The following is a 72,089-nucleotide window of genomic DNA, read 5'->3' as shown; positions in this document are numbered from 1 at the left end:
ATAAAGAAACTCAATAAAACTTCAAAAGAAATTAAAAGAAGATCTTCGATCTTGATGGAGATCCACTTTCGAGTTGATTCTGATGGTGTTCTTCGTGTGTTTTCTTCAATCTTCTCTAATTCCCCCTTATGTCTTCTTATAATGGGTATTTACAGACTTTAGAATGCTCAGAAAGCCTAAAAATTGGGTTTTTTTTCGCGTTTTTGTCTCATTTTTGGCTCCTTTCACTCCAAAATGCTCTCCTAAGTATAGAAACATGAATTTACAGGATTAGGAGCATCAAATTCACTAATTTTTGTAATTAATCATCCAAAAACACATTAAGAATGGGATTAAAATATGCTACTTTTATAGCTTATCAATGCCTCCAACAACACTGATGCATTTGGTATCGCTGAAAATTCCCAGCTTTTATCCGCAATTTGCCTATGTGACACCATACAATTATCAGCTGATAGTGTCCCAAACACCCCAAGCATCGTTGTTCTACTGATATAGGTTATCCTCGCAACTGCCAATTCATACAAGGGATGTATGATGGACGGCTAGGACACGATTGTAGTCAATCATAGAGGAAGGAGATGAGTATGGTGATCAACCCTGACGTGCACGTGAAGATGAAGACGAAGCCGATGAGAAGCCTCCAACCCAAATGGTGCGACAGAACCCTAGGCGTGCTCGATGCTAACTCGGTTGTGGCACACATTTGGGACGCTAATGATTATGTTATTTTTAATTTTCCCAAATTATATACTTTGTTTTACATCCCAATTAGACACTTATTTATAATTTATGAAACATTTATTAAATTGGTTTGCTTTATACCATATCGTATGGTGAGTTTAAAATTTACAATTATTTCTGTTACTTTTTCATTTAAGTTTTTCTTTGTCCATTTGTTAATCACAATATTTTCAAAAAGCAAAGATTTGCTAACGAGGTACAAGAAAATATTAAAATTTGGCTTGCTTATTGTAATATATTTTACTTTAATAATTAGTATTGAATTACAATTTACAGAAAAAGTTAATGAATAAACGAATAAGTTAGTTTTTTCACTGCATGGGTTAGAGTTTTAATTAGCTCTTCTCCTCGATGCTCTCAGAAGGTGTGGACATGTTGGCCTCATATTTTCTAGGTTTCTACAATAATCGTGTAACCTCGGTGTGTCTCCCCGCTCCTTAATATCCATATTGCCTCGTATCCGAGTTGATTCAATTGACCTTTCAGTTTGCACCGCGAGTTCTTATATGGTACCAACTCGAAAGGAATGTGCAAGGTAGTGTAACACCCTATACCCGAGACCATCGCCGGAGTCGAGCACGAGGTGTTAACGGACTAAATTCATTAATTAAACAGCTCAAACAATTTATTTTTAAAATTTCCAGACAAGTTGCCTAACTGCATCACAGTCGCTTAAAAATTCATATCTTGAGTTCCGAGACTAAAAATTAAGATCTGTAAATTTTTCCTGAAACTAGACTCATATATCTATCTACTAATTTTTTTCTAGAATTTTTGGTATGGCCAATTAGTACAGTTTATTAGTTAAAGTCTCCCCTGTTTCAGGGTTCGGCTACTTTGACCCCTGTGCACTATGAATCAAATTTATTTCTGTACAGAAATTCAATGACTATACCATTTGTTTCAATTAAAAATAGACTCAATAAGGAATCCATACATATAAATTGTGTGTCCTAATTATTTTTACACAAATTATGGTGAATTTCTAAAGTCAGAATAGGGAATCTAAAAATTGCTCTGACCCTGTTTCATCAAAACATAAATATCTCATAAAATTTTATCCTATTTTGTTTCTTCCACATGAAAATAGATTCATTAAGATTCAATTTAATATTTATTCATCATCTAATTCTATCTCTACTATTTTTAGTTATTTTTCAAACTCACGTCACTGCTGCTGTGTGATTCTGTTTTATAGCCAATTTCACCATTTTATGGATTTCCATAGATTAGTTAGCACATATATCATACGTGTTATCAAATATAATCTCGATTAGCCACTCCAATAGCTAATCATTCTCAAACATTTCCATGCCATCCATGAGCTATATCATAAGATTATATACACAAAAGGATTATAATGCTATACATGCCATATTCCCAAAATATGCAAGCCACCATACCGAGATGGTTCATTGATAGTGTGAGCGTGCCTCTGACCGTCCTGATCTCTAAACCGGCTTGTCAAAACTACAAGGAATGGAAGGGAAGGAGTAAGCATAAATGTTTAGTAAGTTCACATGCGAATAACAAATAACTTAACAAAGCAATTATACCAACCAACATTAGCATAATATCACCAAAACATATATCACATTTCTATTCATCATTCATCGTCTTACTACATTATTGTTGTCGTATCAAGTCTCAACCCGAGGGTTAAGTACATACCTATCCAAAGTGCCCATTCCACAACACTTACCAATACGTCACTTGTATCTTGAGTATTCTTCCATTTCACTAGAGTTTTACTCGTTGAACACATTGGAATATAACTCGGATACATGGAAAGTTTGCACATAAGTGCCACATATGTAGCCAAGCTACCATGTAACCCGCCCATAAGCGAACTCGGACTCAACTCAACGAGCTCAGGCATTCGCATCCATAAGTGAACTCGGACTCAACTCAACGAGCTCGGATGCCCAAATATCCTAGTCTATTCCTAAGGTTCAATGGGACTTTCCTCGTTCGTACTCCTTTACCATTCTCCTTGGAATACCCATGACGACACTTCGGTAGTCTTTCACATTTTTCACATAATTCATAAAATTTTTGCATGTTGTCCAACAATGACCACAAAGCATAGAATTGCATGATAACAATCATAATATCGTATAAATAGCATTAAATGATTTAAAATAACTGTTATATTACAATATTTACATATGAACTTACCTCGTATGCGAAAATGGTCATTTTTTACCATTTTGTCTACAACTTGGTATTTTGCCGATTTTAGCTCGAATTTCGATTTTCCTTGCTAATCAAGGCTTAAAAGTGTTGAAACCTCAGCTATGGTGGAGAGCAAAATTTGGCAGCAACTTATGGAGAAGATGATCATTTTTGTGTTATTTTTTTCCATTTTATTTCATTTAATATCAAAATGACCAAAATGCCCTTCCTTATTAAACTTTCAAAAATTCCATCCATGTTCAATTTTTGTCCATAAACTTAAAAATTGGTCAAATTGCTATTTAAGACCTCCTAATTAATATATCAAAGCAATTTCATACTAGAAACTTCTAGAATGCAAGTTTTGTAACTTATTCAAGTTAGTCCCTAACTTCAAATTAAGCACTTTATGCATAGAATTTCTTCACGAAATTTTCACACAATCATGAAATCATATCATAGACCTCAAAATAATTATGAAATAATTATTTCTATCTCGGATTTTTGGTGCCGAAACCACTATTTTGGTTAGGCCCTAATTCGGGATATCACAACTCTCCCCCCTTTAGGGATTTTCGTCCCCGAAAATCTTAATGGAAAAGTGGTCTTCATTTAGATTCTTCAATTTCATATTCGGTGCCGAAGAACTTTCACTCAGGCGGTGCCTCTAATATATCTCTTTAATTTCTCATATATTCTGAAAGCCTACGGACTCATCTCTAAATTGCTCTTAAATTTTCAACCCTTCTCAGTTTCCCTTGTCATCTTGACCTAAAACCTAGATCTCAAATTGGTTAATGGAGACTAGAATTTCAAGAAATCCAACAATCAAAGGGACCTGCACTCTTCCAAAATAATCATACAAATTTTCATCATCGATAAATCACAATCCAATAACATCTGAATCAAATTACAGTACACGTCATTACTCTCTGAATGAATAGGCAAATTTTCACTGTAAGCTTCATACAATTCTTTTTGTATAAGCCTCAGAAATAATCCTTCTCATTCTCATTCCAATATCAATACTGGCAAAGATAATTCTAGTAGATCCTGATACTCCTCTTTAACCCCATCAACAACTCAAATTTTCTATGACATCAAATGCTCCAAACTATCACATTACCTTATTTTCATGAAACACATCACCATTCATACAACAGTGCATTACTGAAAATTAGGAAATCTTTACTCAATGCAGACTAGTCCAGTTCAGACGCTTTGGTTAGCAATATTCTCATCTGTCCAAACCTTGTTAACATGTAATAAACTTTTCAGCTTTCGTATGATGAAAACTTTATCATTCTTAGTAGCTTCAACTCATATCAAAATTTTCTAAGAGATATACACTTCTCGTTCAGACTATTTGCCTTTTACTCGTAAAGAAATGAAATTCTATTATCAGACTTAATAAAAATGATCCTGACATAATTGTCATATGAAATCTTTCAAATAAATAATTCACACAGATTAAACACCCGAGCCGATCTAAACACCGTTGAATGACATTTCAAGTAATCCTTTCTTCTAGTTACTAAACAATTCATCATGTAGCCCTTTACTATTCATTGCTTACGCTAATCAAAACCATCTCAATTGCATTAGCTCAAGTAACCAAAATATCTCAATTGAAGTCATTAATTATAATTGACTTACTTGAGAGAAGTAATCCACCATACCGATTGAAACTCGCACTTTTATCGCTTATGCCTTAAATGTTGTCAAATCCTTACACAGAAGTTTGAGAAATTCCAATATTAAAATCACCACATTACCAAGATCAAATCAAAAGTATAGTCATGCTTGTCATGATTATCACGAGCTGAAGAGTGCACTTCGAACATAAGTCATAATTGAAAAATTATGGAATAAAAATAACAAGAAAACCGAATAAAGAAATCCAAGATACGATACTATGCTAGAAAATCAAAAACCTAACTCATAGGAAAATATAGAAGATTTTGAAAATTCCTCAGAGAAAAGAAGTCCAAAAGAAAACATCATTTAATCCGACCGGAATCAAATATAACAAGAACAATGTATCTTCCCATACATATAAATCAAATGGAGCATTAAGTAGAAGAAACAGTATCATAATATCATACATATCCTCTCATCAATTCTTATCGATTTAAATGTAATAAAATACCCGAGGAAATACAAGAATACAAATTATAAACCATTCGGACTACCAATGCATCCATCTAACACCGGATTAGAAAACATTCCCATATAACAAGAATTTCTTCAAAAGATCAACAAGATAGAAATTTTTTTCGAGAACGGATAAATACATAGAACATCTCGTAAGAAGCTATTAAATCATCCACCAGAATCGTCACACTCGGATATTACACATTTCAAATATCATTTTCCACAACTAGTTCGCCATCACAAATTTCATGTTAAACCTTTCACTAAAGAAAACCAGTTCTGAATAAATTTTGATTTACACTTTTCTCGACCTTGTATCTGAGTAATTCAATTTACCAAAGTAAATTCATTCTTTAACTGGGACAGTGCAGAGCTCTAATAATCTTTATATCAACCTAATACTTTTCTAGCTCTAACTTTATTTACCAACTCATTCTCATTCTCAGTCTCTAGTCATGTTTATGATTATTCTATCACTGAACTCTTTGATTTCTCAACCGAAAACTTATTCAGTACAAATCTCATGAAATTCCATTATAAGCTCCACTTCGGTAAGGGGGAGGGGTTGTAGGGCCTTTGACTTGACTTTCTCATACATATACATATGACACAATTTGCATTATCATAACAACATCATCAAAATCATATCATTCATTCAGGCAATGCATCATTCATGTTGGTTTACACAAATTTTCTAGTTATCCCATTTAGACAAGTATACTTATGCATGCATCCTATGTTTTCTGGATAGCTTGACTTATCCATTCATTTACTCAAACAAATCATACTCATAACATCATATAAGGGCTAAACAAACATAGATATTTGTATCACAATCACAACTTTCATTTCGTGCATCATCATATACATATCATAAACTATTATTCATACTTTTCTGAATCGAGACTCATCATAATCATAATTTTATTCAAACACCTTCACATCACATTGAACATGGTCAGTGCAGCTCGGTTGGAGAGTACCTCTGTCTAAAAAAGATGGTGCTCATACGAGTCGGGAGGCATCACACTATCACGGATCCGTGGCATGTATAGCTAGACTCTTACACATGCTAGGTTAGTCCGAGAATCGACTAAAATATAGCTCTGATACCACCAAATGTAATGCCCCGTACCCGAGACCATCACCGGAGTCGAGTACGAGGTGTTAACGGACTTAATTCATTAATTAAACAGCTCAAACAATTTATTTTTAAAATTTCCAGACAAGCTGGCTAACTGCGTCACAGTCGCTTAAAAATTCATATCTCGAGTTCCGAAACTCTAAATTAAGATCCGTAAATTTTTCCTGAAACTAGACCATATATCTATCTACTAATTTTTTTCTAGAATTTTTGGTATGGCCAATTAGTACAGTTTATTAGTTAAAATCTCCCCTGTTTTAGGGTTCGGCTACTCTGACCCCTGTGCACTACGAATCAAATTTCTTTCTGTAAAGAAATCCAATGACTATGCCAATTGTTTCAATTAAAAATAGACTCAATAAGGAATTCATAAATATAGATTTTGAGTCCTAATTATTTTTACACAAATTATGGTGAATTTTTAAAGTCAGAATAGGGAATCCAAAAATTGCTCTAACCCTATTTCACCAAAACATAAATATGTCATAAAATACAACTCTTTTACCAATTTTGTTTCCTTCACATGAAAAAAGATTCATTAAGCTTCAATTTCATATTTTATTCATCATCTAATTCTATATCTACTATTTTTAGTTATTTTTCAAACTCACGCCATCGTCTTTGTATGATTACATTTTTACTGACCAATTTCACCATTTTATGGATTTCCATAGATTAGTTAGCACATAAAGCATATGTGTTATCAAATATAATCCCGATTAGCCACTCCAATAGCTAATCATTCTCAAATATTTCCATGCCATCCATGAGCTATATTGTGACAGCCTTAAAATGACCCAAGTCGGAATGTGGTTTCGGGACCACAAAACCGAGGCATAAAAATAATTTAATATTTATTTTATTGCCTATAATATGTGTTAACTCATGTGTGACATTTTTTATGTTTTGATTTAGAGCTATAAATGTGAATTTCACTAGAAAGGACCTAGTAGAAAACTTTGGAAGTATGATGGGGAATGTGTAATGACTAATTAAAGCATGCATGCAAAACAATGGCCTTGCATGTCAAATATCCCTCTTTTTATAAGAGGTGGCGGCCATGACAATGAGGATGGGCAAAACATGTCATAGACATGTTTTGTTGGTGCATTAGGGAGAAAAGAAATAAACAAATAAGCATGGGTAATAAAGAATGAAAAAAAAAATGTGTGAGTGAACCCCTATTGCCGTGTATTGAAGAAAAGAAGAGAAAAAAATTGATCATCCTTTCATTCTCTCTTGACCGAAAATCCTAAGGAAGAAGAGGGAATTTTTGCTTCATGTTTGGTTTGGAAGAGGATTAGGAAGGGTTTGGCTATACTTGCATCAAGATTAAGGTATGTTTGAGGTTGTGCCATGAGATTCATGCATGTTTTTAGTTACTAGCTTGATGTTCTTATTAGCCCATGGTTCAAATCTTTGTTATATCATGGGGATGGTATTTGGCCAAGGTGGATTTTGTGTTAATGCCATTGCATGTTAAATATGAAGCTTGTTAATGGTATATGTGATGGTGGATTGATGGCTCTTGGACTTTCCTTTTAGTATTTTTGAGTAAGACATTAAGTTCTTTGCTTAATCATGACCAAAATTATGGTGTTGTGATGTATTCGGTCATGGTATATCCATAAGTATGATTCATGCATGTTGCATGGTAGGTAAGATTTGAGCTTTGGATATGTGTTTATATTTGGATATAAACAACTTGAGATTCGCCCTTGCACCTACATGAATATGTGTTTGCACATGATGAATTGGTATGACATATATACTATTTCAAGGTGTATATTTGCTTGTGATGATGTTTTGTTATGTAGTAAATGAGAGATGTGTATTGAGCTACAATATGTAATCGTTAGTTAGTAAAATGTATGCTGTTTTTTGTGTGGTATTATGTAAAATTGGCCTCAACATAGACATGCATATTTGGCCAAATGAAGTAGATTGGTGTGCATGTATTCGGTTAGAGGCAACCGTATTGAAGTCTTATCTTGGCTTAGATAATTGACTAAATGGGTAATAAGTGAGGATGGTTGTCGAATATACAAACATACATATGCATGTGTAATTGAATTATGAATGTTTAGCAAGATGGTTAAACTAGTTGATTTATTGATTAAGCTCAAGGAGTTAAAGAAGGAGAATCAAGCAAGGGAAAGACGAAGGTCATCGAGTAGCCGACTTGGACTGTTTTACCCAACACAAGGTAAGTCACTAAGCATATATTTTGTATTGATTTGAATAGACATAATGTCTATGTAATTATGCCGAAAGGAATGATGAATTTATATACATGTGTGTATGTGGTGATGGAAGTATTGAATGGAAGGAAAAGAGGTGAGATGTATTGAGTTGTTGATTTGGCACTAAGTGTGCGGGTATAAACATTTGTGATCATGAGAATGGCACTAAGTGTGCGGGTTTAAAACTTGTACAGCACTAAGTGTGCGAGTTTGATCATGTAGCACTAAGTGTGCGAGTTGATTATATAGCACTAGGTGTGCGGACTCACTATATGCTTTTGAATCACTATTGACACCGAGTGTGCGACACTATTGAGTTGATCACGACAGCGGATCTGGTAAGTACCTTGAGTTCATGGCTAACAGCGCTAAGTTTATATTTGGGGTCGAGCTTGGTAAGTTTGAACCTATGTGACAATGTAAATTGAAGTCACGTACATAAGAATTATCGCGGAATGAGTGAAAGGTCATGTAGATGTATGATTGAATCGAAGGTCTAAGGAACTATGGTATAGTTCGGTTTGAATGGAGTAATTAGCCTCGCTCCATTTTGTTTCCTCTTGCGATAATGTTATTAATGGTTGTTAGTGCATTGCTTATGACTTCATCGAGTTATATACTCATTCGGTGTTTGCTTGTCACCTATTTTAGGTTTCTTGGACTCGACTTTTTGCGTATTCGGGACCGCCATCAAGTCATCACACCGGCTAACAACTTTTGGTATTTTCTTCGTAGTTGGTCTTGGAGTACATTTCGCATGTATAGGCTATTATGTTTTGTTTGAACTTGGTATGTAAAATTTTGAATAGCCATGCTAAAATGGCTTATAAATGTTTTGAGCATAATGTTATAATCATTTGGTATGTATATGCTCATTAAGAAGCACGGAAATGTTTGGCAATGACCAGCCATTAGAATGGGTCATCATGATTATATTTTGGACTATATATATAAAAGGGTGGTTGAATCATAGAAACTATGTGTTAGAGAAAGTCTACCCTAGAAATAGATGCTGGCAGCAACAGTGACGTGGATGTGAAAAATCACTAAAAATAGTAGGAATGGAATTAAATAGTGAATAAATTATGTAAATGAACCTTGATGAATCCATTTTCATATGGAAGAAACGAAACGGTCATATGAGTTGTATGTTAAAAGATATTTGGGTTTTTGTGAAACAGGGCCAGAACAGTTTCTGGATTCCCTGTTACGACTTTGAAAATTCATTATAAATTAACCAGAGATAATTAGGAGTCATACCATATATGTATAAATTCCTCTTTGAGTCTAGTTTCTATAGAAACAAACAGCATCAGTATTGAAGCCCTGCACAGGGAGTTATTCGAGTTGTAACGCACGAAGGTCGGTGTAGTCGACCCCTGTAACATAGGAGACTTTAACTAATAAAATGTACTAATTGGATTGACCAAAAACTCTAGAAAAAAATGTGTAGATGGACATATGAGTATAGTTTCAGGGAAAAATTACGAAACTGATTTTCGAATTGTAAAACTCAAGTTATGATTTTTGAAGCGACTAGTACACAGATTGGCAGCTTGTCTGGGAAATTCTCAATAAGTGGTTTGAAGTGTTAACACCTCGTGTTCGACTCCATGACGGTCTCGGGTTCGGGTGTTACAATTTTATTGGTATCAGAGCTATGGTTTAGTCGGTTCTAGGACTACCATAGCACGTATGAGTCTAGCTATACATGCCTTAATGTTAATGTTTAAATGTGTGATGACTTGACGGTTAAAATTATTGTTTTGATTAGTAAATGGATCCTGTAGAGAGAACCTTGGCGGATGACGTTGAAAGTGTAGCGGCTGCTCTCGTACAAGGGACGCCACTGTTGAACCTCGGTCATCCGCGAATAATCAGGTGAGGGGCTAGACAAGCCTTCTTTACCATGATGAATGAGTGGGTCGCATAATATGCCCGAACCAATCCAATTGTCCAACAATTCCGAATTTGAATAATCCACCCCAAGAGCCCGTAATGCCATCGGTTCAACCGTGAAATTTGAGTAAGCCACTGTAGACTTGATTAGGAAGGGCGGGGCTGAAGAGTTCAGGGCCATAGTTACTATGATGCCGAAAGGGCCGAGTTCTGGCTTGATAACACCATTCGGGTGTTTGATGAACTATCATGCACACCCGATGAATGTCTAAAGTGTGCTATATCCTTGTTGCGAGACTCACCTACTATTGGTGGAGGACCTTGATTTCCATAGTTCCAAACGAACGAGTTACTTGGGATTTCTTTCAAACGGAGTTTCGAAAGAAATATATTAGTCAACGGTTCATCGATCAAAAGCGTAAAGGATTCTTAGAACTCAAGCAAGGCCGTATGACAAGATCTCGAATACGAACATGAGTTCGTAAGACTCGATCGGTATGCCCGGAGTGTGTGGCTGATGAGGTTGCTATGTGCAAGAGGTTTGAAGAAGGATTGAATGAATATCTAAAGCTACTAGTGGGTATTTTGGAGATAAAAGAATTCAGTAACACTAGTTGAACGAGCCTGCAAGGCGGAGGAACTTGGAAAGGAGAAGAAAAGGCTGAATTTGAAGCTAGAGACTATCGCAAAAGATCGACGGTAAAGCTCCGTTCTCGGCTGTAAAGAAGTTCGTGGAGGACACCAATAAATCGAGGACGATCAAGGGAATTTCCATTAGAGCACGACCATTGACGGACTCGAGCTACTTGTAGCTAGTGTGGGCAATAACCGTCAAGAGAAACCCGAATGCCCTCAATGTGGGAGAAGACACATAGGTGAATGTTGGGGTAAGTCTACCAATAGGGCTTGTTACGGATGCGGTTCAAGGACCACTTCATTAGAGATTGCACGGAGCTTGATGAGAAGAATAGGATGCAAGGTGCAAGACCTAGTGGAATGACAACTAGAGGTAGACCACCAAGAATTTGGGAGGTAGGGGTGGTAGTCGAGAGGGGCCATCGACACGGCTGTTCGATCGAGACCATACTCTGCTAGGGCATATGCCATCCGTGCACGAGAGGAAGCATCCTCCCGATGTTATCACCGGTACTTTCACTCTCTTTGATACTAATGTGATTGCTTTGATTGACCCGGTTCTACTCATTCTTATATATGCGAAACCTTAGCATCCAAAGAAGACTTTACCTATTGAGTTTATGAGTTCGTAATTCGGTGTCAAATCCCTTGGGTCGTTACGTGCTTGTCGACAAAGTGTGCAAGAAATGTCCCTAGTAATCCGAGGGTCCCGCTTTCCGCGGACCGATGCTTTTGCCGCTTGATGAATTTGATGTTATTCTTGGTTTGGATTGGTTGACCGTGCATGATGCGGTTGTGAATTGCAAAAGCAAGACTATTGATTTGAGGTGCGCGAATAACGAGATAATCCGAGTTGAGTCTACGGACTTAAAGGGTTGCCGTTTGTAATATCAACAATGTTGGCCCGAAGCATGTAAGAAAGGGTGCGAAGCATACCTTGCGTATGTACTTGATGATAAGGAATTGGAAAAGAAACCGAATCGGTGCGGTGGTTTGTGAATACCCGGATGTTTTTCTGAAGAATTAGCGGGTTTACCACTGTTCGGAAGTAGAGTTTGGTATTGGCTTGTACAGGACTACGCCAATTTCGATAGCTCCGTGATCGTATGGCACCAACCGAGTTGAAGGAGTTGAAAGCTCGATTGCAAGAGTTGACGGATAGAGGTTTCGCTCGACCAAGTTTTTCACCTTTGGGTGCACCGGTGTTGTTTGTGAAAAGAAGGACGGAACCATGAGGTTGTGCATCGACTATCGTCGACTTAATAAAGTGACAATAAAGAACAAATATCCGTTATCAGCAGATCGATGATTTGTTCGATCAACTGAAGGAGCCTCGGTGTTCTCAAAAATAGATTTGAGATCGGGCTATTATCGATTCATAATTCAGATTCGGACATACCCAAAACCGCCTTGAGCGAGATATGGTCACTACAAGTTCTTAGTGATGCCGTTTGGGCTCACTAATGCCCCCGTGGTATTTATGGATTTGATGAGTCGGATCTTGCACCGTATTTGGATCGGTTCGTAGTTGTGTTCATTGACGACATCTTGGTCTATTCAAGAGATGAGACCGAACATGTGGAGCACCCGAGATTAGTGTTGCAAATTTTACGGATAAGCGGTTATATGCTAAGTTCAGCAAGTGTGAGTTCGGTTAAGAGGTTAGCTTCTTGGGTCATGTGGTATCGTGATCGGTATTCGAGTCGACCGAGCAAAATTTCAGCCATACTTAGCTGGAAGCCTCTAAGAAATATTCTCGAGGTTCGAGCTTTTTGGGACTTGCTTACATTACCGACGGTTTGTAAAAGGATTCTCGATGATAGCCACACCCATGACGTAAACCGCTTCGTAAAGATGTCAAGTTTGAATGGACGGAAAAGTGTCGAAAAGTTTCGACCAATTGAAAACTCATTTGACGGAAGCTCCAAGATTAGTACTGCCGAATCGGCAAAGAGTTTGTCATCTATAGTGATGCCTCCCTACTTGGGTTAGGTTGCGTATTGATGCAAGAAGGTCGAGTTGTGGCCTATGCATCGAGACAATTAAAGCCACATGAGAAAAATTATCCGACCCATGATCTCGAATTAGCTGCCATCATATTCGCCTTGAAAATATGGCGACACTACTTATTTGGTGAGAAGTGCCATGTATTTTCGGATCACAAAAGTCTCAAATATTTGATGACTCAAAGAGACTTAAATCTGAGACAAAGACGTTGGCTTGAGTTGTTGAAAGATTATGAGCTGGTTATTGATTATCACCCGGGAAAGGCCAATGTGGTTGTAGACGCCTTAAGCCGGAAATCACTGTTTGCTTTACGAGCAATGAATGTACACTTGTCTATCCTACCCGACAATGTGTTAATAGCCGAATTAAAGGCCAAACCATTATTGACTCATCAAATTCGCGAAGCTCAGAAAGTTGACGATGAGTTGGTTGCAAAACGGGCTGAGTGTGTTCCGAACAAGGAATCGGAGTTTCAAATTGATGATGACGATTGTTTGAGGTTCAGAAATCGTTTGTGTTTTCCAAGAAATTCAGAACTCATTTCGATGATTCTGAACGAAGCTCATTGTAGCCCAATGTCAATTCACCCGGGGAGTACGAAGATGTACAACGATTTGAAATGTCGATTTTGGTGGCATGGTATGAAACGAGACATCTCCGACTTTGTTTCGAGATGTTTAATATGTCAACAAGTGAAAGCGGAACATCAAATGCCTTGTGGTTACTTCAACCGATCATGATACCCGAGTGGAAATGGGATCGAGTCACAATGGACTTTGTGTCCGGGCTGCCATTGTCAGCTAGTAAGAAGGATGCGATTTGGGTTGTTGTTGATAGACTGACTAAGTCGGCTCACTTTATCCCTATGCGTACGGATTTTTCATTGGATAAACTAGCTGAATTGTACGTTTCTCGATTGTGAGATTACACGGGTACCGATTTACATTGTGTCGGATAGAGATCCGAGGTTCACCTCGCGATTTTGGAAGAAATTGCAAGAAGCTTTGGGTACCAAGTTGCATTTCAGACCGCCTTTCACCCCCAAACCGATGGTCAATCCGAGCGAATAATTCGAGATACTTGAAGATATGTTGAGATGTTGCATCCTCGAGTTCGAGTGGTTCATGGGAACGACATTTACCTTTGATTGAATTCGCACAACAATAGTTTTCAATCAAGTATTAAGATGGCGCCTTACGAGGCCTTGTACGGCGTAAATGCCGTACACCATTGTTTTGGACCGAGCTCGGTGAGAGCAAAATTTTTGAGTGGATTTGATTAAAGATGCTGAATGAAAGTAAGAGTAATCCGTGAAAATCAAGATAGCCTCCGATCGTCAAGTCGTTCGCGGATCTCAAACGAAAAGACATTGAGTATCGTGGGAGATAAAGTGTTTCTTAAAGTTTCGCCTTGGAAAAGATACTCGATTTGGGCGCAAGGGCAAATTGAGTCCGAGGTTCATCGGGCCATATGAGATATCCGAACGAGTCGGTCCAGTTGCGTATCGTCTGATTTTGCCCCCTGAACTTGAAAAGATTCACGACGCCTTTCATGTTTTGATGCTCCGATGCTATAGATCTGATCCGTCGCACGTAATTAGTCCATCAGAGGTTGAAATTCAAGCCGATATGAGTTATGAAGAAGAACCGATTCGTATCCTAGCTCGTGAAGTGAAGGAGTTGCGAAACAAAAGGGTTCTGCTGGTGAAGATGTTATGGCTCAAACACGGGATAGAAGAAGCTACTTGGGAACCCGAGAACTCTATGAAAGAGCGATACCCAAATCTATTTACCGGTAAGATTTTCGGGGACGAAAATTTCTTAAGTGGGGGAGAGTTGTGACAGCCTTAAAATGACCCAAGTCAGAATGTGGTTTCGGGACCACAAAACCGAGGCATAAAAAGAATTTAATATTTATTTTATTGCCTATAATATGTGTTAACTCATGTGTGACATTTTTGATGTTTTGATTTAGAGCTATAAATGTGAATTTCACTAGAAAGGACCTAGTAGAAAACTTTGGAAGTATGATGGGGGAATGTGTAATGACTAATTAAAGCATGCATGCAAAACAATGGCCTTGCATGTCAAATATCCCTCTTTTTATAAGAGGTGGCCGGCCATGACAATGAGGGATGGGCAAAGCATTTCATAGACATGTTTTGTTGGTGCATTAGGGAGAAAAGAAATAAACAAATAAGCATGGGTAATAAAGAATGAAAAAAAAAATGTGTGTGAGTGAACCCCCCTATTGCCGTGTATTGAAGAAAAGAAGAGAAAAAAAAATTGATCATCCTTTCATTCTCTCTTGACCGAAAATCCTAAGGAAGAAGAGGGAATTTTTACTTCATGTTTGGTTTGGAAGAGGATTAGGAAGGGGTTTGGCTATACTTGCATCAAGATTAAGGTATGTTTGAGGTTGTGCCATGAGATTCATGCATGTTTTTAGTTACTAGCTTGATGTTCTTATTAGCCCATGGTTCAAATCTTTGTTATATCATGGGGATGGTATTTGGCCAAGGTGGATTTTGTGTTAATGCCATTGCATGTTAAATATGAAGCTTGTTAATGGTATATGTGATGGTGGATTGATGGCTCTTGGACTTTCTTTTTAGTATTTTTGAGTAAGACATTAAGTTCTTTGCTTAATCATGACCAAAATTATGGTGTTGTGATGTATTCGGTCATGGTATATCTATAAGTATGATTCATGCATGTCGCATGGTAGGTAAGATTTGAGCTTTGGATATGTGTTTATATTTGGATATAAACAACTTGAGATTCGGCCCTTGCACCTACATGAATATGTGTTTGCACATGATGAATTGGTATGACATATATACTATTTCAAGGTGTATATTTGCTTGTGATGATGTTTCGGTTATGTAGTAAATGAGAGATGTGTATTGAGCTACAATATGTAATGCGTTAGTTAGTAAAATGTATGCTGTTTTTTGTGTGGTATTAAGTGTAAAATTGGCCTCAACATAGACATGCATATTCGGCCAAATGAAGTAGATTAGTGTGCATGTATTCGATTAGAGGCAACCGTATTGAAGTCTTATCTTGGCTTAGATAATTGACTAAATGGGTAATAAGTGAGGATGGTTGCCGAATATACAAACATACATATGCATGTGTAATTGAATTATGAATGTTTAGCAAGATGGTTAAACTAGTTGATTTATTGATTAAGCTCAAGGAGTTAAAGAAGGAGAATCAAGCAAGGGAAAGACGAAGGTCATCGAGTAGCCGACTTGGACTGTTTTACCCAACACAAGGTAAGTCACTAAAAATATATTTTGTATTGATTTGAATAGACATAATGTCTATGTAATTATGCCGAAAGGAATGATGAATTTATATACATGTGTGTATGTGGTGATGGAAGTATTGAATGGAAGGAAAAGAGGTGAGATGTATTGAGTTGTTGATTTCGGCACTAAGTGTGTGGGTATAAACATTTGTGATCATGAGAATGGCACTAAGTGTGCGGGTTTAAAACTTGTACAGCACTAAGTGTGCGAGTTTGATCATGTAGCACTAAGTGTGCGAGTTGATTATATAGCACTAGGCGTGCGGACTCACTATATGCTTTTGAATCACTATTGACACTGAGTGTGCGACACTATTGAGTTGATCACGGACAGCGGATCTGGTAAGTACCTTGAGTTCATGGCTAACAGGCGCTAAATTTATATTTGGGGTCGAGCTTGGTAAGTTTGAACCTATGTGACAATGTAAATTGAAGTCACGTACATAAGAATTATCGCGGAATGAGTGAAAGGTCATGTAGATGTATGATTGAATCGAAAGGTCTAAGGAACTATGGTATAGTTCGGTTTGAATGGAGTAATTAGCCTCGTTCCATTTTGTTTCCTCTTGCGATAATGTTATTAATGGTTGTTAGTGCATTGCTTATGACTTACTGAGTTATATACTCATTCGGTGTTTGCTTGTCACCTATTTTAGGTTTCTTGGACTCGACTTTTTGCGTATTCGGGACCGTCATCGAAGTCATCACACCGCTAACAACTTTTGGTATTTTCTTCGTAGTTGGTCTTGGAGTACATTTCGGCATGTATAGGCTATTATGTTTTGTTTGAACTTGGTATGTAAAATTTTGAATAGCCATGCGAAAATGGCTTATAAATGTTTTGAGCATAATGTTATAATCATTTGGTATGTATATGCTCATTAAGAAGCACGGAAATGTTTGGCAACGACCAGCCATTAGAATGGGTCATCATGATTATATTTTTGGACTATATATGTAAAAGGGGTGGTTGAATCATAGAAACTATGTGTTAGAGAAAGTCTACCCTAGAAATAGATGCTGGCAGCAACAGTGACGTGGATGTGAAAAATCACTAAAAATAGTAGGAATGGAATTAAATAGTGAATAAATTATGTAAATGAACCTTGATGAATCCATTTTCATATGGAAGAAACGAAACGGTCATATGAGTTGTATGTTAAAAGATATTTGGGTTTTTGTGAAACAGGGCCAGAACAGTTTCTGGATTCCCTGTTACGATTTTGAAAATTCATTATAAATTAACCAGAGATAATTAGGAGTCATACCATATATGTATAAATTCCTCTTTGAGTCTAGTTTCTATAGAAACAAACAGCATCAGTATTGAAGCCCTGCACTGGGAGTTATTCGAGTTGTAACGCACGAAGGTCGGTGTAGTCGACCCCTGTAACATAGGAGACTTTAACTAATAAACTGTACTAATTGGATTGACCAAAAACTCTAGAAAAAAATGTGTAGATGGAAATATGAGTCTAGTTTCAGGGAAAAATTACGAAACTGATTTTCAAGTTGTAAAACTAAAGTTATGATTTTTGAAGCGACTATTACACAGATTGGCAGCTTGTCTGGAAAATTCTCAATAAGTGGTTTGAAGTCTGTTAACACCTCGTGTTCGACTCCGGTGACGGTCTCGGGTTCGGGGTGTTACATATATCATAAGATTATATACACAAAAGGATTATAATGCTATACATGCCATATTCCCAAAATATGCAAGCCACTATACCGAGATGGTCCGTTGATAATGTGAGCGTGCCTCCGACCGTCCTGATCTCTGAACCGGCTTGTCAAAACTACATGGAATGTAAGGGAAGGATTAAGCATAAATGCTTAGTAAGTTAATATGCAAATAACAAATAACTTAACAAAGCAATTATACCAACCAACATTAGCATAATATCACCAAAACATATATCACATTTCTATTCATCATTCATCGTCTTACTACATTATTGTTGTCGTATCAAGTCTCAACCCAAGGGTTAAGTACATACCTGTCCAAAGTGCCCATTCCACAACACTTACCAATACGTCACTTGCATCTTGAGTATTCTTCCATTTCACTATAATTTTACCCGTTGAACACCTCGGAATATAACTCAGATACATGGAAAGTTTGCACATAAGTGCCACATATGTAGCCAAGCTACCATGTAACCCGCCCATAAGCGAGCTCGGACTCAACTCAACGAGCTCAGATGCCTAAATATCTTAGTCTATTCCTAAGGTTCAACAGGACTTTCCTCATTCGTACTCCTTTACCATTCTCCTTGGAATACCCATGACGATACTTCGGTAGTCTTTCACATTTTTCACATAATTCATAAAATTTTTGCATGTTGTCCAACAATGACCACAAAGCATAGAATTGCATGATAACAATCATAATATCGTATAAATAGCATTAAATGATTTAAAATAACGGTTATATTACAATATTTACATATGAACTTACCTCGTATGCGAAAATGGTCATTTTTACCATTTTGTCCACAACTTGGTATTTTGCCGATTTTAGCCCGAATTTCGATTTTCCTTGCTAATCAAGGCTTAAAAGTGTTGAAACCCTAGCTATGGTGGAGAGCAAAATTTGGCAGCAACTTATGGAGAAGATGATCATTTTTGTGTTATTTTTCCCATTTTATTTCATTTAATATCAAAATGACCAAAATGCCCTTCCTTATTAAACTTTCAAAAATTCCATCCATGTCCAATTTTTATCCATAAACTTAGAAATTGGTCAAATTGCTATTTAAGACCTCCTAATTAATATTTCAAAGTAATTTCATACTAGAAACTTCTAGAATGCAAGTTTTGTAACTTATTCAATTTAGTCCCTAACTTCAAATTAAGCACTTTATGCATAGAATTTCTTCACGAAATTTTCACACAATCATGAAATCAAATCATAGACCTCAAAATAATCATAAAATAATTATTTCTATCTCAGATTTGTGGTCCCGAAACCACTATTTCGATTAGGCCCTAATTCAGGATATCACAGGTAGGCAGCCACATACTTTCATCTGGGAAATGTGAGAATTCGGTTTTCCAAATATTATATATGCATTCAAGTTTGTAAGATTTGTCAACGTAGGTCATGCAATCTATACGTCCCGAGGCACATGCCGTAATTACATGTGCGCATGGATAGCAAAGTGGTTGAAATCTGCCATAGTTGCAGGTCATTGGTCTCATGTCTACGTGGTACGCTCCCTAGATAACTCCTCGGTCAGGTCTATGGGGTTGCGTAACTCAGAATATTAGATTTGGTCACGAGCGACACACTGAAGTCATTAAGTTCACTATTTTTATATTTTCCCCAATATCTTTCAGCACCAACTCACACTAAATGTGACTGTTCTTTATTTGTCCCGCTTATGTCTCAGCTTGCTTTGGAAACAAGATTGCTAATAAAAAATACATTTCCTTGACTACTGAGGTTACCAGCAAATGACACTTCCGCTTCAGTGCGGAATTAATACATTACGCTAGGTTCGTCGTCGTGTGCCTATATCGTAGTCCTCCATCATACAATTGCGTTCACTACTCCTTGGATATCCCATCAAGTTACTCTGCACCCTGTCGATTTACAGCCCATAGTCTCTCCAACATTTGATGGAATTGATGTTTGACGAGCTCGTACCCTGTCGCTGACAATCGATATTGTATTCAAGAAACACGACCTAAATGTATATGTTAAACTATTATACAAGAAATAAATACTATGCACAATGTACCCATGTTAATGACATGTTGCTGCTCTGTATCCTTATCGGTCCATGTAGTTTATGATGTAAACAATATCTATGATGTGCACAATCTCACAAGCTTGAACGTTGATTGAATGCACCCTGTATTTCGGTGCCCCTATCGAAATGATGGATACATTGGGTTGTGGCACAACCTGCCTTCTTATGTTAGTTAAGAAGAAATCCTTGTCATCTCCGGTGAGTTATTGCAAAAGCTATTGGCAAGATTTTCGAATACCATCCTATGCACTAACTAAAAACAACCTATGCTCGTATCTTCCATGCAGGAATATGCCATCAATTTGGACAAGTGGCTTACAGTACTGGAATGTAGTAAGCATTGCTTGACAGTCCAGAAAAAAATGATGGAAATTTTCTTTTTGAGGACCAAGTGATAGTTGTAATATGCAGGCTCCGTTTGTAGCTTGATTTCGGAACATGATACATACTGCTCTAGTACTTGACACCATTTCCACAATTTATTGTAGGATTTCTCGCACTCACTATCCATCTTCTCCAATGCCTTCTGTTTGTCAACCATGCCTTGTGGTAGGACATAATAGTAATTGAACTCACGACAAATGCTTACAATCAAAACAGGGACCGGAATCCTAGGACTCGCTTTAACCATGGGTAATATAAAGTTATATATCATGTCAGAATCCAACTTTGGATAATCGTTTGACATGCTTGAAAAATAATAAATTTGGTCACCATAACTAATAGAATGTTGAAAACATGGTCAAAATTCGAGTCAATGTTAACCATGATACATACCAGCCACAACATATGTATTTGGCGTGGCAAAATTCCTAATAATCCAGAATGTTGACTTTTCCTCACAAATGGCATTATTTTCCAATGACATCTTGTGCCACGTATTGTGCACTTCACCTCATATTTCTTGGATCAGGAGCATGTAACAGTGAAGTTAACACCAAGCTGTATGCTATACTGCTTGAGTACATCTACAAAAACATCTTTGGAGTCAAACTCCACCCCAACCTCTAAATAATCAAAATTTTTTCATGAAGTCTCATACCTTGGTCTTTTATGAAGGAGGTCTAGGAATTCTATGCCACCTTTACCAACAGCATAGAGAGTATGCATGTGGGGAGGGGTTCGTACATCGTGAAACCCAGGCCATCGTATCGAACAATGTCTAAAGCTTCACTATCAAATTCACTATCTTCTAATTCAGTAGGAATGCGATCTAGTTACAAAATTACGACAATTTTCACACCATCGGGGCTGACCTCCTCTATTAGGTCATTATCTATTTCTTCATCTTTTTCGACCTCTTTGTTCTTTTCTCCCTCCTCGTTATCAACCCCGATTGCAAGTCCAGTGTTAGATGTGCCCCCACTAGTCGAGATTGTCAGGAGTAGATTGTCTGTTCTTGTAAATCTGATGTTAATCCCAAAATCACTTATATTTGGCCTGCCCCAGTAACTCTCGTGTGAGTGTTACTAGTGTTGAACATCGGTGTGCCGATGTTAAAATCTAAGGAACTGACGGAATGTCTTGGGGGTGTGTCGTAGACCCGGTGACCAAATATGCCCAACTGTCCCCCGAAGTTGTAATCGAAGAGTGAACCGATTAATGCCTTGCCATTGATGACAATTCTGAGTGTCTTGGTATGCGCTTTGCAACAATGATGTGAGTCTACTGCACAACCATGTGGTGGGACTTTCAGCTTCTTGATTTGGCATGCAATTTGGTGGACACAGTGTAATCGAGCTCTGGCCACCTTCGTCCTCTTTGACGAAGTCAACATATAACTCTAGTATAGCATTTCCACTAGAGTAATAGAATTCGATCACCATCTCCAAATCATTGTCCTCTATGATCTAAAAAATGACATATTTAACGAGGTCCAATGATGAAAGGTATCTACATTTCAAGCTCAAAATTCTTCTATGGATCCCTACTTTATGCCTAATCCTTGTTTGAAGCTCTTTTAACGTTATGCTACAGTTGAATGCCAGATTTTCATATTAGGATGATACAAAAACGAGCCCAATTTCGGTCTCACAAATTTGACCATTGTAATAGATAACTATTGCGTGTGAAAAGATATGCGATTTGTGCAAGTATATATGTCAAATCAAGTAATAAAGTGATGAGTGAGTATAGTTCCCACGATGATCGGATTGAGGCACAAAAATGGTCAAGTTATTATAATAAAATGCGATTAATGATATGGCAAAAACAACGATAAGAATATAGTGGCAATTAAAGGAATATTGATGTATGCAATATGTGAAATAATGAATACTTGGAAATGCTATGACAAAATAAGAGTAGAAATGTAATAGCAATTATGAGAATTAATAAGAGAATATTATGTAAATGAACAAATAAATAACTAATAATGATGTGACAAAGATAATACGACAAAGAGTAAGGATAGAGTGGTGTTGATTTGGAAAGTCGAGATTACCCAGAATTAACCTTTACTGTTAATAATGCCTTAGCAAAATCTTATCTACTTTATTGCATAGAAGAGTTTTAAAAGGACCTGCCTCTTGCGAAAGAAAAACCTTAAGTTACCTTGCTCGTGTTTATAAGCTTCTTAGATATCTTGAATGGGTTCCTTCTGTATGATCGTAACTCTATATCTAGAGTTGATGATACGACCAAGACCCGAGACTCATTCTCGAGATAAGAGATTCAAAGATGCTGTTGCGGCCTTAGTTGGTCGAGTTTGGGGTGAAACTGTTGCGGGACTTATTGAACGTTCTTGGACAAGTAAGCCGAGCATGCCTTGCAACCTTCTTCAAGCTCATCTAGCTCGTTCCTAGCTCATTGAGCTCTTCTTTAGTCATTTTAGCTTGTGCATTATTTTTTTACTCGAATAAATATTTAATTTGGTTTTAGTTAATTTAGTTAATTTCGTTTAAGTTATTAATTATGTCATAATTTATAATGTGTTTAAATGTGTCATAATCTGGACATTTTAATTAAGGTTTTAATGTGTCTTCGTTTAGTAAAAATTAAATAGGTGTTTAATATGTCTTAGTGAAGTACATATTAAATAGTCGTTTTAATGTGTCTTAGTTTAAGACAAATCAATTGCAAGTTGGAGTTAATTTGTCCTAGCTGAATTTAATGTGCTTGTAGGTACATGCATGGATGGCATTGATGAAGGTGTGCTGATGGTTGCCCTCCTCCAAGCAATCATTTGGTTATAGCAAAGGCCAAGTGAGCTGATGATTGCTTTTCCTCAAGCAGCCCCTTCGTACATTGCAAGAGTCACCAAAGCTTTCACATTTGTTCAAATCAACTTAAGGATTCTTTTCACACATTGAGGTCATTCAGTTTTGATCTTTTACACCTAAAAGACTGCTCGTTTTTAGCTGTTCACATGGAAGGTTATTAGAGTGCCCAAACTGCCATTAAAAGCTGAAGTTTATTCAACTATTCAAGGCAGCCACTTAAAGGCTATTCACACCTCTTGGCCGATTATATTCAGCTAGATTCAGCTCCACATTCACTTCAATCAAGCCAAGATGACTTAGGAAACTACAAGGGACGTTTTGGGAAGGTTCAAGGAAGTTTCAGCTCAATTAAGCTGAATTAAGGCTATCAATTTAGTTACTTCTTGTGTCCATTCAGGTAGCTAAGATTTTGAGCTATAAATATGAAGCTCATTTGTTGTAATTCAGACTTTTGACACAATATATGTTTAATTTATCTTTTGTGAGTTTATTCAACTCTCATTGTTCGTTTAAAACTCAAGCTGACTTATCTAGCTTTGCTAGTGGCGTCTACCTTGTTACTTTGTGAACTTATCACTCTTTGAGTGTGACGTTCCAAACCCTATACCTTTGGTTCCTATCTCTTAATAGATAGTGAGTCAAGGTTCTCTCCTATCATCTATCACCTTAAGAGTCAATATAAGATTCGGGTCAATACTTTTTTATAGTATTGGTTCTGTAGTAGCCCGATTTCTGGGCTAGTCAGGATAGTGGTCTCGGGACCACAAATCAAAAGTTAGAGAAATTATTTTATTATCAAAATAGAGTCATAGCATGGTTATTATAGTACATGAAAAATTTGGTGGATTAATTTTAGGTTTATGAACCCAATTGTTAAAAATGACTAAATCGCATAAAGTACAAAAGTCTTAAATTGATAGCTAAAGGTGTAAATAGTTAGAGAACCAAAATTTGGGGTCTTTAAAAGGCAAATAGACCCTTTGAAGAAGGCATAGCCAGCCATAGAGTCAATGAGGAGGCAAAATTGTCAAAATTAGGTGAGTTGGTGACCAATTTTGACTATATTAAAAATAAAATAAAGGGAAAAGATATTATCTTTTTTCCCATCTTCTTCTCCATCGAATTTTTAGAAAAAATTAGGGGTTTGAGAGCATAAAATTTTCAGCAACTTGAAGCACTCACTAGTAAGTGATTTCCATACCCTTTGTTGATGATTTTTGTATTTTTGAGACCCTTGTAGCATGAGCTTTCAAATGAGGGGTATATCTTGAAAAATGTTTGAAGGTATAGGGTTTTTACATGAGAGCATTTAGGGTGTTTTCTAAAATTTTATGGAATAATATGAGTCTTAGTTGTGTAATAGACAACTTTTGTGAAATGTGTTACCATGAAAACACCTAAAGGGACTATTTTGCACAAGTTGTAAAATGAATGATAAATGTGTGAAATAGAGTGAATTTGGGGTTTCTATAAGATTAAAAAGAGTTTAGCTAGGCTTAAGATGCGAATAAATTCGATAAAAATTAATTTTCGAGCATAGGGGTATAATGGTCATCATGCCAAAGTCTAGGGGCAAAATGGTCATTTTACTGAAGATGTGAATTTTTAATTGCTTAAATTTATTTAGTGATCAAATGAGTGTGTTTTTCTATTATAGATCAAGAAATACCGAATTCGAGCCTAGACTGGGGGAAAGCCAAGCAAATCGACTAAATTGACTAGTTGTCACATTTTGTAATTTGAGGTAAGTTGTATGTAAATAATACTACTACATTGTTAATGTATGTATTGAATTGTATTGAGTTAATATAGCATGAATTGTTTGGTTGTGAAATTGAGAATGTCTAATGATAATTGAGATAATAGAAATTCCATTTTAACCTTAAGAAGTAAATTGGATATTCATGCCATGACGTTTGGGTCATTTGTTTGTGAGCTAGTGTAATACATGTCTGGGACATGCATTGGCCACATTATGAGAGCCAGTGTAAGACCATGTCTGGGACATGGCATCGGCATTGAGACGAGAGCTAGTGTAAGATATGTTTGGGACATGCATCGGCCTTGAGACGTAAGCCAGTGTAAGACATATCTGGGACATGCATCAGCTACGAGATGATAGTCAGTGTAAGACCATGTCTGGTACATGGCATCAACATGAGATATGAGCCAGTGTAAGACCATGTCTGGGACATGGCATCGGCATCTTACCCACGCTTGAGGCTTAGTGAATATCCGATAGTGTTCCGAATGGTTCAACAGTGAATGTTATATTCTTAAGCTAATGAGGAAAGTGTAACCGTGTGGTGAATGGTACAAGTACCTAATTGGTACGTATGAGATATGAGATCAGTATATCTAATAGGTGACTTGTATGGTTGGTATTGAGTAAGTTACACTTATGCCTACTTTGGTGTTATGAGCATGTTGATTATGGATAGATTGTTGTTGTATACTTATTTATATACAACTTACTAAGCTTTATGCTTACTCCCTTTCCTTTCCATTTCCTTACAGTGCCGCCTAACTGGCTCAAGGATTCCAGAAGTCAAAGATATTGATCAGACTATCAACAGAAGCATTTGGTATAGTTGGATTTATATTTTTGAATATGGCATGTGTAGGACTTAGACTTTATTATTTTGTGTCTTTGAGAATTGGCCAAATGTGTTGGCTTGGGTTGGAAACCCTTTAATTTATATTAAGCTTTAAATGATAGTTAATATTCATTTTGAATTTATAAAAGATGCGTTACCATGGTTTAATAAATGTCTATTATGGTTGAATTGGTTATATGAATTGTGCTTGCGTTGGTATTGGTTGGTATGTGTATGAAACTAGGCATGTAAATGGGGCAATGAGGCTTGGTAAATAACCTTATATTGTCCAAACGGGTAGGCACATGGGCATGTGTCTAGGCCATGTGTGACACACAGTCTACCCATGGGCGTGTGGTCCTGCCTGTGTCCCCTGCACGTAAAAATTTCAAGTTAGTATGCATGGTACTAAACACATGGGCAGAGACACGGTCATGTGTCTCAATTGTGTGGAGGGCACGGCCTAGCACACGAGCATGTGCCTTGGCCATGTGACATCATGAGCATGCTGACGTTAGAAACAGAATGTCCATGTTTTTGCATACGGGCTAGGACACAGACGTGTCATGGCCATGTGAGGGGCACGGGCTAATGACACAGACGTGTGTCTGGCCATGTGAAAACCCCTGTAGGTGTGAATTAGAAATTAATTCTACATAAGTATGGGACACGAGCGTGTCCCAGAGTGCTTAGGCCATGTGAGTTATACGGGCCATCTGCACGACCATGTCAAAATGGTCACACGGGCGTGTTAACCTTCCACATGGGCGTGTGTCCATGTGTTAAGTGACATTTTTTTTATAGTTGGAAAAATGACCCAAAATGGTCCAGAATGATTTACGATGTGTGTTTTGGGCCTCGTAAACCCATATTCAGGATATGTTGATAAGTTTTAAAATTGAACAGAGTTTCAGTAGCTCGGAATGAATGAAAGCTTGAGTCTAAAGTTAGGTAACGCCTCGTATTCCGTCGGTATGGATACGGGTATGGGGTGTTACAGGTTCTTTCTTCGACCTTAAGCCTACTAATCCATCCTAAATTATCAACTGAAAAATCACCTGGTTTTTCTTACTTAGCCGAATTCACATACTTCCTATAGCTAAACCATTTAAACCCTTTTGCCTAAAAACCTTTACTTAGCCGATTTCAACTACCAACTCCAAATAGAATGATACTTCTCTATGTTATGATTGAGAAAAATTCACGACTTGAATCCAACTACGAGTACGAGATCCATCATTTGGTATCAGAGCTAGCTAAAATTGAGGAGTATGGACGACCGACCATTCTCGGAGTTAGTTTTAAAAAAAAAGAAAAAAATCGTGTATAAAAAATATTTATACAAGAAAAGTGCAAAAACAAAAGTGTGCTGGATATATATTTTTTAAAAAAAAGGAAGAAGCTAGTTTTGAAAGTTGTTGTTCCCGAACTTCAAAATTCCCTCTTCAACCCATTTTTGCCACACTTCAATATCAATATCTATCTTGTAAACCCTTTGAAGTCAACCCACAAAGCTTGTTGATAAGTCTAATCGAAGTCATTTACGAACCTAGAGAGGAGAATTCAGTGGTAAAATCGAGTCGGAGGAGGAAAAAGACGAAGAATCCGATGCAACAACCGATGAGGAGGAAGAACTTGAGTACACTGTTGATGGCAAAATTCTTGTCATCAAATGCAGTCTAAGCCTTTAAAGCATGAAGAACGAGTAGCAACAAAAGAACATCTTTCATACATGTTTCCATGTCCAAGGCAATGTGTGTAGTTTGATCGTTGATGGTGGAAGTTGTACCAACGTTTTAAGCACTTTGATGGTGGAAAAACTAGGCTTGCCAACAACTAAGCACCCGTATCAATACAAGCTGCAATAGCTTAACGATGGTGGAGAGTTAAAGGTTACAAAACAAGTTTTAGTGGCCTTTTCAATTGGCAAGTACAACGATGAAGTCTTATGCGACATAGTGCCCATGCATGTCGGTCACTTGCTCTTGGGAAGACCTTGGCAGTTTGATCGAAGAGTCATTCACGATGGCTGCACAAACCGTTACACCTTAAAGCATTTAGGGAAGAACGTGACTTTGGCTCTCTTGACGCCAACAAGTGTACGAGGACCAATTGAAACTAAAAAATTCCATTGATCGATTGAAAGAAAGTGAGTAAAAAGAACAGAGCGAAAAAAAAGAAAGAAAAGAAAATTGAGAAAAAGAAAGAAAAACAAGTGAAAAAATCGAGAGAAAAGAGCAAAGATCGTGAGAAAAAAATTGAAGAAAAAGAGTTAGGAAAATTAAGTGTGTATGCAAAAGAGAGAGAGATTCAAAAATCCTATTTGATGAAGTAGCCAATTCTTGTACTCATGTACAAGGAGAATTTTCTTAACACTAACCACGTAAATGAAAATATCCCTTCTTCTGTTGTTTCTCTTTGCAGGATTTTGACGACATGTTTCTGAAAGAAGTCCCCATGGGTTGCCATCCATTCTAGGGATTGAACACCAAATAGACTTCATTCCTGGAACCACCATTCCAAATCGCCCGGCTTATCGAAGCAACCCCAAGGAAACCAAAGAAATGCAAAGGCAAGTGAATGAGCTTATAGAAAAGGAGTATATACGAGTGAGCCTTAGCTCTTGCGTCATGCTTATGTTATTAGTGCCAAAGAAGGATGGTACTTGGCACATGTACGTGGACTACCGTACGGTTAACAAAATCACAATTAAGTACTGACATCCTAAACCGCGCCTTGACAATATGCTAGATGAATTGAGTGGCGCACAATTATTTTACAAGATCGATCTTAAGAGAGGGTATCATCAAATTCGGATGCGCGAAGGTGACGAGTGGAAAAATGATTTTAAAATGAAACATGGCTTGTATGAGTGGTTAGTCATGCCATTCAGCCTAACCAATGCACCCAACACTTTTATGAGATTGATGAACTATGTTTTACGTTCTTTTATTGGAAAATTTTGTGTTGTTTATTTTGAATATTCTAATTTATAGTAAGTCATTGAATGAACATGTGTTGCATTTGAAAGCTGTTTTGGAAGTCCTTCGAAAGGAAACTTAGTATGCTAACCTTAAGAAATGTACTTTTTACACTAGCAAGGTTTTTTTCTTAGGTTTTATAGTTAGCTCGGAGGGACTTGAAGTGGACCAAGATAAGGTGAAGGCAATCCAAGAATGGCCTAGACCGATGAGCATTAGCCAAGTGAAAAGCTTCCATAGCTTGGCGAGGCTTTATAGGCGCTGTGTTCCTAATTTCAGCACTTGGCTACTCCCTTAACGAGTGTGATTAAGAAGACTTCTTCTTTTCAATGGAACGAGGAACAAGAAAATGCCTTCAATGCTATTAAAGATTTTTTAACTAATGCCATATTACTTGTGTTACCTGATTTTAGTAAAACATTCGAAATTGAGTGTGATGATTCATGTAACACTCCTAACCCGTAACAGTTTCCGGAATAGGTTAAGAGGTATTACCAGACTTGTAATTCAATTCAGAACAATTATTTATCCAGAAACATCATAATTCAATCAATAACATTCATTCACGTCCATTATGTACTTAAATCAAACATATCAAACTTTAATCATACATTCGAGACTAAATCATAACATAATACAAATTTCAGAAACTTAGAAAATTTTCAACATTTCAACTATCACACGCCCGAGTGAACAGGCCGTGTGCATCACACGGTATTAGAGACGCCCGTGTTTCTAGCCGTGGTAAAATAGGGCATACATACTGACTTGTCCACACGGCCACAAGACACGCCCGTGTGCCAAGCTGTGTGAAAATTAGGGAGGCTATTGATTTGGCTACACGGCCAGTCACACGTCCATGTGTGTGTGACCGTGTAGCCTACTCAGGATCATTTTGAAATAGCCTTTGAACAACACGACTGAGACACATGCCTGTGTCCCTACCCATGTTGGCAAAAATAGGCTATTTACAAAGCCATATTGCCACCTTAATATCACAAGCATTCATGACCACAATTCACAACCCAATTGGAAATCATTTTATAACCATTTCATGTACAAAATATAACCAATTTCAAACAATTCATATCAACTCACTATATCTTGTCATTACCAACATATTCATGCACACATACCTCATTTGATATCATTCAAATATACCAATTTTGCATTCATGAAATCAAGCATGTATAAACCACATATCAAAATAACATTTACATCATCCATTCCATCCTTTATAAGCCAAAAATCATCATATGGAATCACATATATACAATCAAAAAAACATTACTACTAATTCAAGCCATATCACATAGCCTGTTCATACACCAAATTCACATCAATATCATTAACATAAGATGGTCATACTTCACAACCTATAAACTAGCTTATACATGCCATATTTACATATTTTCCATAAGTTCCAAAAGTACAAAAAGTCACCTGGATAGTGTGATTGTAATCTCTGACTTTATCCAAATCGAGCAAGCTTCCAAATCTATAAAACACGGAAGAATAAACGGAGTAAGCATTAATCTTAGTGAGCACGCATAATATAAACTTAAACTTACCAAATGACAATAAGCATTATAACAAATTAAAATCCAATCCATTTGCTCATAATGCCTATTCACATCACCATTCATAAGTTAGTCATGAAACATTCATATAACACCAAATACTAATTATATAAGTATCTCATGTATCATAATATCCATGTAATTCATATAATTCATGTAAATCATGTAACTTATAATTCATGTAAATCATATAGCTCTTATATCATATAATCTTCATATTTCATATCGGCACTATGCTTGTTGAACCTTCTAAAATATCGAAGGATACTCGGATGATACACATTAAATGTATAAATCGGTAATCCATCAATTCATCATCATTTTCGCTCTTTCAAGTTATGATCGGTAAGCTCATTCTGAGCTGATAAACGATAAGCTCTAAAGAGATGAACGGTAAGCTCCGTAAAGCTGAAACGATAAGCCCCAAAGAGCTGAAACGGTAAGCTCATATGAGCTATCGTGAGTCCACAACAAATGCTGGAGCTCGACCAAATGGTAACCCTAGTGACATGTCGCTTGTATCCTACAACTTTCTACGGTTCAAAAGGAATTCGTATTTCATGGTAAGCATTATTTTAGGCATCCTTATTCCATTAATCACATATATTCAATCTATATAAATTCATTTCAAATACATACAATTAATTTAAAGTTCGATTCTAATTATACGAACTTACCTCGAGTTGCTCGTATATTAACTAATGGCTACTCGTTAATCTTTTCCTTTCCCCGATCTAAGCCCGAACTCAGCTTATCTTGGTCTATATATTAAAAAATTCAACATTTTTAGTAACCATTTAATTCGATTCACACATATTTGGCAAATTACACATTTTCCCCTATACTTTTGACTACTTTGCAATTTAGTCTTTTATACACAAACTGGCAAATTTATGCAATTTACCCTTAACCCATATATAGCTCAATTTCATATAACCTCATAGTCACCCATATTTTCATTTTATTCACATTTCCAACCTCAACATTTCTATCTTTTACAATTTAATCCCTAATTCTTTTTTTTTTGGTCAAAAAATCACTTTATAAAACTTGTATATCTATTAACAAGCATCAATAATCTAACAAGAGACTTCCAAATACCAAAGTATTCAATAATTGCATATCTCAAAATCTTTAACAATTTTAAAAATAAAGGTATGGGTCAGCTAGATTAAGCTGCAACGAACTCAAAAACGTAGAAATCATTAAAAACAGGACAAAAACAATACCTTAATTGAAGATTCAAGCTTGGTCGAATGAAAACCTAAGTTTCCTATTCTTTTCTTCTCAATTTTTGACAATGAAGATGATGGAAATGAGAATTTTTGGTTTTATTATTATTATTATTATTAACCTTAATTAACATTTTACCAAAATAACCTTAATGAACTTTAATAATTTCAAAAATACCAAGTCAACAAATTCTACTATATCATTTAAGGTCTAATTGACATGCAAGGATCTCATATTAATAAACCATAGCAATTTAATACCTTTAAAAAATGGTACTCAACTTTTACGCGTTACGCGATTTAGTCCTTTTTTCTGAATTAAGCATTTAAACGGTAAAATTTCTTAACGAAATTTTTATACTATCATTCTATAATGCTGTAAATATTAATAAAATAATAAAATAAATATTTTGACTCGATTAAGTGGTTCCAAAACCACTATTCCAATTTGACCTAAAAATGGGCTGTTACAACTCTCCCCCCTTTGGGGATTTTCGTCCCCGAAAATTTTACCGGTAAAAAGGTTAGGGTACTATTTTCGCATAGTTTTCTCAAGTTCCCACGTAGCTTCCTCTATCTCGTGTTTATTCCAAAGAACCTTCACAAGTGCTATATGTTTGTTTATCAATTCTTTGATTTCTCAAGCAAGAATTCTGATCAATTCTTCGTTATACAACAAATCAAACTGTATCTCTACATTAATGGGAGAAATCGCATGTGACGGATCTGATCTATATCGATGTAGCATCAAAACATGAAAAACATTATGTATCTTTTCCAGCTTAGATGGTAATGATAATATAGGCCCTATTCTTTCAACAATTTTATACGGCCCGATGAATCGCAGACTTAACTTTCTTTTACGGCCGACACGGAGAATTTTCTTCCATGGTGACACTCTCAAGAATACACGATCTCCGACTTGAAACTCTATTTCTTTACGTTTCAAATCCGCGTAAGATTTTTGTCGATCTGAAGCTGCTTTTATACTGTCGCGAATCACTTTTACTTTTTCTTCTGTTTCTCTGATCAATTCAACCCCGTGCATCTTTTTCTCACTTAATTCAGTCCAGTATAACGGTGTTCGAAATTTATGACCGTAAAGAGCTTCGTATGGTGCCATCTTTATACTTACTTGGAAACTTTTGTTATAAGAAATTCAATCAGAGGCAAGTATTTTTCCTAGGTACCTTCAAACTCGAGAATGCAACAACGCAACATAACCTCAAGTGTCTGTACAATTCTTTCAGACTGACTATTCGTCTGAGGATGAAAAGCCGTGCTAAAATTTAATTTCGTTCCAAGAGCTTCTTGTAATTTCTTCCAGAATCTTGACGTAAATCTCGGGTCTCTATAAAAAATAATAGACAATGGTACACCATGGAATCTTAACAATTCAGCTAATCTATCCAGAGAGTAATCCATACATATCGATATGAAGTGAGTAGATTTCATCAGTCTATCAACGATAACACAAGTTGCGTCTTTCTTTTTCAGAGTTAGGGGCAATCATGATACAAAATCCATTGTAACTTTATCCCATTTCCATTCCGAAATCATCCCTGGCTGTAATAAACCTGATGGTACTTGATGTTCGGCTTTTACTTGTTGACAGATTAAACATCTCGATACAAAATTTGATATATCTCGTTTCATTCTCGACCACCAGTACAACTATTTAAGATCATTATACATTTTGGTACTACCTGGATTAACAGAAAAGTGGCTACTGTGTGCCTCATATGGAATCTTCTAAATGAGTTTGGTATCTTTCGGTACACAAATTCTATTCTGAAACATTAAGCAATCATCATTTCGAATATGAAATTCAGAATCAAAATTAGACTCACATAAAATTCGTTTAGCTTGAAATTCGCTGTCATCTTTCTGAGCTTCGCAGATTTGTTGCAAAAATATCGGTCTAGCTCTCATCTCAGCTAGAATAGATCCGTCATAATATATCATCATTTGAGTATTCATTGCCCGTAAAGCAAATAAGGACTTCCAACTCAAAGCATCGGCTACAACGTTAGCCTTCCCCGGATGATAATCAATTACAAACTCGAAATATTTTAATAGTTCAAGCCATCTTCGTTGTCGCAAATTCAAATCTCTTTGTGATATTAACTACTTCAAGGTTTTATGATCGGCAAATATTCAAAATTTCTCACTGTATACATAGTGTCGCCAAATCTTTAATGCGAATACTATTGCAGCTAATTCAAGATCATGTGTCGGGTAATTCCTCTCGTGTGGTTTCAATTGTCAGGAAGCATAAGCTACAACTTTTCCTTCTTGCATCAATACACAACTTATTCCATTTAACGACGCGTCACTGTAAATCACAAACTCTTTACCCGATTCAGGTTGAACTAAAACTGGTGCTTCTGTTAACAGTGCTTTCAACTATTCGAAACTCTGTTGACACTTCTCATTCCATTCGAATTTCACAGCTTTTTGAAGCAATCGAGTTAATGGTACTGCAATCATTGAAAATCCTTTCACAAATCTCCGCTAATATCCCACTAATCCCAGGAAACTTCTGATCTCAGAAGCATTTTTTGGAGGTTTGTAGTCAACAATAGAAGAAATCTTACTCGGATCAACTCGGATACCTTCAGCTGAAACTATATGCCCTAGAAATCCAACCTCTCGAAGCCAAAATTTACATTTTCTGAACTTTGCAAATAATTACTTATCCCGTAAAGTTAGTAATACAATTCTCAAATGTTCGGTATGTTCAGACTCATCACGTGAATAGATTCAAATGTCATCAATGAATACAACCACAAATCTGTCTAAATATGTCTAAATATTTGATTCATCAAATCCATAAAAACAACAGGAGCGTTAGTTAAACCAAATGGCATAACAAGAAATTCATAATGTCCGTACCTCGTTCTGAAAGTTGTTTTTTTTACATCAAACTCTTTAACTTGCAATTGATAATATCCCAATGTCAGATCAATTTTCGGAAATGCTGTAGCCCCTTTCAACTGATCAAACAAATCATCAATCCATGGTAAAGGATATTTATTCTTTATAGTCACTTTGTTCAGCTATCTATAATCAATACACATTCTCATCGACTTGTCTTTTTTTTTCACAAATAATAACAGAGAACCCCAGGGTGAGAAAATTGGTCTAGCAAGACCTCTTTCAGTTAACTATTGCAACTGAGCTTTTAACTCTTTCAACACTGTCGGTGTCATTCTATACGGAGCTATCGATATAGGTGTTGTTCCCGGTATTAATTCAATACCAAATTCAACCTCTCTAATTGTCGGTAATCCCGGTAGTTCTTTTCGAAATACATCCGTAAACTCGCAAACCACTGGTACAGATTCAATATTTGATTCTGATACCTTAGTATCCAATACATATGCAAGATATGCATCACAACCGTTTTTCATACATTTCTGAGCCATCAAAGACGATATCACAGTAGGCAATTCACTCAAATCATCAGACTCAATATAAAGAATTTCACCGTTTTGACATTTTAACTCGATAATCTTTCGCCTGCAATTCTCAACTGCATTATGCATAGTCAGCCAATCCATACCCAAAATCACATCAAACTCATCGAACAGTAGAAGCATCAAGTCAGCCCGAAAATTGTAACCCTGAGTCATCAAAGGACAATTTCTGTAAATTTTATCAACTAGAACAGGTTTGCCTAGGGGGTTCTATACTTTAATTACAAACTCTGTAGACTCAGCATGTAAACTCTTTTTAAACACTAAATTCATGCAGATATATGAATGAGTTGATCTAGGATTAATCAACGCAACTCTCCAGTGTCAAAGAGAGAAAAAGTACCGGTAATAACGTCTGGTGATGACGCCTCCTCACGTGCATGGATAGCATAAGCTTGGGCAGGTGCTCGTGCCTCAGATCTCACTATAGTATCTCTAGTAGCACCTCGGTTACCACTCGCATTCCTAGTATTTCGGGGTGGTCTCCCTCTAGACGTGTTGCTAATTTTTGCTAGTTGATCTCTTTCAGCCATAGACTTTTCTGGACAATCCCGAAGAAATTGATCAAAAGATCCACATCTAAAGCAAGCTTTGCTCTTAAGTCTACAATCACCATAATGTCACCAATTGCAATGCTTGAATTCAGGCCCAACATTCCTAACATTGCCCACAGTAGAACAGATGTCGTTTGAGGTTTTAAGTTAAATTGTCTTGCATCTCTCTCTCTAATCGAAATCCTCGTAGAAGCAATAGAGTGAGGATGAAAATATTTGGATTTCTTTGATATTGACTGGTGTGATTTTCTCGCAGATTTCTTTCTAAAGTCTCTAGCCTCAGAATCGGCTTTTCTTTTCTTTTTACTAAGCTCTTCGACTTTGCACGCTCTATCAATCATGAAAACAAATTCTTTCAAGTCTAAAATTCCGACCAGGAGTTTGATATCCTCATTCAACCCATTTACAAACCATTGACACATCATCTCTTCGGTAGCCACGCACTCCTGAGCATATTTTCTTAACCGAACAAATTCTCTTTCATATTCAATTACGGTATTACGACTCTGTTTAAGCTCTAAAAACTCTTTATGCTTTTGATCCATAAATCTTTTGCTTATGTATTTCCTATAGAATTCCGTCTGAAAGAATTCCCAAGTCACTCGTTCTCTGGGCACTACTGACACTAATGTGTTCCACCACCGATACGCTGTGTCCCTTAACAGAGATACAACACCTTTTATGCAATCATCCGGTGTACACAACAATTCATCAAACATTCGGATGGTATTCTCAAGCCATAATTTAGCTTTTTTAGGATCATCATCAATTGTATCCTTGAATTCTTGAGCCCCGTGTTTTCGAATTCTATCTACTAATGGTCTGTTCGGTCGCAGAAATTCCAAACCTTGAGGAGCTATGGGTATTGGTTGGGGAACAGGTGGGGGTGGAGATTGTTGAGCAGCCGGATTTGTTCAGACATACTCAGAGAACTATTCATTCATCATCTGGAAGAAGGCTTCTTTAGCCTCTCCTCCGTGACTACTTGCTACAGGTCTAGGTTCGAAAGGCGCTGTCCCTTGAGCGGGAGCAGGCGCATTACTCTCTACTTCGTCATCTATCGCTTGATTTGGATCCATTTTCTATATGAAAACACATTTAAAACGTTAGAAGTCATCACACTATCACAAGTTATATATATATGGCATGTATAGCTAGACTCATATACACTACGGTAGTCCTAGAATCAACTAAGTCGTTGTTCTATTACCAATAAAATGTAACACCCCTAACCCGTAACTATCATCGAAATAGGTTAAGAGGTATTTCCAGACTTGTAATTCAATTCAGAATGATTATTTATCTAGAAACATCATAATTCAGTCAATAACATTCATTCACATCCATTATGTACTTAAATCAAACATATCAAACTTGAATCATACATTCGGGACTAAATCGTAACATAATACAAATTTCAGAAACTTAGGAAATTTTCAACATTTCAACTATCACACGCCCGTGTGAACAGGCCATGCGCTTCATACGGCATTAGACATGCCCGTGTGCCTAGGCCGTGGTAAAATAGGGCATACATACTGACTTGTCCACACGACCACAAGACATGCCCGTGTGCCAGGCCGTATGAAAATTAGGGAGGCTACTGATTTGGCTACAGAGCCAGTCACACGCCCGTGTGTCTAGCCCGTGCTTGAAATTGACTTGGCCACACAGCCTAGCACATTCCTCTGTGTGTGACCGTGTAGCCTGCTCAGGCTCATTTCGAAATGGCCTTCGAACAACACAGCTAAGACACATGCTCGTGTCCCTACCCATGTGGGCAAAAATAGGCTATTTACAAAGCCATATTGCCACCCTAATATCACAAGCATTCATGACCACAATTCACAACTCAATTCGCAATCATTTTATAACCATTTCATGTACAAAATATAATCAATTTCAAACAATTCATATCAACTCACTATATCTTGTCATTACCAACATATTCATGCACACATACCTCATTTGATATCATTCAAATATACCAAAATTGCATTCATGAATCAAGCATGTATAAACCACATATCAAAATAACATTTACATATCCATTCCATCTTTTATAAGCCAAAACTCATCATATGGAATCATATATATACAATCAAAACAACTATTACTACTAATTCAAGCCATATCACATAGCTTGTTCATACACCAAATTCACATCAACATCATTAACATAAGATGGTCATACTTCACAACCTATAAACTAGATTATACATGGCATATTTACATATTTTCCATAAGTTCCAAAAGTACCAAAAAGTCACCTGGATAGTGTGATTGTAATCTCTGACTTTATCCAAATCGAGCAAGCTTCCAAATCTATAAAACACAGAAGAATAAAAGGAGTAAGCATTAAGCTTAGTAAGCACGCATAATATAGAATTAAACTTACCAAATGACAATAAGCATTATAACAAATTAAAGTCCAATCCATTTGCTCATAATGCCTATTCACATCACCATTTATAAGTTAGTCATGTAACATTCATATAACACCAAATACTAATTATATAAGTATCTCATGTATCATAATATCCATGTAATTCATATAATTCATGTAAATCATGTAACTTATAATTCATGTAAATCATATAGCTCTTATATCATATAATCTTCATATTTCACATCGGTATTATGCTCGTTGAACCTACTAAAATATCGAAGGATACTCGGATGATACACATTAAGTGTATAAATCAGTAATCCGTCAATTCATAATCATTTTCGCTCTTTTGAGTTATGATTGGTAAGCTCATTCTGAGCTGATAAACGATAAGCTCTAAAGAGATGAATGGTAAGCTCCGTAGAGCTGAAACGATAAGCCCCAAAGAGCTGAAACGGTAAGCTTATATAAGCTATGGTGAGTCCGCAACAAATGCTGGAGCTCAACCAAACGGTAACCCTAGTGACATGTCACTTGTATCCTACAACTTTCTATGGTTCAAACAGGATTCGTATTTCACGGTAAGCATTATTTTAGGCATCCTTATTCCATTAATCACATATATTCAATCTATATACATTCATTTCAAATACATACAATTAATTTAAAGTTCGATTCTAATTATACGAACTTACCTCGAGTTGCTCGGATATTAACTAATGGCTACTCGTTAATCTTTTCCTTTCCCCAATCTAAACCCGAACTCGGCTTATCTTGGTCTATATATTAACAAATTCAACATTTTTAGTAACCATTTAATTCAATTCACACATATTTGGCAAATTACACATTTTCCCTATACTTTGACTACTTTGTAATTTAGTCCTTTATACACAAAATGACAAATTTATGCAATTTACCCTTAACCCATGTATAGCCGAATTTCATATAACCTCATAGCCGCCATATTTTCATTTTATTCACATTTCCAACCACAACATGTAACACCCCTTACCTGTATCCGAGGCCGGGCTAAGGTACGAGGCGTTACCAGACAAACATACAAACATTAAACTAAAATACGAGCCATAAAATTTTATTCATATTTCAAAGCGTTCATTCTCTTACACATAGTCCCTTATTTGAGTCTATGGAGCCCAAAACATACTTTAGAAAGGGTTTGGGACTAAACCGAGAACTTCATGAAAATCTTGGAAATTTCATGCTTTAAGGCTCCACACGCCTGTCCCAAAGTCAGAGTGTTCCATACACTGAGACACATGGTCGTGTCTCTCTGTGGAATATACCTAGGCTATTTTCCAAGCTTTGGTCAACCTTGATCTCTTACACACTTATACAAAATCAAAAGCATATAACATGGTATTCATTTAATGATTAAACATCCTCAATTAAACCACAAACATAGCATTTGTATGTCATCATACATGTGTCTCTCATACTCATTTTACCTTGTTTATTATAGTACCACTTATACATTTATACCAAGATTATCATCTTACTAAATATCTTCAGCTTAATCATCAAGCATTCATATTTAAAGCTAGATCATATCTTTATAAAATACCACGATTCAGATGCGCAGAATAACATGTTTGCCTGAAACATTTCAATTCAATTCCATACCCAACAAGCATTACATTGAGACTAGTCATATATATATATATACATGTCATGATACATAACATTCTCTTTTTGTTTTCTTATAAACACATATCATTTATTTCATTATATCAATATTTCATATATCATAGTTTCCATGTATTCCACATATATTTATTTTCCTCCTCCTCCTCTCCATTCCACGTCCTTAATGTATATAGCATTCTTGTAAGTACGATTTCACAATTTACTAATAAATGTTCACATCAAACTGTCCACACGAGTCATAGTCACTTAATTATTTATAATTCGAGCTACAGAGATCAAAATTAAGATCCGTAAATTTCCCTGAAACTAGACTCACATATATTTCCACCATAAAATTTTCATAATTTTGGTTTAGCCAATTAGTACAGTTTATTCATTAAAATTTCCCTGTTTCACTTTTCGACAGTTCGACCTCTCTTCACTAAAAATAATTATCTCACAAAGATGAACTCAGATAATGTTCTTGTTGATTTATCTTGAAAATAGACTCATTATGGATTTTAAAAATATAATTTTAAGCCTCTAATTATTTTTCTCCAAATTTTGTGATTTTCCAAATTCAGAATAGGGATCACATAATCATTCTGAATCAGTCTCACAAAAACATAGATATCTCAAAATATAGAACTCCTTTGCTTTCTATATTTCTTTTATATGAAAATAGACTCATTAAGCTTTAATTTGATATCTTATTCAGTCTCTGATTCAATTTATACTATTTTTGGTGATTTTTCAAAATTATGTCACTGCTACTATCCAAAACAGTTTTATTGCTAATTCACTCTTTCACACTTTCTTTGTATTAACCTCATTTTAACATACATATCACAAATCATTTTCACCACATTTCATACATCACAAGTATAGGCCCATGATCACAAGGTCACCATAAAATCATCCTCATGTATAACTTACTTGTTTATAACCTTACCACATCCTGGTCACTTAATGAACACATCATTCACATAACCAAGTTTCTGCACTTATTCATCACAAAACTCACAAAGCAATACATAGAGAGTCTCCCGTTGAACACTTCGGATCAATCCTCGATACTTGGTGGTTTCAGCACATAGCTCCACCCATCATATAGTTCGGCTCTCTTGTACACATGGTGAACACTCAAGACCACCCATGTGACCTAGCCAGCTTATCTCGTAGCTCTCTTGTCTACATGGTGTCCTTCACTTGGAACCACGCATGCGACCTAGCTACATATATCCCGTAGCTCTCTTGTCTACATGGTGTACACATAGTATCACCCATGCGACCTAGCTACATCATAATGTCTTGTAGCTCTCTTGTACACATGATGTGCACTCAGTACTATACATGTGACCTAGCTACATACCATCTGTATCATCCAATCTTTCCGAAGGTTCAACCGGGATTTCTCTCTCTTTTCCAACAATTTCACCAATCAAGTAATTATCCACAAACATATTTCCAATATTTTTATAAAATATCATAATACAAGTAATAGTGATGTATTACTTACATATAAACTTACATCTCATTTAATATCAACGCAATAACATTAAATTACACATTGTCTTATTAAAAATCATATGAACTTACAATTTCCCATAATATCCATAATCATAGAAATCACATTTATTTATGATAATTCAATGCACTTCATGTACCATAGACATATTTTAAATCAATTCATAAACTTGGCACCATAATCATTTAATTTAACATAATTCAATTAATTCACTAAATTTAACTTTCAAATATAAATTACAACATTATTGTTGTATTATTATCATACCAACTTACATACTTTCAACACCTCGGAGATCATAGTAAATATATCAATTTTACATTGAAACATGCATAAATTAATGCTTATTATACATATGAACTTACCTTGATATTAAAACGGCCATTTTACCAACTTTCCCAATTTTTGATTTTTCTCTCATTCTAGGTTCAAATCTCATTTTTCGGGATCTAAAACATCATATTTTACTTATTTAATTAATCTACTATTCAAAACAGTCCTTAACTCAAACTTTTGAAAAATTACAATTTTGCCCCTAAACTTTTGCATATTTACACTTTTGCCCCTAGGCTCGGGAATTAAACTTCATCCCTTATTCTTATGTTTTATGACATGATGATCACTTTTCCCTTCTATGGAAACATCAAATTCTCACTCTAACATATACTTATGGCTATTAGGTATTTTTACCGATTAAACCCTTTTGCTCGTTTTCACTTAAAACCGAGTAGCACAAGTTGTCTAACATAACTTAAAACCTCATATTGTATCATAAAACACCAGAATAAACAAATTTTACCTATGGGTATTTTTCCAAATATGAACCCTAGGTTGAATTATTGCTAGCATAAGCTAAATCAAGTTACCGGGACTTCAAAAACGTAAAGAACTTGAAAAACGGGGTTAGAACGGACTTACAATTGAGCTTGGGAAGCTTGAAAACCCTAGCCATGGAGTCTCCATTGGTATACACGTCCATGGTGAAGAAGATGAGCAAAATTGGCTTTTAATTTTGTATTTTAATTCATTTTACCCCTAAATGACCAAAATACCCTTACTACTAAACTTTCCAAAAATTCCATCCATGTCCAATTTTTGTCCATAACTTAGAAATTGGTAAAATTGCTATTTAAGACCTCATAATTAATATTTCAGATCAATTTCATACTAGAAACTTCTAGAATGCAAGTTTTGCAACTTATTCAATTTAGTCCCTAACTTCGAATTAAGCACTTTATGCATAGAATTTCTTCACGAAATTTTCACACAATCATGCAATCATATCATAGACCTCAAAATAATCATAAAATAATTATTTATATCTCAGATTTTGTGGTCTCGAAACCTCTGTTCCAACTAGACCCAATTTTGGGCTATTACACAACATTTCTATCTTTTACAATTTAATCCCTAATTCTCTTTTTTTTTTTGTCAAAAAATCACTTTATAAAACTTGTATATCTATTAACAAGCATCAATAATCTAACAAGAGACTTCCAAATACCAAAGTATTCAATAATTGCATATCTCAAAATCTTTAACAGTTTTAAAAATAAAGTACAGGTCAGCTAGATTAAGCTGCAACGAACTCAAAAACGTAGAAATCATTAAAAGCAGGACAAAAACAATACCTTAATTAAAGATTCAAGCTTGGCCAAATGAAAACCTAAGTTTCCTATTCTTTTCTTCTCAATTTTCGACAATGAAGATGATGGAAATGAGAATTTTTGGTTTTATTATTATTAACCTTAATTAACATTTTACCAAAATAACTTTAATGAACTTTAATAATTTCAAAAATACCAAGCAAACAACTTCCGCTATATCATTTATGGTCTAATTGGAATGCAAGGATCTCATATTAATAAACCATAGCAATTTAATACCTTTGAACAATGGTACTCAACTTTTACGCGTTACGCAATTTAGTCCTTTTTTCTGAATTAAGCATTTAAACGGTAAAATTTCTTAACGAAATTTTTATACTATCATTCTATCATGCTGTAAATCTTAATAAAATAATAAAATAAATATTTTGACTTGATTAAGTGGTTCCAAAACCACTATTCTGATTTGACCTAAACACGGGCTATTACACTTCAGGTATCGGGATTGGAGCTATTTTGACTCAAGATGAGAGGCCTGTTGACTATTCTAGTGAAAAGTTGAACGGTGCCACATTGAACTATCTAACCTACGACAAAGAGATGTATGCACTAATTTGGGCGTTAGAAACTTGGCAGCACTACTTATGGCCTAAAGAGTTCGTGATACATTTTGACCATGAGAAATTGAAGCACCTGAAGGGCCAAAACAAATTGAATAAACGTCATGCCAAGTGGGCTGAATTTTTGGAGTCTTTCCCAAGAAAGGTAAGGAAAATTTTATTCCTGATGCATTATCGAGAAGGGATACACTCTTAACTCATTTGAATTCTAAACTGCTTAGGTTTGTGTTTTTGAAAGATTTATATGCGAATGATGCTGATTTTGGTGAATTATATAAATCTTGTGAGAATGTTTCTTTTGATAGATTCTATAGACATGATGGCTTCCTTTTTAGAGAAGGAAAACTTTGCATCCCACAAGGTTTCATTCGGGACTTATTGGTGAGTGAGGCGCATAGTAGAGGCCTCATGGGCCATTTCGGCGTGGCAAAGACCTTAGCAATGCTTCAAGAGCATTTCTTTCGGCCGAGGATGAAAAGAGATGTCGAGAGGGTTTGCGATCAATGCGTGGCTTGCAACAAAGCTAAATCAAAGATCAAACCCTATGGGTTATACGCACCATTTCCCATACCTGAGGAGTCAGAGGTCGACATTTCCATGGACTTTGTCCTTGGTTTGCAAGAAAGCTCATTTTTTGTAATTCAAAATTTTGACACCTTATATGTTTAATTTATCTTTTGTGAGTTTATTGAACTCTCATTGTTCGTTTAAGACTCAAATTGACTTATCTAGCTTTGCTAGTGGCGTCTACCTTATTTCTTTGTGAACTTATCTCTCTTTAAGTGTGGCATTCCAAACCCTATACCTTTGGTCCCTATCTCTCAATAGATAGTGGGTCAAGGTCCTTTCCTATCATCTATCACCTTAAGAGTCAATATAAGATTCGGGTCAATACTCTTTTATAGTATTGGTCCTTTCTTCGACCTTAAGCATACTATTCCATCCTAAATTAACAATTTAAAAATCACATGGTTTTTCTTACTTAGCCGAATTCACATACTTCCTATAGCTAAACCATTTGAACCCTTTTTGCCTAAAAAACTTTTCTTAGCTGATTTTAACTACCAACTCCAAATAGAATGATACTTCTCTATTTTATGACCGGGAAAAATTTGCGACTCGAATCCAAGTACGAGTATGAGATCACGTCAGTTGATTACAAGTGTCTATCAAATACTTACTCATTTCGTTTAATTTTAATCCAACCAATCCAACCCTTTCAGAATTAGAATAAGTTTATAAGTATGTGAACAATCTTCTATGTCTAGAGATCGTTTGCATTTTTATTAAGAAATAAAAACAATCAAATGAAATAAAAATGTAAATTAGAGATATACTACATCCATAAAAATAGTTTAAGGTTTCATCGAATGCAATCCCAACCCTATGAGATTTAGCTCATGAGCTGGGCAATAAAATTTCAAACCAAAATATTATCGGACATTGTGTTCAACTACTTCAATTCAATCTTTTGAAGGGACACTAATTGAAATAACGGAAGAACTTTGGGAAACAACTTTAGCTTGCCCAATCCACACTTTGGCAGTACAACATCCTGTTATGGCTAAGAAGGACTACCTTCGACTTCATTTCCTTTGCGCAGTCAAACCTTATTCATGCTTAAGGATCTCTTCCTCTTTTGTTTGTTGTTAAGGGTTTCTCCTTTGGCTTTTTATAGCTTTTTCCTAGGGTAAATCCAACAACCTATGTTTATCTTCTCATCTTTTTAAATTCTTTTTTCAACAATCCAAGATTATCTTCTCCTCTTTTTAAATTATTTTTTCAACAACCCAAGATTATCTTCTTTTTAAATTCTTTTTTTTTCTAGGATAAAAACCAACAACCCAAGATTTCCTTCCCTATTTTTTAGGAAGATTTTTCTAGTACAAGTACAGTTGGGCCGGGACTGATTTGAGTAAAGTGCTGACTCGGTCTTCCCGGCATTACCACGACAATTGTACTAACAAATATCTAACTTTTTTCCTCAGCAAACCTTCACTCCTTTATTTCTCGTTCCTCAACCTGCACCTACCAAACCACGAAACATAGCCCTACCACAAGTGATTAAAAGTACCTAAAATTTAAACACAGTCCAAGCTCCTAATGAAATGTCCTAAAATTCAACTAAATTTACCTAAGTACAAGCAAATAGCTAGGTCTAAAGGCATGAAATATAACAATTTTCAAGAGTTATCAATAAAAACTCTGACTCGTCTGCTCATCTTAAACCAAATACCACATGTTTAAAATCAAGAATATAGTAAGAAAATCAATTCTCATCACCCAAATCCCTAAACTTACACATAATTTGATGAATTACCTTTGCTTGGACAACAACGTAGGACCAAAATTCAAGTTTTTCACCATAACGCTATAAATCCTAATGTCAAGTATCTTTAATATCAATAATTTGCTTCAAAGTTCGGTATGGAAACTCAAGGGATTGTATTGAGTTTATTTTATAGAGATTTTACCCCAACGCACATAAAACGATTCCAGCAACTACACATGCCTCGAGCATCACAAGTTTTTGATGTATACACTTAAGGTTGAAATTTGTAAGGGGAGAAAATGCCCCCCGCGTAATGACGATTTTCAGCGCTCGGGTTGCAATGTATGAAATTTATCCCAGGAATCCCGGGTTGCAAAGGCTTTGAGGTAGAAACAATCAAGTTGGCTGGGGGTTGAAATGCCTAGAGAGAAAATGCCCCTTGCAAGAAGCGTCAAGTGAAAACGCCTTCTGTAGGACATGTTTTCCACCTATATGTCTGACATGTCAGTGGAAAGCTCGCCCTGCAGGAAGTGTTTTTGTAACACCCCGAACCCGAGACCGTTGCCGGTGTCGGACACGAGGGGTTAACAAGCCAAAACCACTTATGGCACCGACCAATTTGACATTCCCAGGCAAGCTGGAAAACTGCGTCGCTGTCGCCTTAAAAAGCATATCTCGAGTTTCACAACTCAGAAACTGATTCCGTAAATTTTACCTGAATTTAGACTCATATATTCATCCATGGATTTATTTCTAGAATTTTTGGTCGGGCCAATTGGTACAGTTTATTAGTTAAAGTCGCCCATGTTACAGGGGTCGACTACACTGACCTTCGCGCGTTACAACTTGAATATCTCTCTGTACAGGGTTTCAATACTGATACCGTTTGTTTCCAATGAAACTAGACTCAAAAAGAAATCTGAAAATATAAGGAATGACTTCTAATTCATTCTGGATAATTTATGGAAAATTTTCAAAATCGTGACAGGGGACCCAGAAACCGTTCTGGCTCTGTCTCACGAGAACTTTAATATCTCTCGGTATACTGATCATATGATCGTTTAGTTACTTTCATATGAAAATAGACTCGTCAAGGTTCGATCACATAATTTATTCACTATTTAACACCATTCCTACAAATTTTGGTGATTTTTCACATCCACGTCACTGCAGCTGGCAGCCTCTGTTTTAAGGTAGGCTTTACCTATATTGTAGTTCCCATGGACCAACTATAGTCTAGTCATACTTAGGTCCACATATGATCATATTTAGCCATTCCAATGGCTGATCATGTGACCAACTCTCTCATTCCAAACCATAATCACATCATGAAACCAAATATAATTACAAACCACATATGGTCAAATTCCATACTCCACTTTTACGAACCATTTTCGCATGGCCGTACACATATACATCACAAGTACTTAAAATAACCGAGGGTAGTCCTATACATGCCATATCCAAAACTCAACTAAAGGAGTACCAAAAGGGCTTTGATAGTGTGGTTGACTTCAACTTCTATGATCCCGAATCCGATCGCTAACGAGCAAAATCTATAAACAGAGAAATAAAGAAACGGAGTAAGCAATTTATGCTTAGTAAGTTTCGAGCCATAATATACACACAACCAAAGCATAGCATTCAAGTAGCTAAACAATAATTCATATGCACAATTTCTCAAAGACATTCTTACTTCACAATCCCAACTCTTATACTCATACACAAATAACGGCCTAGTTAATGCCGATAGCTCATTTATCATTAGAGCGAATATTCGTACGCATTTACTCATAGTGTGCAAAGCACACACAAAACATACCTTGTTGTTGGGAATTTCACAAGTGCATTAACTGAAAATTTTTACAGCAAGCTTATAATTTTCAAATCACATACCTTCGGAGTTTAACCGGATATAGCTACTCGTTCAAACGCCTTCGGGACATAGCCCGGTTATGATAACCTGCACAAATGCCTTCGGGACTTAACCCGGATATCACAACTCGCACAATCGCCTTCGGGCTTAGCCCGGATATCATATCTCGCACATTTGCCTTCGGGCTTAGCCCGGATATCACAATTCGCACATTTGCCTTCGGGCTTAGCCCGGATATCACAATTCGCACATTCATACACATCTTTGTTTCAATATCATAACAAAACTTTTATGCACAATTCACTTAATAAGAAATATCATTTGGGCTCAATGGCCACATACAAGGGCACAATTTCGATTGCTTATTACTTCATCCAATCGAATCAAAATCTAAGTTCCGATACTCGAAAACTTACCTCGGATGTTGTCGAACGATTCCGATGGCTATTCGACTACTTTTTCCTTCCCTTTATCGGATTTGGTCCCCCTTTGCTCTTGAGCTTAATTTAACAAATAATTTGATTCAATCATTTGAGTATCGAAAAGAAGAACTCAAGGCACTTAGCCCACATATATTCACTAGACATTAAAGTCACATAAGTACGGAATTCATGAATCGACTTAACACACAAAGCCTTCAACATTCTTACTCATGGCCGAACAACACAACCTCTTAGGCACTCATTCATGGCCGATTATGCATGTTGATGTTGAGGCCAATTACATGTTTAACACTACACATGAATGGCACACATTTTACTAGCTAATGCTTTACATATTGTAGCTCAATACTTATAATATAGCATCAAGTACTCATATGGCCGATTATACTTAGCCATACTTGCACCAAATCAACAATAAATTCCAAGATTTTCACATCACATGTGTACTAGGCCGAATGTACTTGCAATTTCACAAACATTCTTCAACAATTTCTTCTTTAAACAAACATATTTATCATTTACTTCATAACCAAATCATCATGTGCAAACATACATACACATATAGGTGCATGGCGAACCTCAAGGTGTTCATAACCATCTAAAACATAAATTTTACCAATCAAGTAACAAGCATAAATCATGCTCATGAATGCATCATGGCGAATACATCACATTCATACCCCTTTCAACTTCGGTCATGGTTAAACAAAGAACTCAATGTCTTACTCAAGATTGCTACAAAGAAATTTCAAGAGTAGTCAATCCATCATTGCATGCATCATTATCAAGCTTCACATTTAGCATGCAATGGCTTTAACACAATATCAACCTTGGCCTAATACCATTTCCATGGCATAACAAGGATTTGAACCATGGCTAACATGAACATCAAGTTAGCAACTAAAACATGCATGAATCTCATGACACAACTTCATACATACCTTAATCTTGATGCAAGTATAGCCAAATCTCCTTCTAGATCTCTTCTAAACCAAAATGGAGCAAAATCCTATCTTCTTCCTTAGTATTTTCGGCCAAAAGGAGAGAACAAGGATGAACAAAATTTTTCTTTGCTTTTCTTTCACTCACGGCAACAATGGGGAGAATACCACACTCACACACATTTTTTTTTGTTTCTCTTCCCACCACTAAATTTTTTATCATTTCATCATCGTCATGCATTATCAAAACATGTCATAACATGTTTTTCCTTGCCCATAACTCCTTGTCATGGCCGCCACTATGCCATCTTTGGGAATTTGACATGCAAATCCCTTAATTTTGCATGCATTATCAACTAGTCATCACACATTTCCCCATCATACTTTCAAAGTTTACTACTAGGTCCTTTCTAGTGAAATTCACCTTTATAACACTAAATCGAATCATCAAAAATGCCACACACAAATTAACACATATCATAGGCATCAAAATAAATTTTAAATTATTTTTATGCCTCAATTTTGTGGTCTCGAAACCACATCCCGACTAGGGTAAATTTTGGGCTGTCACAGTTTTCACTGCCATGTCAAGTCAAAATGCGCCCTGTAGGGAGCGTTTTCTCTATGACCATTTCAACACCCAAATCAACTTGATTTCTTCTACTTTTAAACCCCTACAACTGGGACTCCTAGGATAAATAAAAAAATTCCCATTTTTACCTCGCGCTACCCCCAATATAAATGGCCTTTCTCATCCCTTACTCACTCATACCTAAATCTCTTTTAAATTGTTTTTTTTCTTACGTGTTGAAGTTTTTGGGTTTAAAGATTTATTTCTTTCTCACTTTAAAGGAGATATAGTCATAGTTTTAAGTTGTGTTTGGGATCACGGTGATGTCGTGGAGCTCGATAACCTACAAATTTCACTTGCTGTGTACGTATAAAGCCATCACTGGAGAATCCGAGATCCATTTGCAACTTGAGGTCCAAGTTGGCAGTGATTATACTGTCTCGAGTTTCTTCTCGACATAGGAGCATGGTTTATAAAACCCATACGAAAGTGCGAGGAAGGAAAACATAAAGGGCCTTCCAGTATAATCAAGTTCTTTGTGTTGTCCATCTTCACCGAAGGTGGTCACCTTGATAGTATAACTTGTGACACCCTAATTTTGTCACAGATTATAATAATAGGGTCACCACCTTTGGTGGTGATGGATAAGATGCATTGCTTTATTATACTAAAATGCCACTGTGTTTATCTTTCTTATACTTCTATTTGGGTTTTATAAAGCATCCTCCACTGACGAGGAAAAACTCATTGTCGTGCTCGCATAATCACTGTCAATTGAGACCCCATTTATGCTCCATCCTTTGACAGCAAAACCTTTGTAAACTTGAAGCCCTAGTTACAATTCAACCTAAGACCATATAATCACCATTAACTGGGATTTTAAGTTGCAATGCGATCTGACTTCCCTGGTGATGGCTCCATACTCACATAGAAGATGAAATTTGTAGGTCACCCACTCCACGGCACCTTCGTCAATTCAAAAATTCCTTAAAGTTATAACTATGTCTATCTCAAACACGAACAAAAATAAATCTAAAAGACTTCTAATTTCCAATCGTATTTTTTTCACCAAAGTGAAAACGCGTCCTACAGGGTGCATTTTCTCTGACGTGGTGGTGAAAACGCGCCATGTAAAATGCATTTTCCTTTCTCTCTCCAAAAATAATGTAGATCGATAAAGTTAAAAAATATGTCATAGTTCTCAAATAAATTTTTTTTCAGCACATATCTAAAAATTAGCCATTTTTTGGAACGTACAAAAAATGAGCACAAAAGTCATGTTATTTGATCAGTTTTCTAATTGAAGCTGGTATTCATCAAAATGTCTCAAATTATCAAGAAAAAATTATTTTAAGAGATTATCGTGTTCATTTTTCATATGAATTATAAGTACAACGAGTAGATTTTTTCATTAACTAAAAGTTTAATAAATTCGATAAATAAGTTTTTTCATATGAATTTTGAGTACAATGAGTAGATTTTTCATTAACTAAAAGTTTAATAAATTTGATATATAAGTTCTTTAAGCTTAATTTGATTTTCATATCGTTAAATTAATATATTACACCATATTGTATTTTATACCATCATTAAATTCAAAATTTGTAAATTTGAATAATTACTATTTTTGAATATTTTTATACATATATGACAATTACATTAAAAATGATTTATATTCATAATTAATGTTTTTAAATTTATTTTGATTTATAATTTGACATAAAGATGTATGGTGATTTATGTTATAAAATAAATAGACAAAAAGTAAAGAACAAAGAAAATGGGAGAGCAAAAGAGAAAGCGTATTTTATTTATTAATTGAGATATTTACAAAGCTTCTCCAAAATCTCTATTTATAGGCATAAAAAATATAAATAAAGTAGAGATCTACTTTTAATGACCCTTAGAATTTAAAGCACATCAAAACTTATCTTGATCTTGATGAACATCCACTTAATAAGATATTCATAACACTCCCCCTTAGATGTTTATTGGTAGATAATGTGCCTCGTTAAAGCCTTACTAAGATAAAAATTCCATGGGAAAAAAAATCCTAGAGAAGGAAAAAGAGTACACATATCTATAATATGCATAATATGATATCTCATTACAAATCTTATCAGGAAAACCCAATGGGACAAGAGTACAACACGTATTTACTCCCCCCAGGAAAACATCACATATTTTCTCATATTCTACATATTCAATCTTGAATACTAGTCTTTCAAATGATTATTTGAATGTATTTGCTAAACATTTATATCACCATTTTTAAGAAAATCATGAGTGAGGGAAAATATTGGAGGAAATATGTTTTGATCTCTTCAGGAGTTTCAACAATAATCATAGCAAACTTTAATCATGATTCTTCTATAACAACACATATAGGTATTTTGGATCATTTTATAATCCTCCAACTACAATTCACCAAGTCAAATTTACCACATATGTTCAAATTATTTCAATTCATATAAATGAACAATTTTCTGATAATTTTAATATGCTTCTGACATTCTAAATCCTTCAAGGATTTTAATATAAACTTTACTATATAGTGATTCATAAAAAGTTGTAACAATAACCATTAGACGCAAATTAAATCTTTTATGAACTGTCAGTTTAATAATATATCTAAAGGTTATTGCATCCACCATCTTTTCATAATTAATGTCAGTATTAAGCGAAAAACTTCATATTTTATTCTGTTTTTGCAAAACTACTTCATGTGTACCTTCATTGGCTTTATACCTTTAGATATTTAGACTACTGGTCTAAAAACTCCAAAAATTTAATTGTACTTGAGTCATGTCTTTCTATTTTGAACAATCGATTACATATCTATATTTCTCAATAGATCTATTTAAGATTCTCCTTTTATATCATTATTTCAATAATAAAATTGCATGCAAAATCATTGTCGGCCACTTTTATTATTTGGTTCTACATTTTCTCAAATTGACATAACTTATCGAGATATCTTATTTTCATTATTTTAATATTCAATTTCAGGACCTAAATATCTTCTGGAGTTTTACTTATTAGTTATGTCTTAAGTCTCTTCTGGAGCACCCGCCTCCACTATATGTCCATCTAGAAGAATTTTCATTTTTGGAACTGATCAATTTATTATTTATTCTAACTGATTGTCCTACTAGGACTTTGATTCAAATTAAAATATTAGATGATATATAAAACTTGGTTATTCTCATTAAGTTTGTAAATACATCTGACAGTTAACTTATAATGAGTTATCCTTGTTGAACTTTTGATTCAAATTTTTCTACCCCTAACTCAATACAAGTTATTATTTCTCTCCCCTTAATATCGGGAAAACTATTGAATCAAAATGGTAATAAAAAATCATGTCATAATTGAATCTCCAATCCATTCAAATACAAAGAGACTTGTAATTAATACATATTCCCAACTTTCTTTTAGGATTCACTTATCTTTGTGCATTGTGGTGGAGCAATTGGAAACATATACACACATAAAAAAATTCAAATATGAGGAATATTTAACTCTTGATCAAAAACTAATTGTAATGGGGACTATTTATAACTTATTGGCTTGATGCGTACAACACATAAATCAACATAATCTCATGTTGAAATAGAAAGTTTAGTTTTCATAAGTAATGGTTTAGACATTAATCAGAACATTCAATCAATAATTTCTCTAAACCATTATGCACATAAAAAATAAATTTTTACAAAAGTTTTTCAAACTCAATCAATAAAAGACTGAGATATAAACTCATCGGCATTAGCAAGATGAATTGTCTTAATTGCACAATTTGAAATTAATTATTTAAACAAGCAATATTGCAAATGACAGGTTGCAAGTTGATAACATATACGTGATTATTTTGTAGGCTTATCTACAAAAATCATATATATCAAAACCATCCACATAGTGGATGAATGAGCCCATATTCATTTCAGAAATGCAAGACATTAAATCTCAACTTTAGCTAGTGAGTTTCTAACAATAAGTTTTCATTGAGAGCAACAAGCAACGAATGAGAATTCTTTAAATTAAAGAATCTTCTAGTTCTTTAATGAATGTCCATATGAATTCTCAATTAATTTTCGCATCATATATGATCCAGGATGGTCGAATTGGTCATGCCAAGTAGTAAATGCATTTGTATCAGTAAACTTTTGGTTTACTTTAACATGCATTTCAATTGTACTAAATTGTAACAAATTGATAATTTTACTATCATTCCTTTTACTTTGTATCCACATATAAGTGCTATTTTGACATTTACTATTGAAAATGTCAAAATCAATTTAAAGTCTATAACGCCACTAAGTCAATAAATATAATTTTCAAATAATTATATGCAATATTTGCTTAAGGGAATATGCCAAATCTTCAAATGCTGGCATTTGGTCTAGTGGTATGATTCTCGCTTCGGAAGCGAAAAGTCCTGAGTTCGATTTAAAATACTTTTAAAATGTTTTTAACAAGAGTTTTGCATAATCAGTTAACTAGCAAGAATAACTGCCTTGGTCATATATAGAAACAAGCTTACACTAAATATATCAATAAACGTCACATCTCAAATATAAAAATATGATATAATGAAAAACTAGCAATTTTTTTTTATAACCATCATCATAAACATGCATGAAATTTAATTCAAAATACAACCATTCAAGCTCATAGAACTTTTCATTTACAATTGCTCATGTCTTTAAATAATTAACAAATGGAAAAATATAAAACGTATAAACTACTACCTTTAACAATTTTTGAACTAAATCAAATCTAAATAATCATAAAATGCATTGGTTTGTTAACATAAATTTGAATACTAGATATGTTTTAATCAAATATATTATTTAATTATAAAACCTACAATAGCAACATAAATAAATCAGCTAATATTCATTTTCATGAAAAATAAATGCTTAAAACAATATGTAATCTATGTAATCAAAACTTAAAAAGAAGATCATCTCAAATCTTTAAATTGTATATCAAGTTGATTTAATATTTAAAGACGATATTTTTTTGTTCTATGTTGAGTCTTGATGATAAGAAGTAAGAAAATTAAACTTCAGTAGTAGACTTTGAATTCAATCAAAATCTTTTAATAGCAAACTTTAAGAGTGGATCTTATTTTCCAAGTGTACAATAGGTACATAACTAATTACTCTTCATAAATAAATTGTCTTTGTTCTTAAAAAATTCTTAAAAATTCTTGGAAATTCTTGTTCCTTTCTTGCTTTCTTCATTTTTCCACTTCTGGTGGTGAGAAAATTTATTACGACCATTCCCCAAGACTATTAGTATAGTCCAATTTACTACATCCATGTAGCACCCCAAACCCGGCCCAAATGTTAAGGCCGAATCCGACGTGCCTCTTTGAAGTCAAAAACCCGTGTTCCCTTTTTAGTGTTTTAAAAAGCCGACTTTTGCCAAACTAACCAAGTGAATGGAAGCTGGGCACCAGGTAGGTATCCATAACAGAGGAGGTGAGCCATGAAGGCTGCTTAAGTACCAAGCTCTCCGATTGGATCCAATCCTAGACATGCCCACATCCATTGCCACACTTGGTTATAACAAGTTGAAATTTCTTTGAGTGATTATCTTTGGTAAATCAAATATTCGTGACGTCGTGTTATTTTAAAAAAAAAACAAGTATCGTTTTGAAATCACGCCATAAGTCTAGCCCATTTGAATTAGTATCCATCAATTTAAAGTTGTTTAAAATAATATAATCCCAGAAAATCAAAGAAGAAAATAAAGTTAAAATGGCCTTATTACAACCCAAAAATTAAATAGTAATTAAAAATAACTTAAGAAAACCAGTCTCTTTTTTAAACCCAAAAGTATTCACCATGGCCACTCTGAATCCCCTCCGGCTCCAAATCACCCACATCAAGGCTCACCTGCAAGGTTAAAGAAGGGGTGAGTTTGGGGAAACTCAGTGTGTAAGGAAAACCCATCTAAAGCCCATGTTAGCTCAAGCCCATTGGGCTTAAGCCCAGTCAGGTAACAGTGGTACTAGGCCAGAGCCCTTTTCAGATTACAATAAACTCGGCCTTAGCCCCTTATTCAGAGAACAGTATGGCCCATAGGCCCATTTCAAAATACATGCAACATCAGTAAACATATGCAAGCCCATTTGGGGAGACTACTCAACCCACCAACCACTACACTCCACCTGCACCACCATACACTCCATGTGGGAATAGCTCAACCCACCCACCCAACACTCCACATTGCGGCTTTATCGCTCGATTAACGAAGAATTGAGGCAAAGCCTCCAGTACGTGGACAAGCCACTCTCCGTACTTCTTCCGTCAATATCCCAGTCCCATGCATCAGATAATAACAACATGGCATGCGGTAAATAAAAATAGTCAAACATGCATTTAGGTCAATTTAACCCTAGGGGTATTTGGTCATTTATCTCCTAGGGGTAAAGCGTAAATTTTCCACTTTTAAAGGTATTTCAGTAATTTATCTATTTTAGGGTTTTTCATGCATATTCCTACCTTTCACGTACTAATGAATCACTACCGAGGGTACTTATTAATTGGGCCGTTGGCCCATCATTCCAATTTTGGCCCATTAAGCCCAAAAATATCAAGGGCACGTAAATCATGCACTTTGAAGTCCAAACATTGCAGCTTACCAAAACATTAATCGATTTACCTCACGGCGTTTCAGACACTCGCAAATCTACAAAATACCGGTTTTCGGCATTTCGCTTTTCGACTTTTGCCGATCTAGACTAAGAAAGAGGGTGTTAGTTACACACTGCTTTTGCGACGATATCTTGATTTGAGATCTACACACGAACCGCCTACAATTGGATTACTAACACGTTAATCTAACTATTCAAATACAAACTACGATTAACCCCTTACAATATTCGCCAACCACACCTACAGGTCATAGTAAGCTTATAAGAAATCAATAAGCAACTCATTAACAAATTTTTGTCAATGTTTACCACATAATCATAATTTCACTGCAAGCTGTCTTCCTAAGAAATAGTCACTAAATCATTTATAAATGGAGCTACGAAACTCCAAATCAAGTGCCATTAATTTTCCCTGAAAATAGACTCATATATCTTCTATCCATAAAATTTTCCGAATTTTTGGTTTAGCCAATCAATACCAGATTTTTCTCAAAGTTTCCCATGTTTCACTGTTTGACTAATTTGACCACTCTTCATTACGAATCAAATTTCTCATTGTACAGAATTCAAAATATGTTCTCGTTTATTTCATTTGAAACTAGACTCATTAAGATTTAATTACATAATTTATTCAGCTTCTAATTCATCTCCCACAATTTATGGTGATTTTCCAAAGTCACATTACTGCTGCTGTCCCAAGCAGATTTATTACCAAATCACTCTTTCACACATACCTTGCATGCATGTTATTTAAACATGTATATCACCAATCAATCATCACATATCTATGATTTTACTTAAGTATAATCTCCATCTCATCATTTTAAAGCACAACATATTAGCCGATTTTTCCCCTTAGCATCTAAGGCACATGCATGCTCATTTGTTTGGCTCAACTTCACCTATCTTCCATTTTTCATCAAAAGAACATGAAACAACAACCATTTCCTTCATTTTAATTCATGACCAAATGCTCAAAACACAACCAAAAACCAAAATATGCTTCAAGAGTTAAGGTAGAATCAAGAAGAACTCATGAACATCAAAATAGAAGCAACTACCATGAACTTACCTTGGATTTTTTTCTTCCCCAAGTGAGGAATATTCAAGAGCTCTTTTCCTCTCCTTTCTCTTCTATTTTCGGCTATCATCAACAAGGATGAACAAAAACCTTCCTTAAGTTCCTTTTTGTTATTCTATTACTCAACATTTTATGACACAAAATAACTTATATTATTTGTGCCATACCTATGCCATAACTCCAATAAAAATATGCCCATAATGCTTATCATGCCCATCATGGAACCTTTTCCTAACCCATTATCAATTTTTATCAATTTGTACCATAAATTATTAATATCAAGTGCACATATTGTCTACCACCAACATGATGGCCGGCCACTTCATGTAAAATGGGAGGTTTGTCATGCAAATCCTCCTATTTTGCACTCCTATTTGTTTGGCCACTTCAATTTAGCATATAGCATTTTCAAACATTTTCACATAGGTCCTATTTCATAATTTCACCCCTTTTTTCTTATAGAACAAAAATTAACTAAAATTGTCGGGTTCTATCTTAAGCTTGGGCCTTCTAGAGGCCCACTAACATAATTAAACTTATGCCAACATTCACAGAATTCCCGAAAATTAGGGCGTTACAACTCTACGCCCCTTAAAGAAATTTCGGCCTTGAAATTTACCTGATCCAAATAGTTGAGGGTATTGTTGACGCGTAGTCTCTTCTGATTCCCAAGCAGCTTCTTCCCTTCCATGATTACGCCACAGTACTTTTACCAACGGAACCGACTTCCTTCTTAGAACTTTAACCTCTCGATCTAAAATTTGTATGGGTTCTTCCTCAAAGGTCAAATCAGTCCTTACTTCAATCTCCTCCACCAACACAACATGTTAGGGATCCGATCGATATCGTCTTAACATAGACACATGAAAAACGTCATGGATTCTGTCGAAGTCTGTTGGTAATTCTAACTGATACGCTACTAGCCCTACCCGCTTAAGAACTCGATAAGGCCCTATAAACCGTGGACTCAATTTGCCTTTCTTGTCGAATCTCAAGATCTTCTTCCAAGGTGAAACCTTTAAGAAAACCATATCCCCAACCGCGAACTCTATCTCTTTGCGCTTTAGATCCGCATACGACTTCTGTCTATTAGATGCCTCCTTTAATCGATCTCTTATCAACTTAACCTTACTTTCAGTAACTGCCACCAACTCCGGTCCAAGCACTTTTTGTTCACCCAACTCTGTCCAACACGTAGGCGTACGACATCTCTGCCCATAAAGTGTCTCATATGGAGCCATCTGAATACTTGCTTGGTAGCTGTTATTGTATGTAAACTCCGCCAATGGCAAATAGTCCTCCCAACTCCCACGAAAATCGATGATACAACCCCTTAACATATCCTCCAAAATCAATAACCCTCTCCATTGTCCATCATGCGTGGGTGAAAAGCGATCTTGAAATCCAAACGTGTACCCAATGCCTCCTGTAACTTCTTCCGAACCGAGATGTAAACCTAGGGTCTCGATTGAAAATAATCAACACGGCACTCTATGTAGTCGCACTATCTCGCCACATACAACCTAGCCAACTTTTGCGGGGAGTAATCAAGACGAATCGGTATGAAATGGATGATTTTGTTAACCTATCCACCACTACCCACACGTAATCTTTCTTGGTGGGTGTCAAAGGTAGCCCACTCACAAAGTCCATAGTGACTCTCTCCCACTTCCACAATGGAATTTTCACCGATTGCAGTAATCCGTATGAAATTGATGTTCACTTTCACTTGTCGGCATGTCGACATTTCCCCACGAACTCACGTTTTCGTTTAAGCCTGTGCCACTAGTACAGTTCTCGCAAGTCATGATACAACTTATTCCCTCTAGGATGCATGGCACAAAGTCCCCCATAAGCTTCCTTCAATATCGACTGTCTCAAGTCAGAGTCCTTCGGAACACAAATTCTTTCTCGGAAGCATAAAACTCATTCAGTATTCAGTCCAAAATCCTCATTCTCACCCTTCTCAACTTGCTGAAACCGAAGAACCAACGAGTTATCCTTCAACTGTTTTTCTTTAATCTGCTTAGTCCAAATAGGCCTCACTTGCAATTCTGCTAACAGACTTCTATCATCAAACAGACTCAAACGTGCAAACAAGGCCCTCAAATCAAAAACAACCCTTCGACTCAACGCATCAGCCACCACGTTAGCCTTACCTGGGTGGTACTCAATCGAACAGTCGTAATTCTTAAGCAACTCTACCCATCTTCGTTGCCTAAGGTTTAACTCCTTCTGAGTTAACAGATACTTTAGGCTCTTATGGTCCGTGTATATGATACACTTTTCTCCTTATAAGTAATGTCTCTAGATTTTCAACGCGAAGATCACTCCTGCTAGCTCTAAGTCGTACGTAGGGTAGTTTGCTTCATGAGACTTAAGCTGCCGCGAAGCATAAGCGACCACCTTACCCTCTTGCATCAGTACACATCCTAACCCCACATGTTACGCATCGCTGTACACAGTGAAGTCCTTCCCAGACTCCGGTTGAATCAACACCGGTGCTTCATCAATACCTTTTTCAAATGGTCAAAATCTTTTGTCGACTCTCGGTCCAGACAAATGCTACCCTTTCCTTACATTTCGTCAATGGTGCGGCAATCGAGAAAATCCTTCTACGAACCTTCAGAGTATCCCGCCATCCTACAAAACTCAGATTTCGACATCGACCTAGGCAGCTTCCACTCCAAAATCGCTTCAATTTTCCGAGGGTCCACCTTAATCCCCTCAGCAGAGACCACATGTCCTAAGAAGGTTACCTCCCTCAACCAAAATTCACACTTGCTGAACTTCGCAAAGAGTTCCTTCTTCCTTAATACTTGCAACACTATACGGAGATGCTCATCATGTTTCGCTTCATTTTCAGAATATACCAGGATATCGTCAATAAAGACGACTACGAACTGATCTAAAAATGGTTGGAACACACGATTCATCAGATCCATAAACACTGCAGGAGCGTTCGTCAGTCCAAATGGCATAACCAGAAACTCGTAATGACCATATCGAGTCCTGAATGCTGTCTTATGGATATCTGCCTCATTGACCCTTAACTGATGATATCCAGATCGAAGGTTCTTGGAAAATATAGAAGCTCCTCTAAGCTGGTCGAACAGATCGTCGATCCTTGGCAGTGGATACTTATTTTTAATCGTCAGTTTGTTCAACTGGCGATAATCAATGCACATCCGCATCGTACCATCCTTCTTTTTCACGAATAGCACTGGTGCTCCCCATGGAGACACGTTTGGCCTAATGAAGCCCCTATCCAACAACTCTTGAATTTGAGCCTTTAACTCCACTAACTCCTTCGGTGCCATCCTATACGGTGTGATGGACACGGGCGCCGTTTCAGGCAACAAGTCTATTCCAAACTCAACTTTTCGGTTCAGAGACAATCCTGGAAGCTCATCCGGAAAAACATCTTGGAACCCCTTTACGGTCTTACCTTATCCACTGTCAGTCCCTCCTCTTCTGACTGACATACAAATGCCAAATAGAGCTCACAACCTTTCCGAATGGCTCTTAATGCCGACACCACATTGGACAAATAATCCCTTCGCTCACCTATCACTATAACCTCCTCATCCTTTGTGGTCCTTAACACCATTCGTTTAGCAGCACAATCCAGATTCGCTTTATGCTTAACAAGCTAGTCCATTCCTAAAATGAGATCAAACTCTCCGAACGGTAACTCCATCAGATCTCTAGGGAAAATCTTACCTTGAGTTTCTAAGGGTACATCCCTATACAGTTTGTCTACCCTAACTGAGTGACCCAAAGGACTTAGTACAGATACCCCACTCACAATCTCCTCAGAGTGCACACCCAACGACCCAAATATGGCACATGCAACATAGGAATGAGTAGATCCAACATCCACCAAGGCAGTATACGGCATGCTAGAAACCAAAAACGTACCAGTTATGACGTCAGGTGCATCACCCTCCTCGCGGCGACGAGCAGTATATACCAAAGCTGGCTGATGAGCCTCAGTGTTAACAGTACCCTTGCCAGGTGCCCCACGTCCATGGCCATTGCCATCGCGACCTCGGCCATGACCTCTCGACGGGGACGGTCTACCTCATGCTGTTTGCACGGGTTGCATAGCCCTTTGTTCAACCACTTGAGCCTGAGCTGGCCTCTTAGGACAATCCCTGATCTTATGTTCCTTTGATCCACAACGAAGACAAGCCCCAAAACATTTCCAACATTCCCCCAGATGCATTCTACCACAATCTCCACAAGCTTGTGGTCTAACAGTGTTCACCGGAACCGCTCGAACTGGTTCATCCATCCTAGCTCTCTTAACATTCCGATTTGCAGCACCAGTTGGTCCAGTATCTCTCCTGAACCGGTTTCGATCCCTGTCGCGGTTCCTTCGTTCAGCTTGCTTCACCTCTTCGGCTATCTTAGCCTTTTCTACCAGTACAGCAAAATCACGCTCTCATTGCGGAGCTATGAGCACCCTTAGCTCATCCTTGAGGCCATCCTCAAAGTGAACACTGTGGTCGCATTTGGTAGAGACAATACCATTAGCATACCGGCTCAATCGTAGAAACTCTACCTCATATTCAGGAATAGTCTTACCACCCTGGGTCAGGTTCAAGAATTCCTTCCTTCGCGCATCCACATAGCTAGCTCGACATACTTCGCCTTGAAGGATCGCTTAAACAACTCCCAAGTTACCCTCTCACTGGGTACCTCTCTCACGATGATCCACTCATCGACACGCCTCGTCCCGTAGTAAGGATATCGCTCCTTTTAACTTTTGCTCCACCGAAGCGGTCCAAGTCATCCATAATCCGCTCCGTGGCTTCCACCAAGACTTACCACATTTGGGGCTACTCCAGATGCACCCCTAAAAAATTTCGCTCCGTTGGCCCGGAGTCGCTCAGAAATGGACCCCCTATTCATGGGCCCGATATTAGCTCCAGCCACCCTTTCCAAAACTCTTAACATGGCCTGGGACAGAGCGTCATCCCCTGCGGCCCGATCATACGGCCCATTCTCATCCACCGGTGGTGGTCGTGCTACTCCAGCAGGTATGTGTTCAGAAGACGAAGATCCAACTTGAGTACTACCTCGGCCTCAACCACAGCCTCTTCCCCGAGTAGCTCTCGTACTCATATCGATTTATCTGATTACGAATTTTATGCATTTAGTTTACTATTTCCACTGTTTATTACAGAATATCTTATGAACAGATAAGGTTTTGAGTTGTTCTCGCAGAACCACGCTTTAGCTCTTGTCTCGCTTCCTAGGGCTTAGTTTACCCTACGGTCTCGGGCCAGTAGCCTTTACGCTATATTATCTATAGTAATATCTCTAAGGTTTAGTACTAACTACTGATGCAGATTCAAGATATAAAACAGAATAGTACTTACAGCCTTGGTGCCGGGGATTCAGTGTGCCACCTCATCAGTTTTCAAATAAACTCAAAAGATTTAGGCTTTTTGAAATCCATTTTCCAAACATTTGTGTAAAAAAAAAAACAAGTTCGGAGATTATCTCCTTTAAACAGGAAATTTTCAAAAGTTAGGTTTTTCTAAAAATACCCTTTTTTGGCATAAAGTTTTGAAAACCCTTTTTAGACCCGATCCACAGCCGAGTTGTTGCAACTGGGCTCTGATACCATTAAATGTAGCACCCTAGACTCGGCCCAGACGTTAAGGCCGAATCCGACGTGCCACTTTGAAGTCAAAAACCTGTGTTCCCTTTTTAGTGTTTTAAAAAGCCGACTTTTGTCAAACTAACCAAGTGAATGGAAGCTGGGCACTAGGTAGGTATCCATAACAGAGGAGGTGAGCAATGAAGGCTGCTTAAGTACCAAGCTCTCCGATTGGATCCAATCCTAGACATGCCTACATCCATTGCCACACTTGGTTATAACAAGTTGAAATTTCTTTGAGTGATTATCTTTGGTAAATCGAATATTCATGACGTCGTGTTATTTTAAAAAAAACAAGTATCGTTTTGAAATCACGCCCTAAGTCTAACCCATTTGAATTAGTATCCATCAATCTAAAGTTGTTTAAAATAATATAATCCCAGAAAATCAAAGAAGAAAATAAAGTTAAAATGGCCTTATTACAACCCAAAAATTAAATAGTAATTAAAAATAACTTAAGAAAACCAGTCTCTTTTTTAAACCCAAAAGTATTCACCATGGCCACTCTGAATCCCCTCCGGCCCTAAGTCACCCACATCAAGGCTCACCTGCAAGGTTAAAGAAGGGGTGAGTTTGGGGAAACTCAGCGTGTAAGGAAAACCCATCCAAAGCCCATGTCAGCTCAAGCCCATTGGGCCTAAGCCCATTCAGGTAACAGTGGTACTAAGCCAGAGCCCTTTTCAGATTACAATAAACTGGGCCTTAGCCCCTTATTCAGATAACAGTGTGGCCCATAGGCCCATTTCAAAATACATGCAACATCAAGAAACATATGCAAGCCCATTTGGGAGACTACTCAACCCACCAACCACTACACTCCACCCGCATTCACCATACACTCCATGTGGGAATAGCTCAACCCACCCAAACCCAACACTCCACGATTCATGCCTTATCGCTCGATTATCAAAGAATTGAGGCAAAGCCTCCAAGACGTGGACAAGCCACTTTCCGTACTTCTTCCGTCAATATCCCGGTCCATGCATCGATAATAACAACATGGCATGCGGTAAATAACAATAGTCAAACATGCATTTAGGTCAATTTAACCTAGGGGTATTTGGTCATTTATCTCCTAGGGGTAAAACGTAAATTTTCCACTTTTAAAGGTATTTCAGTAATTTATCTATTTTAGGGTTTTTCATGCATATTCCTACCTTTCACGTACTAATGTAATCACTACCGAGGGTTCTTATCAATTGGGCCGTTGGCCTATCATTCCAATTTTGGCCCATTAAGCCCAAAAATATCAAGAGCACGTAAATCATGCACTTTGCGTCCAAACATTGCAGCTTACCAAAAACATTAATCGATTTACCTCACGGCGTTAGACACTCAATCAAATCTACAAAATACCGATTTTCGCATTTCGCTTTTCGACTTTTTCCGATCTAGATTAAGAAAGAGGTGTTAGTTACACACCTATTTGCGACGATATGTTGACGAGATCCACACACGAACCGCCTACAATTGGATTACTAACACGTTAATCTAACTATTCAAATACAAACTACGTATTAACCCCTTACAATATTCGGCCAACCACACCTACAGGTCATAGTAAGCTTATAAGAAATCAATAAGCAACTCATTAACAAATTTTTGTCAATGTTTACCACATAATCATAATTTCACTGCAAGCTGTCTTCCTGAGCAATAGTCACTAAATCATTTATAACTGGAGCTATGAAACTCCAAATCAAGTGCCGTTAATTTTCCCTAAAAATAGACTCATATATCTTCTATCCATAAAATTTTTCGAATTTTTGGTTTAGCCAATCAATACCAGATTTTTCTCAAAGTTTCCCATGTTTCAGTGTTTGACTAATCTGACCACTCTTCATTACGAATCAAATTTCTCATTGTACAGAATTCAAAATATGTTCTCGTTTATTTCATTTGAAACTAGAATCATTAATCTTTAATTATATAATTTATTCAGCTTCTAATTCATGTCCCACAATTTATGGTGATTTTCCAAAGTCACGTTACTGTTGCTGTCCCAAGCAGATTTATTACCAAATCACTCTTTCACACATACCTTGCATGCATGTTATTTAAACATGTATATCACCAATCAATCATCACATATCTATGATTTTACTTAAGTATAATCTCCATTTCATCATTTTAAAGCACAACATATTAGCCGATTTTTCCCCTTAGCATCTAAGGCACATGCATGCTCATTTGTTTGGCTCAACTTCACCTATCTTCCATTTTTCATCAAAAGAACATGAAACAACAACCATTTCCTTCATTTTAATTCATGACCAAATGCTCACAGCACAACCAAAAACCAAAATATGCTTCAAGAGTTAAGGTAGAATCAAGAAGAACTCATGAACATCAAAATAGAAGCAACTACCATGAACTTACCTTGGATTTTTTTCTTCCCCAAGTGATCGAATATTCAAGAGCTCTTTTCTTCTCCTTTCTCTTCTATTTTCGGTTATCATCAACAAGGATGAACAAAAACCTTCCTTTACTTCCTTTTTGTTATTCTATTACTCAACATTTTATGACACAAAATAACATATATTATTTGTGCCATACCTATGCCATAACTCCAATAAAAATATCCCATAATGCTTATCATGCCCATCATGGAACCTTTTCCTAACCCATTATCAATTTTTATCAATTTGTGCCATAAATTATTAATATCAAGTGCACATATTGTCTACCACCAACATGATGGCCGGCCACTTCATGTAAAATGAGAGGTTTGTCATGCAAATCCTCCTATTTTGCACTCCTATTTGTTTGGCCACTACAATTTAGCATATAGCATTTTCAAACATTTTCATATAGGTCCTATTTCATAATTTCACCCCCTTTTTCTTATGGAACAAAAATTAACTAAAATTGTCGGGTTCTATCTTAAGCTTGGGCCTTCTAGAGGCCCACTAACATAATTAAACCTATGCCAACATTCACAGAATTCTCGAAAATTGGGGCGTTACAATCCACGTCAAAGATTATGTCTTTCAAATTTATTACATATTGTTACATTCTCTTCAGGGAATGATTAGATTTTGTGGTTAAAAACTTTTGTTCAATCATAAGTAAATATTTTTTCATGATAATGCTGCCGTAGGAGCACATTTAAATCATGAAAAGTTGAATAAGTTCTCTCTTGTAAGGTTCTCATCAGTAATATTTTTCCACATAATTTTAATTGAAAACTTATCCTGAATACTATAGAGTTATACTCATAGTTTTAAAAAAAAACTACAACTTCAGGTGCATCCAAACATAATGAGTTTTAGATAGATTTACCCTATTCTATTTCTCATAAGTAGATCTTCACAGTCAAATATTTTGCTTTCAACCCCTTAGCGAGGATGATGAAAAAAGAAGATCACAAAGATAGTCACAATCAATTCAATTTATAACAAGAGTAATAAATAGAAATCTATAACCCAATCCTTTTCTGATTCATATGAAATATAATCTTTTCCTCATTTACAATCTCAATATGAGATCCATTATAAATATATTTTAAAACCAATGGATTAACCATCACAAGATATTAATATATTAACTCTTCTAGAGCTTTCAACTAAATTTGTACTATCAAATATTGGAATAATATTTGTTTGTCTCAGTACCAAATAAGATAAATATTTTCTATTTGTAATGATAGAATTTATTACTACATTCTCATATCCTTCCTAAAAGAATATTAATAGAAACAAAATATTTGAGCATACACCACATATGTGGCCAATAATCTTTCATATCACATTGATAACATAGGTTATTTTTACCCTTTGAAGAGTTATCTTGAAAACTCTCATTCTTCTCTTATTTATTACTATGTTCCCACTTTTAGTGGTCCATGATTATATCTTTTATTTTTTTCATGTTTGCATTCAGTTCAGGGAATGCAACAAATCTGGTAGGACAAACTTCTAAATGCCTCTATTGATTCTTTATTTCATAATCACCATCACAAAACATGCATGGATTTCAAATCAAAATCTATCTATTCATGTTGTCATGATTAGTCTCCAATTATAATAAACATGATATAATAAATAAATCATAGTAAAATATATCTGAGATTCTTTAACATCATCGTTATCATCTTGGCTATTATTACGAGCACTATTACAAGTAGTAAAACAACTTTGTTTTCGTAATAACATTTATAATCTAATAGTAAAAATTATTTAATAAACAATCAAAATTTTCATGTACGATGCTTGAAAGTTATCCAATACACATTGTACCAAATTTCAGTACCACATATATGTTATAAAATCTTATGAAGCTCTAATCAAATATTTATAAATTCAATTTAAAAGATAAAATACAATCATTCAATATTAGCAAGTTAACAAGACTCAATAGATCCTATCAAATTTCCCTTTAATCAACTACAGGTTAATAACACTTTCCACCATAATTTTAATCAAATTAGAAGAATATTTAACAAAAATAATTTAATATCCATGTAACACCCCTAACCCGTATCCGTCGCCAGATTAAGGTTATAAGGCATTACCGAACCATACACAGCTTAAAAGATATCAATCGTTGTTATTCATGTTAAAGAGATTATAACTCAATTATAAGAAATATATTTACATCTCTCTCATAGCATTCGTATAATCAAAATCATAACATAGATGTCTACATGACGAATTCCATGTATAAACATTAAGACATTCAAACACAAATATTGAATATATGCCAATATATCTAATTAACATGACGAATCATTTGTGCATATTACAAATCAAACAAACTATTACATTAATAATTGTCTAAACTCATAATCAGCTTTAATGTAATGACCATATAGCCAAATATTACTTATAATTTATTATTTCCAAACAAATCACCAACATATGTGTTATATGCATACGTATTCTATATATATCATTAACCAAATATACATACATGTCATTTACCAATTCCAAGCAAATTTTACAAGTCAAATTATATATCAAATTTTGTTTCTATATTAAAACATACCAATTAACCAATTTCACTATATAGCAAAGTCATCACATAGCATAACAAAACATGTACTGAATATCACATATTAATCCATTTTCAATCTTAGTTGCCGAATACACCCATCCATGATATCATACATTTCATACACATATATTACGTCAATAAAATACACATTACCATTATACATGATCAACTAAAGTCATTCATTAAACATATGACTTAACCGTTAACAAATATATCAAACACCTCACACATACCTATATATATATATATGCCTAAATACATATATATGTAAGTGTCGACTCATCAATTAAACATATTCATTATCCAAATCCAGCATTTAGCCGAATTTACTCATCAACCCAAAATAACTATTAATATCTAATGCAAAACATACGCACATCATTTTTTTTTTACCACGAGTAACCTAACAAACATATTTCATAATCAAGTATATACAAAAATTGATTCAACCTAAACACATCCAATATCGTTAACCATATTCCATGCATATAACATATATAAACATGACTAAGTTCATATAATCACTTATCATATTAGCCATTTTCGCATGGCTTAATATATACACCACTTTATACTTATCCAAATATAACCTAGCTTATACATGCCATAGATCCAAGTTTAAACTTATAATGTACCAAAAACAGTCGAGAGTGTGATGGACTTTGCTGATGATCCCCGAGCTCGTAACTAATCTCTAAAATCTATAAAACAGAGACAAACATAAACACATATATAGTAAGCTATTGTAGCTTAGTAAGTCATAAGCAAATAAATCATTAAATGAACATTAGTATTGAGTCAACTAAACCGAATCAAATAATCTATAATCAAATACACATTTTTCATGCTTGAAACTCATATACCATCACATGAACGATATATAATAATATTAACTTGGCCGAATACACACATTACAGGAAAATAGACTTTTAGCGGCGTTTTTTTTTGCCTTTAGCGGCGCTTAAAAACGCCGCTAATACTTTTAGCGGCGCTTTCCCAAGCGCCGCAAAAAACGTCGCTATATGCAGCACCACAAAAGTTAGCGACGTTTTTTTTAGCGGCGCTTTTTTTGAAGACACCACTATATAACAGACCTTTAGCGACGCTTTTTTAAAAACGCCGCTAAAAAATATAAACTTTAAAAAATATATTTCAATTAAATAATATTTATTTTCTATGATAAATATTATATTATGTTTTATTTTTGAAATTTGAACTTTAAACTATACACAATTTTTTAAAAACCATTTATATGTAACTCAACAGAAATTATGTTCAAAGATTCGTTGTGTCACTAAACAAAGAAAAATGATTTACACAAATAAATAAAAGACGAGAAAATGAAGGTTCTAATGAGCAAACTATTTTATAAGCAATCAGAAAGAATAGTACAGGAAATTCTTAGTATCTTACTTGAAGAAAGCATTGGAAAATATAAAGAGTATGAGAATGAGTACAAGGAAGCATCTTTAAGTTGAACCATTCTTGATGCCAGGTTCCTTGCCTGTCTTAGGGAGAAAACACTTGCACACAACAAGGACATGATGTCCCTTTCTCCATTTGACTTAATCACCCACATTCTCTCATACCCTTTCTCCCAAGAGCAATTATTCAAGTTCTTCTCTTCTTCTCTCCAATTCCTGCATATAAATGTCCATGAGATTATGGTATTTGATCAGAAAATTAGTTCATAGCTGTGATACTCAACTCAAAATCACAGTTCTGAAGCCTTTGCTCAATTCCACCTCAAACTATATTTTACCTCCTACTGTTGTTTAATGTTATATAGAAATTATTCTTTAAAGAATAATAATATATACTATATATACTATATTTTATCTGAACAAATGTTCCTTTCTTCAAATATACTATACAAACTATATTTCATCTTGCACAGACCCAAAATCTCTACCTTCATAGTATTCTATTGAACTAGGCAAGAGGAAATGATCACTTTGCATCGAGGAGTTCCCCGAAAACTCGGGTTTGGGCTTAAAGTTTTTGCCGATATTGGAGATTGGCTCGAGATCTCATCATGTGCCTCACTAATCCCACTTGTTCACCCTCAAGTTGTTGAATTCTTCCAAAATATAAGGCGATGCCTTACCAAGAAGCTCGATCACAGCAGATTTCAGAATCAACTGGATAATCCCGATAATGACCAGTAAAGACCATTAATTGACACAAGTTGAATGCCAATGCTATTGCTGAATAAGCTTTCACTTGTATTCAAAAACAAGAAGCTAAATCTCTGCTACAAATGAAATTATTATATTTTAGGAATTCATTTTATCAATTCTATATATTTGATGGACTCCACCACATATTATATATCTAGATTTGTTAAAGTTATATAAGCGATCTATGATAATTTCACCACCAACTACCTAGTTATTTCAAATTAAGAAGCTTTGACCAACTAGAAACAATTACAAGAAATTTCTCTATTCAGACATCTTCTCCTTCTCTTTTGATATCCTTCTTTCATTTTTCTCCACCGATCGTCACTAGGCTTATGTTTAAGAAATAAATTTACAAACCTATTCTTATGCATGCAAACAACATGGGTCCGGACCCATGTGATGGATGCTTGAAGATGAATGCATGACTATCAATTATAATTCCCCCAACACACACACACAGGCCCAATATGTTCTTCTTTGTGTTGTCGAACCCGATTAACACTTTACATATAGTATGATCATGTTCTAATATAAGCGGTTTCTCATAAGTTTAGAAAGCAGACCTATATGAGGAGAACCATTAAACTTAACAAGTTTTACGTCACCCCAAGTTGTTGTATTCTTTGAGTGAAATTGTGGATGATTTGATAAGGAGCAAGATCGTCGGGTTTCGAGCATAATATGAGATATGGTAATGAGTAAACAATAAATATAAGAAAAATGGAAGTAATAAGTTGACTAATAAAATTTATAGTACACTTACAATAGAAGCATATAGAGTTCGCCAATACTCAAGACGATGGGATTCAAACTCTGAGGAAGAGAGAATCAAGTCTAGAAGCAATGCCATTTGCTATCCATGATGCTATTCTTGGAGGATGAGACATTCGAGAACTGTTGGGTGAACAACAAATCGAGCACCCAAATCACTTGGTAAAATCCATCGGATGGAATAAAAATATGGCTCGAAAAGCACTCCTTCACCGGTTGGAGGTCATCCTTCATCGGAAGTCAAAGAAGATTTACTAGACCAGAGAACTTAAATGTCCGTAGCAATGTTCATAAACCATATTGATTATTACTCTAGGAAAGCATCTTTTTGAAATGCCATTATACCAACAATTGGTTTATTTTTATGTCATATGGAAAAGAGAGACAATGATTTTCGGGATTGATGTGGTAATATTTCTCTTAACAATAAAACCAATTTTAATCTATTCAAGAATCAAAAGAAAACGGAAAGGATGAATACAATAGCATGATTTAAAAGTTTTCAAAAGATAACATCTTGGATTTACTTCCACTTTACAGATCCGACAATCATTTGCAAGAAAGAAATCATAAAGCTATATCACCACGAAACAAATGGAAACAATTATTTTCACATATAAGGTTAAAACAAATGGAGTTTTCAAAGTATGACTGAAGAACCTTGTACATGCAGGCCTTAGGGCCACCGAGAAAAAGATGAAAAGACCACAGGGCATGGCCTAATCTTTAGCTCCTGCATGCAACCAAAAAGAGAAAACCCACTCAATGCACTAAAGCATAAAATTTTAGAATACAGGGTTACTGAAAAAGTGAATATTGAAAGCATTGGTAGGAAACTAATCTTTCCATCTTGAAACACTTTAGACAGATTGTGTCCAGACTTCAGAGGAAACCATATGAAATGAAGCTTTCCCTTTGTAAGACACTAATTTTTCTTTCCTCTTTTCTTCAATTTCAAATGATAAAATAAATAAACTATAAGCTATTTGTTGAATTGTGTCCCCTCAACCACTAGTTAAAACCCAGAGACTTCACTATTTACCCTCACATCCTTACATTGCAGACATAATATAAACCTATTCCCACCCTCTCTCTCTCAATCTTGTTTTTATAC

This window comes from Gossypium arboreum, chromosome 13 (assembly GCF_025698485.1).
Source record: "Gossypium arboreum isolate Shixiya-1 chromosome 13, ASM2569848v2, whole genome shotgun sequence".
NCBI lineage: Eukaryota > Viridiplantae > Streptophyta > Magnoliopsida > Malvales > Malvaceae > Gossypium > Gossypium arboreum.
This window is presented reverse-complemented; position numbering follows the sequence as displayed.